Genomic DNA, 72,089 nt, shown 5'->3' on the forward strand with positions numbered 1-72,089 from the left:
TTTAAATATTCATTGGAAAGATGTGTTTGGCGGGGGAAAAGGGAGACAGAGAGCAAAGGAGAGAGAGAGAAACTGAATCTAAATATAAAGGAAATATACTTGAAGAGAAGAGATGAGAGTCAACCTATGTCATATTTAAAGACTATGGCCATGAGAGTTGGAGGCAACTCTTCCACCCTGAGAAGAAAGAATGAAATAATGGGTGCGGGTATATAAGTAATTTGTAATTGGCATTGCAGTATATTGAGAGAATATAACACACCTGGTGTTTTTTATATTTTTTTTCTACAAAACAAGTTTATTACTGAAGATGAAATGGAAGTCAGAAAAGGACTTAAATCTAATAAATAAATAAATAAATCTAATGGAGTGATTTTGAGTTATCCACAAACAGTAGTAAAACTGAATATTGGGAGGAAGTGGGGATTGGACACAATATGTAAGGCTTTGAGGGATCCTATCAGTTTGCATATCATTCAATAATTTGCCTACACTGTTTCTACCACTCAACTGAAGGGGGAGAAGTTGGAAAATTGGATTGATCAAAGTTTATTTTTTAATCAAATTAGATGAAGAGATGCATATCATTGAAAACACTAAGGATGTAGTGTTTAAATGGCAAAATCCTACTGTCTAGCCTGAAGAGGAAATAGACAGCCTTAAGATGTGCTCTCTTGGGGGGGGGTGCCTGGATGGCTCAGTTGGTTAAGCTTCTGCCTTCAGCTGGGGTCATGATCCCAGGGTGCTGGGATCTAGCCCTGCCTCTGGCTCCCTGCTCAGCAGAGAGCCTGCTTCTTCCTCTCCCTCTGCCTGCTGCTCTGCCTACTTGTGCTCTCTCTCTATCTCTCTGTCAAATAAATAAATAAAATATAAAAAAAAAATGTGCTGTCTTGAGATTGGATGATGCCAACAAGGTCAAGCTGTTCCACTTACCTATTTCAATGCATCCAAATTTGTTTTTGTTTTTTTTCGCTCCAATGGAGTGCTGGAACTTCTCTGGAAATATAGACCACAAAGGCCCTCTTATCCATAGATGACTGCCCAAGTCAATATTCTGCCGGTGCTCCCAGATCATATCCCAGAAGGGCCAGAACTCGTTCAGTCTCCTATGGGTTGCACAGCTGGTAAGGAAGTCCATCTGCTTTTATCAGATGCACTGGTGGGGCAAGACTCCTTCCCAATCCATGGCCTATGGAGTTGAGTCCCACAACTCCCACAGAGGCACTTCTGTTCATGAATGATGCTGAAGTTTTTATTTTTGCTGAAGGTGTCATTTATTTTTGAAGGTGCCAGTTATTTTATCAGCAAAAATGAGTTCATTCAGGATTAGCAGAGAATTTCAATTGGACAAGCAAGCTATAGCAAAACCAAAGGCAAGTCCACAGAACAAAAGAGATGAAGCTTTTTTATGGCGGGAAAAGGGAGGTTGAGAAGGCTGTTATAAATAAGAAGTCTGTTGGAGTAAACTGCGAGTTTGAAGTATAAAGCCTTCTCATTAGCTGAGTTGTGATAGTCTGTCATTGGCTGGGCTATTGCTGGGCAGAAGGAAAGCATTTCTTCCTCTTGCTGGGGTAGTAAAGTAGTCTACACATGCAAGGTCCCTCTTTCCTGTTGGGTCTACAATTGACAAGAGTGCTAGGGAGTGAGAGCTCCTGTGCTGGCCTCCCAACTCCATTCTAAATGGGATTTCCTTTTAATTTCTTTCATTACTTTTATTAATTTTCACAAAGGGGGGTCACCCAAAAGAAACATTGTATGTGCCATGATGCTGACATCACCTCTTCTAATTTCTTTTTGTTATTGAGACTTATTATATCTGCAAAATGTTTTGCAAAGTATTGTTTTTCAATCTTATGCATATTTTGTTATTACTATTTGACAAGGAATTAATTAATGTCAAAAAACCCATTTTTAATTCCTTTTCTTCATGATACCCCAATTTTGTGTCACATTTAAAAGACTTCTCTATCAAAGTTTTCTATTAGTATTTAAGCGCTTATTTTCCTTTTTATTTTTAGTATTTTTACTGCCTTACACTTTGAATGACATGAAAGTAACATAAGTAAAAATCTGTTTTAACAAATGCTTATATTTAAAGTTTTGCTAAGAAAAAAGATGTCACTTCTGAACGGATGTATCTTAAGACTTCTTTTGATTTGTTGACATTTTGGGAAGAAGCAATTCAGTTTCAATTAAATACGTTCAATTTTTCAAGTTAGGGGTATACTTGTTAAAAAACAAAAGAATGTCTAATAAGAAACATATACTTTGTGATATTGAAATTAGAGGGGCACCTGGGTGGCTCAGTCGTTAAGCGTCTGCCTTCGGCTCAGGTCATGATCCCACGGTCCTGGGATCGAGCCCTGCATCAGGCTCCTTGCTCGATGGGAAGCCTGCTTCTCCCTCTCCCACTCCCCCTGCTTGTGTTCTCTCTCTCTCTGTCTCTGTCAAATAAATAAATAAAATCTTAAAAAAAAAAAAAGAAATTAGAGTAGCTGTATTTGAAATATATGAGTTTTCCAGTTGGAGCATAGGAATATTTTATGTATATATATTTCTAATATATACAAAAATTTTACTTAATTTTTTGTTTATAAATATACTATAGTAGAGTGATGTCTGGGCAATTGAGTGATATATGTATTATTAATTTACTAATTTTTAATTTTTACTTTTTTCATGAAAAAATTTGCTTTAAGATACATATTAGGAGGAACTGAAAAAATGTTAAAAACTAGGCAATACAGAATATAATGAAAATATGTCATGAGGAATTTCATTCTTGAACTGTTTTTTTCACATGATTTATGCTGTCTGTAAAAATAGTAAAAACTTCAAAATTTGATAAATACACACATTATAATTTCTAGAGTTGTCACCAAAATAAATCATATAAATAAAACATATGTTTGAATTCAGAATTTTTAAATTCAGAACAGTATCTCTAGACTTTCCCTCAAAAAGGCACTTTTGAGCACACTGGTAGCTAGTATTTTTATAAAATACTTTTTTACAGAATGTTTTTGATATTTCTTTTCTTGTAATTACTGTCTGCTATAAAGGTAAATTAGCTTTAATGATAAACAGGATATAATCAACATGTCCATTACAATTTCTGTTTCTAAAACAATTATTGTATTTTAATAAATATTATTTTAGATAATTATCTCCTCTATTAGGTAGAAAATAGATTACAGTTAAATAATACTGTTGTTTATTATTACTCTACCATTCTCTTTTGTTACAGAAAATTCTTGACAAGAAATATGAGTACCGTTTGCATACTGATTTTTATTTATTCCACACATTTTTCTGACCATAATATTCAGTTTGTCTAAAAGACTATATCATTATAATAGTTTATATACACTTTTACCTGCAGGTAGAAGCAAAATACTATTAACTGAGAACAATTATCCCCTCTGCTATCAGGATTTTTATTGTAATACATATGCTTAGATGCAGGATTCCCATCTCCCTTAAGACATAGTAAAACAGGGCACCTGGGTGGCTCAGTCGGTTAAGCGGCTGCCTTCGGCTTAGTTCATGATACCAGGGTCCTGGGATCGAGCCCCACATCGGGCTCCTTGCTCGGTGGCGAGCCTGCTTCTCCCTCTCCCTCTGTCTGCTGCTCTGCCTACTTGTACTCTCTTTCTATCTCTGTTAAATAAAAATCTTAAAAAATAAAAAAAGACATAGTAAAACAAACTGAAATCTGGAAAAAAAAGATACAATTACTTTTTTTTCCTGTAAGTTTATGCATGTAAATTAATAACTCTAAATTAATGGCTTTATTTGTGGTTTATAGAGGAGCAACTCTAATCTTCCCTTGAAACTTCATAGAAATGCAATTCTTAAATGTCACCTTAGTCCTGCTGTGGAAGGAGAGTAGCATACTGTTTAACAAGCCTTTTAAGTGATTCTGGGGCAAACTAAAGTTTGAGAACCATGGATCTAAGTCAAGGCTGTGCAATAGAACTTTCTTTGATAATGAAAATGTCCTATGTCTATTTTGTCCAATGCAGGAGCCAGTAGCCACATACGCCTACTAGGTACCTGAAATGTGGCTAATACAACCAAAGGACTGATATTTAATATTACTTAATTTTAATTTATTTAAAGTTAAAAGAACACATGTGGCCAATGGCTATTGTTTTGGACAGCACAAGTCTGTATGAGCCCATAACTTCAAGTGATTAGAATGGCAGAAGATTAGATTCTAAAGGAAACATAAGCTTATTACATCTTTCAACCACTATTAGAATCTTTGGTGTTTTAATTTACTATAAGAAAAAGCTTAGCCCATTATAATTTTGATCCTAACAAAATGACTAAAATAGTGGAATCAATTACCTTGGCAAAATTTGTGAAGTGAAATGGATTTAACAATGTTTACATTTTTTACCCAAAACTGTTGCATCTGAGTGTGGTAGGCACAAAGCTCAGATGATGTACATATCCTGTATAATCTTCCCTCCTTTAGTGAGGATAGAACCAATGAATGTGATGGAATCATGTTCGTGGTCAGGTTACTTTTTATGTTAAAGACAATTAAATTTTGCTGATATAATAAATGTCCTTATGCATTTGATAGTGGGTTAATTAAAAGGGAGATTATCCTGAATGGGATTGTCAGGTGAGCTTTTATGAGAGGTTCATAAACCACAACCAAGTGTGATTTGTCACTGGCATGCAAGAATGGTTCAATATATGAAAATCAATTAATTTGATATACTGTGGGAATTTGTAGTGCCTGGCTAGATAAGATTTAATAAACACATGCCTCCCTAGACGAGACTAGTTTGAAAGCAAGGAAGGAATGTCCAGAAAATGTGGCCTCCATTAAGGTTTCTGGGCTGAAGACAGCCAGATCCTCTTTGCGGCTCAATATACTCATCCAGGGAGTAAATGCTTGACTTTGAAGAGACATTTATCTTTGGAGGTCATGTACTCCCTGTTTACACACTCATGAACACAGCTTGTTCTAATCCCATGATACTCCCTATGTCACTGTCCTAATTATTAAAGCTTCCTACTCCTTTTTGTTTTTCTTATTCCCTTGATGTATTGATAATGTTCATAATAAAAATGGAGGTTGAATTTGGCTTGGGACCTTTCACCACTAGAGCGTCTGGTCCCCACACCTTCTCCTTTCTGCTACTAAATGTCTGGAGTAATCTTTTCATTCACTGCCTTAGGGTTTGCTGGCCAAACCTGACAATATACCACATTAAAAGAATAAAGGATAAAAATCCCATGATCATCTCAATAGATGAATTTGACAACATCCTTTCATAATAAAAATTCTTTATGATTAAAATTAAACTAGATATAGAAGTAATTTACCTCAGTATAATATGAAAAGCACATAGCTAAAACCATATTCACCAGTGAAAAACTGAAGCTTTCCCTCTAAGATTAGAAAAAAGACAAGGATACCGACTCTCACCACTTCCATTCAACATAGTACTGGAAGTCGTAGCCAAAGTAATTAGGCAAGAAAAATAAATAAAAGTCATCCAAATCATAAAGGAAGATGTAAAACTATCCCTGTCCACAGATGACATGACCTTATATATAGAAAACTCTGAAGACTTTACAAAAGCAAATCTGTTACAACTAATAAATGAATTCAGTAAAGATGCATGATATGAAATCAACACACAAAAATTTGTTGCGTTTCTAAAGAGCTAAAACAAACTATAAGATGGGATGCCTGGGTGGCTCAGTCAGTTAAGTGTCTGCCTTCGGCTCAGGTTATGACCCCAGGGCCCTGGGAATGAGTCCCACATCAGACTTCTTGCTCAGTGAGGAGCCTGCTTCTCCCCCTGCTTGTACTCACTCTGTCTCTCTGACAAATAAATAAGTAAATGTTTAAAAAATAAACTATAAGAAAAGGAGATAAAGAAAATGATACCATTTATAATAGTATCAAGAAGAATAAAATGTTTAATGATAAACTTAACCAAGGAGATGAAAGACTAGCCCACTGAAAATAATAAAACATTGATGAAAAAAAATGAAAGAAGACATGAATCAATGGAAAGACATCCATGTTCACGAATTGGAAGACATAATATTGTTAAAATGTTTATCCTACCCAAAGCTATGTATGATTCAATGCAATCCCCAGCAGAATCTCAATGGCATTTTTCACATAGAGAAAATCCTAGAATTCACACAGACCCAAAAGACCTCAAATAGCCAAAGCATCTTAAGCAAGAAGAACTGAAGGCATCACATTTCCTGATTACAAAATATATTACAAAAAACAGTAATTAAAATAGTATGATTTTGGCATAAAGATAGACATATAGACCAATGGAAGAGAATAAAGAGCTCATAAAATAGCCACATATATACTGTCAACTGATCTTCCACAAGGGTGCCAAAAATACAAAAAAAAAAAAAAAATGTAGAGTCTGAAAAACAAATGATATTGGGCAAGTTGGATATCCATATGCAAAAAAATGAAATTGGATGCTTATCTTACATCATACACAGAAATTAACTCAAAATGGATTAAAGATTTAACTATAGGAACTGAAACTATAAAACTCTTAAAAGAAAACATAAGAAAAAAGTTCATAACATTGGCCTTAGCAGTATTTCCTGCATATGACACCAAAAACACAAGCAACAAAGGCAAAAATAGACAAGTGAGACCATATCAAACTAAAAAGTTTTGTACAGCAAATAATCAACAGACAAGGTAGAAAATAGGTATTGTAGAATAGCTCACATAGACTGAGTTTTTAATATATGCTAAGTACTTTACATTTATTATTTTTTTTAATTTACCACTGAATGATGACCATTATTATTAAATTTTTTTGTTGAAGAATTTGGGCACAGAGATATAAGGTAATTTATCCAAAATTACACAAGCAAGTTGTAAATGGAGGATTTCACAATAGGGCTTATAGTTCCAGAGTCTTTGTACTTACATAATGCTCTATTTGCCTTTTAATAGGACAGTTAATTTTGGAATGTGGAATGAAAACTCTCTTATTAAGAAAAGTGTTGAGATTATAGATGAAGACAAAAGATATTTGGAGTTTGAGAACAGAACATTTTAGGGGATATTGATATTGAAGGAAATTGAAGGAAACCCTTGAAAAGATGCAATGATTCCAAAGGTAAATGGAAAATAAAATAATACTTAGAAAATGGTAGATGGCCAAGTAAAATTGACAAATGTAGCATATCTGGTAATGTTTGGAATAGATGTTCTGTGATATTTAATAAATCTTCAAAGAAAGAAAAGTAGTTACTCTTTAAGTTGGATAAACCATAACCATAGATGTTAGCCATTAAACATAAAGCTTAACAACCAGATATTACAAAGTAGACTGGTATAAGAAGGACTTGTTAGTGGTTTAATCCTGGCCACTGGGACCTGGAGAAATATGTAGATTTTTCTATAAGTAAATGTCACAGTTCTTTTATTTGAGACATGTGGTCTAGGGGTCTAGAATCAAATTTTTATATTAGCATTCAATTAAGTTCTAAAGAGTAAGAGTAGAAGAGATGCTGAAGGAGAAATATGGCTGGCATTTCACTTTTATGGCTTACAGTCTGGTTGATATAAAAGGAAAGTAGATGAAATTAAATGTGATAAGGAAAGAAAAATTAAAAAATTAAATTAATTAATTTAATTAAAATTTAAAAATTTACACAAAATTTATAAGACAAAAATGTGTTTCTTAAAACAAGAGGAGAAAGAAGATGGGAGGAAGAGTAAGAGCAGAAAGAGAGGGAGAGAGATTAAAAAGAAGATAGAAGTTTTCAGGAAGAAATAGAAAAGGAAGATTAAAACCTTATGAAGAGAAAGTCACATTGAAAACAGCAAAATTTGAATAATTATGACTATAACAATTGTATATTGTATGACAATACAATATATAGCTATGACTTATGAAATATGATGTTTAATTTTATGTATCAACTTGACTGGGCATGAGGTGCCCATATATTTAGTCAAACATTATTCTGGGTGTTTCTGCAAGGTAGTTTTTGGATGAGACTAACAATTTAATCTGAGTAAAACAGATTATCCTTCATGATTTGGGTGAGCCTCATCCAATCAGCTGATGGCCTGAAAAGAACAAAAACCCTGACCCTTCCCTGATTAAGAGGGAATTCTCCAGCAGACTGCCTTTGATCTTCATTTGCAGGATCAACTCTTCTAAGTCTCTGCTGGCTGATTTTCAGACTAGAACAGCACCATCAGCTCTCTTGGGTCTTGAGTCTGTGGGCCCACACTGCCAATTCAGACTTGACAGTCACCATAATAGTTTGACCCCATTCCTTATAATAAATCAGTCTGACTCTCTGTCTCTTTTTCTGTCTCTCTCTGTCTCACTCTCACATGCACAAACATAGGCACATATATCCACCTCCTATTTGATATGTTTCTCTGTAGAACCCTGACTAAAACACGAAATTCACACACTAACCAATGGAGAGAAAGCAAGGCTTAGTTCCTGTTTTGACCATGAAGAAATAAATGGGCAAACAATTTATCTTCCTACAAAAGTATCAGCTACAATGCTCTACAAAATTTATACAACTTCAGGCATAAAGCAAGAAAAGGTAAAAAGCTATGATCCTGGAGGGAAAGGAATCATAAGAGGTAAGCTCCATCATTGAAAACAACATTGTGCCTGGCAGGACTTTTCAAACTGTATCAGAGGAACTGGAACTCAATCATGAAGCAGTTTTTTGAATGACTGAAATAAGTAGAAATCAGAGATTGGCATCTTGAGACATCCAGAATTTGAGAGACAATTAACTAAAGTAGTTAGATGTACAAATAAGATTGCCAAAACTGCTTCCTTCAGCCTGCATCATAATACTAAGTTAAGCATACTATGGGCAATGTTCTGTAGTCTGGCAGAAAAGAGTACCTGAGGGTTATGAGTAAAATACAGATTATAGAAGTTATACAGTTAAGTAGAGACATTAGCCATCAGATCACGTAATATGAAGTGATTCTGCTACTGAACACATAATGTTTTCAAGCACTCATGGATCATTCACAAAGATGAACCACAGTTTGGAACATGAACCAGGTCTTGAAAAATTTTAAAGAATTTTAATCACACAAAATATATTCCCTGACCAAAATGAAATGAAATTACAATTAATAACAAATGTATCTGGAAAATCCTGAAATAGTTGAAACTTGAGCAATAGAGTTCCATACAGTCATGAATAAAAGAATAAATAAATAATAAGAAAATATAAAAACATTTTGAACTGCATAATAATGGGAACATAACCAAAGTTTTGGTGAAGTATTTAAATCAATGCTTAAAGGGACTTTTATAGCTGTGAATGTTTATATTAGATAAGAAAATTTTAAATCAATGGACAATGTTTCCATCATTAGTAGCTAGGAAAAGGGGAGCAAATTAAACCTAAATTAAGTTAAAATATGGAATGAATAAACAGAAGAACTACATCAGTAAGAAAAGGACAAATAAGAAAAAAAAATGAGTGAAATTAAATCTGTTACTTGGAAAGGTTAGTAAAACTGATAAAACCCTAGCACGACTTACAAGAAAAGACTGAAATCAGTGTCATCAACAGGGGCACCTGGGTGGCTCAGTCTGTTAGGCATCTGCCTTCGGGATCTAGCCCCATGTCAGGCTCCCTGCTCAGCGGGTAGCCTGCTTCTCTCTCTCCCTCTGCCTGCTGCTCCCCCTGCTTGTGCTCTCTCTCCCTCTCTCTCTCTGTCAAATAAATAAATAAAATCTTTAAAAAAAAGTGTCATCACAGGTTGGAATCTCATGGTTCAATGTCCTTTCCCAACTTCACTGTTGTTGGTAGAATTGCTAATATAACAAGTGAAAAAGGGGATATCACTACAAATCCTATAAAACATTAAAAAGATATGAAGAAAAAGTGTCTACCGTTTTATAGGAATTAATTTTACATCCTGGAAGAAATGGACACATTGCATGAAATACACAAATTGCAAAAGTCGCATAAGAAGAAAGAAAAACTTACATGGAAGAAATTGATCTTGTAAGAAAAACAAAAAAATGTTTCATTTGAAAGAAATTTTAGATCCATATTATTTACAAGTAATTCCTTTAAAATTTTAGGAAAAAATAATGTTAACATTTTACAAAATAATTAAGATAATATAGAAAGAAGTAACATTCCCCATTTAGTATATGATGTCAGCAAATATTGATACCCATTGCTTACACTAAGATGTAGAAAATTAGACAGATATTTGATGCTCATGGACTGCACGATTCAATATTTTTGAGATGTTCATTCTTCTCAAATTGACCTAAAAATTAAAAAAAAAAATCCCATACCAAATTCTCCAAGCTCTTATATGCTAGAGATTTATATTAATGGGAAAGATTTTATATTAAATTATAATTTCAATTCTAGTTAGGAAGTTAGAGAAAGCAATTAGCTTATATACATGTATATTTGTGTTGTCTCAGAGGGCAACAGAGACAATATAGAACACAAGGTTTCTTTAAAGAGCAATAGGCACGAAAATTGAGGCATGAACCAGGAAATGGTCAGAGGAAGGAAGACTTTGGAGAAATCAAATAGTAGGGGTTAAGGGCAGTGGGTGTGGACTTTTAACCCCACTGCAGCTTAGTGTTGCTGCAAGGAATAAAGGAGACAGCTTTAAAGCACTTGGTAACTGTCCAGCACATAGGAAAACATCTTAGGCAGAGTTATCATTACTAATATTAGTGTTGGAAACAAGAATGAAAGAATGAGTTTTATGAACTCTGAGATTCACTTTAGTCACACTGTTAGGTTGGGAAAGCAGAAAAAAAGAAATGGAACAAGGCCATTTGCATTAATACAAGTCTATATTCTATGTCTAGATAAAATATTTTAGTGAAATTGTTTTTATTAGGCATAAGAAAAGTCCTCATAATTTATCCAAAATAAGTTTATTCACAATTCACCAGAGAAAATAACCCAGAATTTTCACAGAAGGCTTTCTGCATGAATTTATTCATATTATTCTATTTGATCCAAGCAAAATAATTACAAATTATGAGAATATATTTTGAATTCGAGGTCTCAAATTTGAGAATAATTCTTGTTTTATTTATTTTTTCATTATGTAATTAAAGCCTAAGAATTAACTTATTTTGAACAGAAAAGATTAAGTGAGCAAAATAAAAATTTTCTTCCATTAAGAAACCATTTATCTTCCATAGCTCAATGCTTGCCTATTCCAAGAAAAGCCAAATGTCCTTACCTTTTTCAGAAAGGCATTAATACCTGTTGTGAAAAACCTTTATTAGTGCTAATTGTTCCAGCAAGCGGTGAATGGGAAACAGCAGGCCCAGGGGTTGTATGCGACTATCTACAATAAAAAGAAGTTCTATACTCCATGGGCCTCTAAGTATGCAGCTAGCCCTCCTGAGTACAAAAGGTACAGAGTGCCATTAAAAGGCATCGAGATTTCCTGAAGACAATTATAAAGGCACATAACATCTGTTCTCAATCACGGGCAACAGGAGAGAAAATGTGCACCACATGATATGTTACATACAACAAAGAAGTCCAGCTGTGTGAAGAAAAGTGTGTGAAAAGGCAATGGCCAAGCAAAGAACAGTGCAAAGTAAGCATTGTTAACGATGACAGTGACCCATGGCGATCTCTTTGAGTAGCTCTGTGGTACCAAGATTTGTTTGTTCTCCCACAAAAAGGGCCAACCATGACATCCTCATTTATGGGTACTATTCACAAAGAGTAGTATTTACTAGACAATTTGGATTTAACATTTAACATGACAAACTTCAAAAAAGCTACATGGGGGCAAAGCATTTCCTCAGCCTTTTGTTCTAATAGCCCACAATCAAAACTGCCTTTATCTCCTCACAGAAATCTATGTCATTTCAAACCATTTTTACATAATACAAAATAGAACTAAGTCTCATAATAAATATCAATGGGAAAATTATTGCGGAAAATAATCATTAGAGAAAATTATGTAACCATTTACACCCCTGTCCCTACCACTTCTTTCTGTCTCTCATTTTTATTGGGCTTCAGCCAACTGCCTCCTGTTGTTCTTCCAATATAACATGTGTGTCCACTTGGGTCTGTGTATGTGTTGTTCTGTCCACTTGGGCTTCCCAGTTAGTCATCCATGAGGCTTGCTTCCTCATCACCTGCATGTATGCACTAACATTGTCAATCATAGTTAAGCCATTCCTGAAAAGCTTAATTAAAATTAAACCCATTCCGCACCTTTCCTGTTGTTTCTGACTTATTTTTTCACAGAGCACTAATTAGCATACAACATAATATCTTCTTAGTAATTAATTTTATATTTTGGTTACTTTTCCCTGGAAAAGATATGCCTTGCGAGTCAGGATTGGAACTCTTTTTGTTCAGTGATGCCTCAACACACACATGACAAAAGTCAAAACTATTTCCCCAGCAATTGAATTACCTTATGATTTCTTTGGTTCTATAAATTTAACTGGGTAGTAAAGGGTGTTTGTTCGAACCCTACATTTTCCAAATAAAGGACTAGCCCTTAACGTGCTTAAGAGGGAGATTACTTCTGAACCCTCTGAAATATCCTGCCTGATAAGAATGTCTTTGTAGGGGTACCTGTGTGGATCAGTCCCTTAAGCAGTTAAGTGTCTGCCTTCCGCACAGGTCATGACCCCAGGGTCCTGGGATGGGATTGAGACCTGCATGGCATAGGGCTCCCTGCTCACTGGGGAGGCTGCTTCTCCCTCTGCCCTTCCCCGCTGCTCGTGCTCGATCTCTCTCTCTCCTAAAATAAATTAAAAAAAAAATCTTAAAAAAAAAGAAGGTCTTTGTATACTTGAGACTTTTAATCCACACAGATGGTTTATGCTAACAATGTAACTTATGGTGAACAATTTTATTTTCTTGTTTACCTGGGATTTGAGGCCACTCTATCATTTCGACCTCTGGGAGACTGGAGTCTAAGTGGAATAGGTAAATCACATTGATGTCCCATGTACCATGCCCCATGACTACATGACATTAGTAAAAACCCTGGTCTCAAGGCTCAAGAAAGATGGAGCTTCATTGTTGGGCAACACTTTGCAAATGTCATCACACCTTGTTGTTATCTTTTTGACTCTACTGGGAGAGGACAGTTGGAAGGTAGAGCTGGGTTTCTCCTAAACTCTGCCATATGCACCTTTTCTCTTTGCTGATTTTAATATGTATCCTTCTGCTGAAATAAACTATAACTGTGAGTATAACAGCTTTCTGGAATTCCGTGGGTCTTTCTAGCAAATCATTAAACCTGAGTGGTCTAGGGAAACTCTGAGACAGTAATTACATCCATGGTTGGATAAAAATGAATCATCATTTTTAATCATTTTGTGGTCAAACTATATTTTTTTTATTTATGAAACTCAATGTACAAGATCCATTTCATTAAACTTATAATTTAGAGGCAATGTTAATGAATAATGGTCTTCTTTGTAAAAATAATAATGCACTGATTTTTTATAAATAAGTATTACAGGGGCACCCGGGTGGCTCAGTTAGTTAAGTGTCTGCTTTTGGTTCAGCTCATGATCTCCAGGTCCTGGGATTGAGCCCTGTGTTAGTTCCCTACTCAGCAGGGAGTCTGCCTTTCTCTCGCTCCCTCTGCCCCTCCTCCCTGCTCGTGCTCTCTCTCTCAAATGAATAAATAAAAAAATCTTTAAAAAAAGTCTGTAAAAAAAAAAAACTTTAAGTATTACAGTCAATAATGTAGATATCAATAGTAGTACAATATCAATATAATTAATTGTTTGTTTCCATTTCTGACACTGAACTCACCTAGGAAAAATAAATATAAGTTTCCATGGACACTCAAAATTAATATAAGACACCTTATGAAATATAGTGCATATTACCATTCTTTCCTAATTCAACTTTTAAAACCAAAGTAGAAACATGCACATAATCAAAAATATAAGGCACGGGTTTGCAAATATAAATTAGATATATACAATAGATAAATTATTCACAACTATAAGACTGCATCTTTCTTTGAAGTTATACTAATGCAATGTGACTACAATACCTATATCAGAGATAATGAAATCAAAAGGAGCTTGAATACTACCTAGCTGTTGTGACCACATACATCACTCTGATTAATTTAAAACATCTTATGATTGCCTTGGATTCTTTATATATACATAAAAATCCAATCACGTATATTCTGTACATCTGTGTGATACCCATAAATTTTCTAAGGATATTTGATTTTGTTGAATGATTAAAAGACTTAAATTTTATAACATGCTGATCTTGTAGACATACACATACATTTGAGGAAACAAGTATTTTTTTTAAAGACTGACTTATTTATTTTAGAGAGGGGGAGGGGCAGAGGGAGAGAATCTTTCAAGCAGACTCCCCACTGAGCATGGATCCCACCTGAGTTGAAACCAAGAGTTGGACGCTTAACTGACTGAGCCACCCAAAAAGCCCCAGGAAACAAGTATTTTTGAGAACTTTTAATTTTATACATTACTAAAAAAGAAAAGAAAATACATTTGATAATTATTTAATTTAAAAATGGAAATACAAAGATCCACTGATCTTTCTTTTTCCAAATTTCCCAAGATATATCATAGCCACCTTACGTTTTCTCACTTAACCCTTTCATTCTCATAAAAAAGCAGAGGAAATGATTATGTTTTTAAGCTTAATAAAACTATAATGTGTGTGACTATTATTTAGTATTTAGTACTTTTATTTTTTATATTTAGTATATTTAAGTAAATACACTAAATTACTAAGTAAATATAATAAATACTAAATACATATAAATATGTATAAATATATTCATATATAGTAATATATATGGAGACAGACATATATACATTCCTGTGTTTGTGTGTGCATGAGAGTGTATCCATAATTAATATATTTAGTAAATAATGTATTTATTAATTTAGCATTTGTATATATAATTACTTATGATGAATTATGCATATATATATCCATATATGTGCACATATATCACACACACACATACATATATACGCACCCTGGTACAAGTGTGTGTATCCCCTAGTAGAAGTTTTAGAAATCTGGGGAGAGAACTTGATTATCACCGTCTGGGGAGGGTAGAGCAGTACTAATACTTAAACGCAAAACTTGAGAGACTAGGAATCCTGCAACATGAGGATGGTCACCTCAATGAAGAGATTCTAAGTCCTTTACTTTTTTTAAAAAAATCCTTCCAGATATGATTACAGGTGAAAACCTGGAACCAAGCTGGTTTTAAATATAAACTTCAATATGTTAGCACAGTTTTCCAGTAATGTAAAAAAAGAAAAACAAAACCCAAAACGATAAATACCATTTTGATCCAAGGCTTCATATATTCATTTAATCAAACTTTTATGGTAAAACAGTATCAAGAAATGGTGGTTTCAATTCTTTCACTGTAACTTCATATTATTTAAATGGGTACTAGAATGATTACAAAATTAAGTTCAAGATAGCAAGTAAAAAATGTTCTTCTCAACATCAATTTATTCCAGCTTACCTAGATGCAGAAAACAGGTCAGACGGCTATCAGAGCTCTTATATGTGAAGGTCTTCTTAGTAATGTTCACTTTGAAATCATTTTTAGGCATATTATCTGCAAATCTCCAATAAAACATGAAGTACAGATGGTCCCGACGCACAGACGGTTTGACTTGTGATTTTTTTGACTTTATGATGTGTGAAAGTGATACATATTCATTAGTAACCATACTTCGAATTTTGAATTCTGATCTTCTCCGAGACTAACGCTATGCAGGAAATTCTGTCTCCTGATGCTATGCAGTGACAGTGAGCCACACAATCATGAGTGAGCAACAGATATGTATACAACCATTCTGTCCCTAAACAACCATTCTGGTTTATACTTTCCATACTGTATTCAACACATTACATGAAAATATTCAACATTTTATTGTAAAACAGGCTTTGTGTTAGATGATTTAGCCCAACCGGAGGTTACTGTAACTGTTCTGAAAATGTTTAAGGTAAGCTAGGCTAAGCTATTATGTTCGGTATGTTAGATGTATTCAATGCATTTTCAGCTTATGATATTTTCAACTTATTATGGGTTTATCAGGTTAATTATTTTTTTATTTGTTATATTACACCATTACTTCTTAAAAGCTCAAGGAAGATATACTAAATTTACATTAATCTCTCGAATATCCATAAAATTAGTATGCAAGATCGTTCAAGGAAGATATGTACTTAATTGTCTTTAAATAATAATTTCATACACATTGCAGACTAATTTTATGGATATTCAAGAGATTAATGTAAATTTAGTAAATTAAAAAATAATATTAATGCTTTGGATTTACATTACTATTTCTGGATTGGTTATTGCCATAAATTATCATTCAAATATCATTTACATGATTTCTTAAAAGAGATGATATTATAGGGGTGCCTGCGTGGCTCAGATGGTTAAGCGTCTGCCTTCGGCTCAGGTCATAATCTCGGGGTCCTGGCATCGAGTCCCGCATCAGGCTCCCTGCTCCTTGGGAGCCTGCTTCTCTCTGCCTCTCTCTCTCTCTCCGTCTCTCACGAATAAATAAATAAAATCTTTAATAAAAAAAGAGAGATGATATTATATTTTTAGTATGTGCATATTGAGAAAAATAATATGAATTTTAAAAACAAAATTTCAAAAACCCCATTAAGTTCTTACTGATTTTATGAATATTATCATAATTTAGCAAAATAAAGTGTCATGAGGACAATTATGAATGAATCTATTATAAAATGCAATTATTTTTCTCTGTGTCTATACAGAACTTAAAACAAAATATAATTTCACATTTTGGTACCACTTTTAATTGAATGAAGAAAGATACAGCATTATAAAATCCAAGTGAATAGTGAAGCATTTCAGTAATACCAAATCTTACAAAGTCATGAAAATTAATTTCAGGGAAACACTCTACATATTAAGAAATATTCTATGGTCACAGTATTCACCTATAGGAATAATTAGAGGAAATTTAATTAAAGCAAATATTAAAAACTTCTTGCAAAAGTTTCAAGTGAAAGTAAACATATTGACTTCTGGGCCATGAATACCATTATATATGAAACAAAGTACAAACTTGCTAACACACACTTACATGTTCTAAACATTCCTCCTCATTGGTCACCTTCTTCCTTATTAGCTGATGGACACAGTCCCTAATTCACAGATTAAATACAAGCTGTTAGCTCTCTCAATTTCCACCCTCAAATTTACAAACTTTTGTATGTCTGCATCCCTTTCTTACCCCTCCCCTGGTTTTCAATAGAGACAGTATCACTTCTACAATTTAATGAAAATTCCTCTACCTTATATGAAGCTTTACTTTATTTCCTCTTAGTTCTTCAGTACTCTCAAGAGTTTCTTCTCTGAATTTTTTCCATCAAACAGATAAATACATATAAGTGTGCCCACCTACAGAACACATAGAATAGGTGTATGGATAGACAAACTGTGGAACATCCAGACAATGGAATATCATTCAGTGATCAAAAGATATGAGTTACAAAACAGTGAAAAGATACAGAGGAATCTTAAATGCATACTACCAAGTAAAGAAGCCAATCTGAAATGGATATATACTGTTTGATCCCAACTATATGAATTGTGGAAAAGGAAAAATATTGAAACAGTAAATGATCCCTTGCCAGGGACAGGGAGTGAGTGAAGAGAAGAAAAAGTAGAATACAGAGGAATTCTAGGGGAGTGAAACCATTCTGTACGATGTTGTAATGGTGTATATGCAACATTATACCTTTATCAAAACCCGTAGAACTATACAATACAAAGAATAAGCCCTAATTTAAACTATGAACTTTACTTAATAATAATGTTTCAATATTTGCTCATTAATTATAACAAACATATCACATTAATAGGAGAAATTGTGTTGGGGGAGAGTGAGTATATGGTAATTCTGTATTTATTTTTTATTTTTTTATTTTTTATTATTATTTTTTTAAAGATTTTATTTATTTATTTGAGAGAGAGTGAGAGATAGAGAGCACGAGAGGGAAGAGGGTCAGAGGGAGAAGCAGACTCCCCGCCGAGCAGGGAGCCTGATGTGGGACTCGATCCCGGGACTCCAGGATCATGACCTGAGCTGAAGGCAGTCGCTTAACTAACTGAGCCACCCAGGCTCCCTGTATTTATTTTTTTAAAGACACATTTATTCAGCGTTATGATCAGACTATTACATTTAGCTATCGACAGCATGGGTGCAAAAAAAAAAGTCTACATTAAAACCCTTTGTTGAAATGCTTTACACTTTCCACGGAATAGAAACTAAAATAAACGTGTTATACAATTAGTCACAAATACAGTCCTCGAGTTTTTTGCCCATACACGGTCTAAAACGTCTTCTTTGTAGCAGCCGGGCGCTGCCACCACTGTGCTTGGCTGAGTTCACAAATCTGTTATAACCTGTAGTTCCCCTATCACTTCTCTGGCTCTCCTCTCCTGCTAAGCTTTGTTTCCTGGTAGTAATTAACACCTTCTGTCACTGCCAAAGCTACTGCTGCTGCTGGAACCACTGTAGCCACCTTGGTTTTGTGGTTTGGCAGAGTACTGGCCTCCACCACCATAGGGGCCAGAGCTTCTGCCTCCAAACTTCCCTCCTTTCATGGATCCAAAATTTGAAGATTGATTGTTGTAATTACCAAAATTATTATAGCTTCCACCACCTCCAAAGTTCCTCCCATCATCATCATTGCCTAATCCATTAGAGCCATCCCCATGGCCACCATACCCACAACTAAAGCTACTTTACCCAATGACATTTTCTTCATGATTGAAGTTGTCATTCCCCCCAAAACCACCTCCACAACCACCACCAAAATTCCAGAGCCACTTCGGCCATTCACAGTATGGTATTTTTGCATGACAACCTTGTCTGTGGAGTCATGATCATCAAATGTTATAAAAGCAAAACCTCTCTCTTGCCACTGCCTTGGTCTGTCATGATTTTAATCACTTTAATTTCCCACACTGTTCAAAATACTCTTGTAGATGATGTTCTTCAGTTTCTTCTTTTATGCCACCAACAAAAGTCTTTTTCGCAGTTAAGTGGGCACCAGGTCTTTGAGAATCTTGAGACAACACTTTTTGGTTCCACAACTCTTCCATCCACCTTGGGTGGCGTTGTATTCATGGCTGCATGCCCTTCCTCCACTGTGGCCTAGGTGACAAACCCAAAGCATCTGGAGCACTTGGTGTTTGGAGCTCTCATTATCACACAGGACATAAACACTCCCCATTTCTTAAAATGGCTCCTCAGAGCCAGGGCGGAAGGAAAATAACTCTTCTGACAACTCTAACATAAAAGTTTCATTTTCTTCTGGTATGAAGATTATTGGGTCACTTGAATAACTTTAAGCCATAAACATGAGGCATAGGATAGTATTGGTTTTCTTAAACTAATCAAGGTCTATCCTTGCAGTTATGACTGGGTTAATCATATTCAAGCAAATGGGGTAGGGTTTGAAGGATTATTTAAAAAAGGCAGTAGCAAACTTCAGAATCTATCAGTTGTCCATTTAATATTCATATATACCCTCTTTCTTATACAGAAAGCTTCAAAAATAGACATGTTTAAATTAATCATATTCAAACCATTTTCAAAGGGAGACAAATCACTGTTTATTCCAGTTGCTTTGTTAATCTCTGGTTCTAGAATCTCTGCTATATCAGCTCTCATTTCAATTGTATATTATCAGTGCTCTTCATATTCCAGTAATTGATGAGATATCTACTTTAACACACATGATCTATACTGAAAAAGAAAGAACAGAATATGTAAAAGGAACCACCTCAGTTAATGTGCTGTTATTCGAATTAGTCACTATAGTGGGATGCTAAGATGTTTAATATGGGTGAATTGGCAGTAGTGGGGACTGAAAGATTAGTAAAATAATGAAGAATAGAAAGATAAAGATCAAACTGTAAAAGTTCTAAATGATAAAACTAAGAATTAAGAATCTGATAGCCAAAAATATTGTTAAGTAGGGTCACAAGTATGTCACTTTTGATAATTACAAGTACCCTGTGCTAGCATAAAGAAGGTGGAGTCATGAAGCTATTTAGTCAAATGAAACTTAATATTAAACAGTGAGATTTGTTCAAGAATATATGAAAAAAGTCAATAACCATATGGTTGTAGGATAATGAGAAAGGTGACAGAATCAACCATATATTGTATGTTTTGAATGTTAGTAGGTTATTTATTTATTTATTTATTTTGCATGGGAATCTTTGTATTTGCAGTCAATAATTTATTATTTTAAATCCAAGTTCTGCTCTCGTTGCAAAATGAGACGGGAAGAGTATTTTTTTTTTCCTATTATCTAGATGAACTTGTGTAAAGCAGATGTTTTCCCCTTAAATGTTTGAAGGAATCTACAAATGAAGCTCATCCAAGACTGAAGTTTTCTTTGTGGAAAGCTATAAAATTAAGAATTCAAGTTTATTAATAGGTAGAGGATTATTCAGATTTCCTATTTTTCTTGTATCAATTATACTGAATTTTTTTTTAAAAAGATTTTTATTTATTTATTTATGTTAGAGATAAGAGAGGGAGAGCACAAGGGGGAGTAGCAGAGGGAAAGGGACAAGCCGACTCTGCGTTGAGTGCAGAGCCCCACGCAGGGCTCAAACCCACGACCCTGAGATCATGACCTGAGCCGAAATCAAGAGTAAGAAGCTTAACCAACTGAGCCACTCAGGCACACTAATTATATTGAGTTTTTAAGAAAATTGTTTTTATATACAAATTTAAAATTTTATTAATTTTTAAAAGCTTTTTTATATTTGTAAGATATATATAGTAACATTTTTTATTCCTGGCAGAGAAAATATACTTTATTTTCACTATTATTAATACAATAAATTTTATTTTTATTTATACATTTTTGTTTTTAAAGATTGTTTTCTGATCTCATATTTATCATAATTTCCATCTATTTCTCTTAGAATTATTTTGCTCTGCTTTTTCTAGCTTTGTATACCACTATATTAGTTTCCTGAGGCTGTTATAACAAATTTGGTGGCTTAAAACAACAAAAATTTATTCTCTCATAGTTCTGGATGCCAGAAATCCAACATTAAGGTGTTGAAAAGGCTGTGCTACTGGGAGAGTCTCTTAGGGAGATTCTAGTGTTTGCCTTTTCCAGCTTCTGGTGGCTCCAGGCATTCCTTAGCTTAGGATGCATCGCTCCAATCTCTTCCTCTGTAGTCACACTGCTTCTTCCTCTTCTGTCTGTCATCTCTCCTGTGGGTCTCTAACAGGGGAACTTGATATAGGACAAAAGGCCCAAGGTAATATACAAGATGTTCTCTTTATCTCAAGATCCTTAACTTAATCACATCTATAAAGACCCTTATTTTAAATAAGGTAACAGTCTCAGGTTCTGCAAATTAGGATGTTGACATACCCTTTTGAGGGCTACCATTCAGCTCACTGCTCTTTGGTAGTTAAAGGCTTAAATCATTGAGTTTCTCTCATGCACTTAAGGCTATACATTTCCCATTGAAGACAGATTTTGCAGGTTCCCACAAGTTGTGATCATTTTACTTGCATTATTTGATTCAAAGTATTATTAAATTCAATATGTTTTGTGATTTCTTTATTGAAACATGGCATGTAACCTATTTAGAACTGTTTTGCTTAACACTTTTGTATCATGTTTTTGGTATTGATTTTTAGATTCCTTTCACTGTAGTTAATAAATATTTGCAGTATGGTTTTGATCTTTGAAATAAATATATATTGGCCCAGAATTTGGTTAATTAAAAGTTTCCATATTTTCTCGAAAATAATTCAGTTGTTGGGGGGATATGCTTTTATGTGTGTGACTTTTACCAAGTTTCTTAATCTTGATATTCAAATATTATATTTCTTGAGTTTCTGTCTGACTTTTATGCTATGGAGTAAGTTGCATTGATATGTTGAATTATGACTCAATATCTTTCAATTTCAACTTTAGTCAGTTGTCACTTTGTATATATTTTGAAGTTATAATCTGCATTAAAATTTAGGATTTTTATAGCTTTTCAAATTGAACTTTTAATCATAGCTAAATATTCCCTTTTATATCATATAATAATTCTTGCTGCAAGTCTACTTTGACTCATAATAATACAGTGTCATCAACTTAAATGTTCACATAGGCTTCAAGGGCAAATGACATGCAGAATATCAGGCTAATTTCTTGGTTGTTTTCTTCAACCGTTTCAAAATTAAGTCTTTTTGGCAATCCAGAAGTTCAGTTTTTATCTCCTCATTCAAATGAAAGGGCCAAAAGTCCCAGGATGCTCTTTCCTCCTCAGTTTCCATTCCCTGCATTGTTAATCCACACAAGCCCTGAATGAAATACCAGTGGGAAGTGTGTGACCCATGTCATAATGCCATCCTTTTTTCTGAGACATTGGTCACTCAAGTTTAATCTGTCTTATTGTACTCTGAAGCCTTCAAATAATTTATTTGTGCATTTTATCCAGTGTTTATAATTGATATCTGTAGGAGGCTTTAACTCTGATATAGCTAGAAGCCATGATGTTTTGTGTAGGGGGATTGGGGGTAAGTGGGCAATACCAGAACAGGCATCAGTTGCTTGATTCCCATTCATTTCAGATTATGCCCTGAGGCAATCTGCCCTTTAACATGGACACAGCTTGTTGCAATCAAAGTTCTAAGACTTCTTCCAAATTCTTTTTTTTTTTTGACTTCTCCCAAATTCTTGATTCAACTCACAGCTATTCCTCTGCATTAGTTGCCGCAAGAGGAGACACAAACCTAAATCTGTGGCTTACAGAAGAATAGAAGTTCATTTCTCTCTCAAGGAGAGAAAGGAATGGTTCAAATGAAAACGTTCTAGGGCTAGTTTAGCAGCTCTTTCATTATAAACATGCTGTTATTTCAATCTCTGTGTTCACAGTGGCTGCTATGGTTTTCACCTTCCACCAGCACTGGGGAAGACATATAGAAGTAAGGAGACAGATGCTCATTCCTCTTTAGAAATGACCAGCAAGCGGGATACTGGTACAAGAATTTAGACATAGAGCCACAACATGCTACATTAGTCGAGATAAAACCTCAGAGTTCTACTATTAAGAAGGAAGTAGATATAACTATATACCTAGCCATTCCTGCCATCTTTCTTTGCTTTCCCAGGCATGAACAAGATGTTTCTATGGCATGGATGTTTATTTTTTTTATTTTTAAGTTTATTTTAAAATGTATTTTAATTTTTAATATTTATTTGTTGTTTTAGTTTCGGAAGTAGAGTTTAATCATTCATCAGTTGCATATAACACCCAGTGCTCATTACATCAAGTCCCCTCCTTAATGCCCATTACCCAATTACCCCATCCTTCTACCAACCTCCCCTCCAGAAACCATCAGTTTGCTTCTTATAGTTAAGAGTCTCTGATGGTTTGTCTCCATGGATGTTTAATGCCAAACACAAAATTCAAAGCTCTGGTGTTTTGTAAGGGGTCAAATCTTTCCACCTCCACTCCTGCAAGGTAATTTTCTACCAGATGAATAATAGTGCTAGGTGACACTATTCTCCTGAGGATGCACTCATGGAAAATTATACTGTTTAAAGTACATTCTTCACAACCAGTGTATAGCTTATTATGTCATACTCACAAAGACACATAATTTATTTTTTATGCAAGCTTTCAATTCAGTTTCTTCTAAGTTCTGCAATATAGTTTATTCTCTCTTTGGCTGACATTTATCATATCAAATTCCAGTTTTGTGAAGTAGAGTTTAAGTTCAATTCTGGAAGTTACAGTAGGTATCAAACTTTTTGTTCATTGTATATAATACTTTGCCTTCCCAGGATAGAAGTGTCAATATCAGAACTGTTAATATCTGGATACTCTAGGTCCAGATGGCAATGTCATCCCTTTATATAATTTAGTTATTTGTCTTTGGCAATTAGCCTAATTACAGTCTCTAGTACAGTTAATATCTGTTTCAAAGCACAATGGAAATAGAAGTACAGAATATAATTCCTCTTTAATCATTTTTAAAATTTATTTTATATTGTTTTAAATGAAACATTATTGGAGCTAGTCATGATGACCAAATTGGAAGTGTCTCATATGACTGAGTAAATCTTTAACACATTCAGAAGAGCTTCTCATTCTGCAAATCAATTATCACCATTGTATTTTTCCCAAGGATCATTTCTGATGGACTAACTTTCTCTGAAAATGTAGAGACACAGTTGCCTAAACATTTCAAGTTTGAGTATTTATCTTTCTTAAGAAGATACATTTGATAAATGGAAATGAGGTTTTGACCTAGTCAAGTGCACTCACACTAGGACAGCTATTGTGGATTATTTGTTTAAACTGTGCTTTTCTGTCCAGCTTATATGCATTGTCCAAGAAAAAATTACTTTGAAGGAAGGAGATATTTTGTCAATAGTTCTTGAATGGGAAGGTGAATGAAATCAGTTAATAACTATGAAGAGGAAACTGAAGAATAATGAATTCCCATTTTTATGTGTCATGTATGAGTTACATTTGAAAATTCACATGTGGCTATCTGAAAAGCATGATATAATTGAGGTCTAGAATTCCAGAAATGGATCACAATCTTCTCACCGAATAATCTATACAAATATGTATATAAGGAATACCTTTTTAATAAATGTTGAAAGTAAATTCCAGACCACTAATATTCCATTAAGAAGGTTAGATTTAATTGTGTATGTTATAGATCTTATCTTTCTATTTCCCCAACTGACAAGGAAAATGTAATTATTTTTGAAACATGATAATATGCTATTAATGTGTGACCTTTCCCCAGTTTAAGCAATAAAGTTCACTCCAGGGTGTTCTGTTGGAACATAATATTAATATTCCTAAACTACACTGATTTTTGACTAAATATGCTAACACCAATTACCAATGGCATATACTGTGAAGTGTTTTTTAAAGGACCACCAAGTATCAAATGCAGAATTGCTTAATATTTAAGAAAATTTCTTTTTCTACCATTGTGTTTACCTATTTACATGATACTTGTCAAGACATATTCTTATTTAAAATACTCATTTTAGTATTAACATAAAATTTCCCATGCAAAATACAATCTTATTTTCATATATTTGGAAAATCAGGTGTTCCTTTTACAGTGGATAATTACTGATATATTAATATTACATAAATAGGAGAAAACAAATTCTATACTTAAAATATTGAAAGACTTTAAAAATTGTGAATTAATACTTTCAACTTTATTTTTTCTTGTGTTCTAGAGATGCTCAGAAACCAGAAGTCACTTAAATGGGCCAATTCCAAAATTGTTTAAACATCAACCATCATCACAATTTAATGTTTAATGAATGCTTTTTTTTAACATTTTATTTTTTTATTTGACACAGAGAAAGAGAGGGAACACAAGCAGGGGGAGTGGGAGAGGGAGAAACAGGCTTCCCGCTGAGTAGGGAGACCTACATGGAGCTCGATCCCAGGACCCTGGGATCATGACCCGAGGGGAAGGCAGACATTTAACGACTGAGCCACCAGGGCACCCCAATGTTTAATGAATTCTTGCCAGATTCATGAGTTAATATTTTTCACTAGATAGAACTTTTGCCTTACTTTATTAGTTGTAGATTACATATGATTCTTATTTATTTTTATTTATTTATTTATTTGAGAGAGAAAGCACAGGTGGGGGGAGGGGTAGAGGGAGAGGGAGAAGTTCACTCCCCGCTGAGCAGCGGACCTGGCATGGGGCTTGATCCTCGGAGACCAGGATCACGACCTGAGCTGACGTCATTCACTAACTGACTGAGCCGTACAGGCACCCCTTTGATTCTTAATGAAATATTTATATTTCATTGACAAACCAAAGCAGCCCCAAGTTGTAAAATGTCAAACACATTTTAGTAAAAGTGTAAGAACTATGTGTTGAGGTTTTACATAAATAAGCTCATGTAATTCTCTCAGCAGCCCCATAAGACCCAGTAATTGATTAAAATAATGTGAGTTTCTATAACAGAAAAGGCCCCAAATATCAGTGGCTTACTTAACACAATAGAATTTTATCTTACTCATGTGAAGACTAAATGAGGGTTTCCTGATTAGGACTCAACTCCATCCAATCCATTCAGGAAATCAGGTTGATGAAAGTTCTTCCCACTTCAACCCAGTACTGTTGTGGGCACCAGTAGCCAGTCAGCAGATGGAGAGTTGAAAGAATTGCATTTGGGAAGTTGTGATAAGCCGGACTCTTTCTCATTCCACGGGTTCTAACTCTGTCACAGGGTAGTGCTTCAGAAAACAGCGAGCCTTATTAGTATAGGGAAAATGGTGCGTTTTCTGTGCTACCGGTCCCTAGCCCTGTTTACCCTTCTATTCATCAAATACCAAGTTTATCATTTTTTTCCTGCATGTGGAATATGTTCATTCTTTCTCTGCTGAAGATTTAAGGTGTTTCCAGCAAACAGCCACATCCAATTAGATGGAGCTATGATGCTAGAATATATGAAACAAGAAGATGTAACTTGCTCTCAGCTTATACAATAAACAAGGTAGAGTAGGAGCAAGATCATTGCAAGTAACTTCCCCATTTTGGAAATGAAATATGCAGATACTCAGGGCAATGGTAAAGTTCTGCCAATTGCAATTGAAAAGAACCTTGATTACAACCTAATTTTGCTCTCTGGAAAAAATTCTCTCATCTATTGTTTTTTGGAGTCCCTTGCTCAGCTTTCTGGGACATCCTTTGTCCTTTCCTCTGAGGTCACATAAAGTGAATATTGAGGCAGAAGGCTACCTCTGGTATGGAAAGCTTCCATAGACAGCCTCCTATGCATGCAAGTTTGTGAACTTGAGTTCTATTAAAAATGTGTATGGTCAAAATATATTTTAGTTCCAGTTGCTAGCTTTACTGGCATTATAATTCCCTTGAAAGAATAGTATGCTTTTAATTTATTTGATTCTAGACAGTACCATGTACTGGTAACCATACTGGAATTCTGTACTAGGCAAAATTTCAAAATATAATTCATTTCCTTGCCTTCACATTCTATTCTCTTCTTTTCCAAACAAATGACAGCTACATTGAGGCAATCAAACTTGTGTAGAAAAGAAATACTCTTAGTCATATTTTTGTCACCAGGAGGATTCTTCATTGGCTGCTTGTACACAATTTTTTCAATTTATTTTTCCTTTTGAAGTGCAAAAAGAGCCAATTTAGCTAGCTATTGAGGCTGTATGTTAGCAAGCAGTTTCCATTCCAATAGGTAAAGTTATTGTGTCATTTACAGGTGAGAGTAATGAAGTACAAGCTAAGGGTTATGTGACTTATCTTATGTTAAATAGTTAGTGGTTTTGAAGCTAAGATTTAAATACAGCCATTTTCCTAAAGATAGCATTTTCTTCTTATACTGTCCCTCACGTCCTTTATCCTCTGCCCATAGCACTTCTGCCCATAACACTGTCAGGGCTCAAATACCCATCTATATGGCATAGAAGTGGAATAGACTTTATCACATACCCCCATCGTCCTCATCAATCCTTGTTATCGGTTTCTTCAGATCTAATCTCTCCTCTATATTTCAGTGAATCACCGAAGTTCTTATGCTTATATTCTCACTGAAATGGATATCTGGAAGTGTCTGATGTTAACATTTCATCTATACCCACATACTAGTCCAAATTTTTCTTAGACTGCCAGAACAGCTCCTGCTACATATGCAAATCTCCAAACATGTGACAAATTTGCATTTTTGCAGTGACATTGAATTTATATTTTAAGATCCATGCACATATGTTAAGTCTAGGGATATATATATGCGTGTTTATGTGACCACATCATGATTTTTCGTAGCAATTTGAATTAGAGTGGAAAAATATTTTGAGTGGCATAATATGATGTATTTATTGTGTGTTTTCTCTTAAAAATGTTGCTTTATTTAAACATTATCATATTTTTGTACTCATGCCTGTCAATTAGCAGATGCTCAGAAATATTTAAAATGAACACGTGAAGACCCATCACTGAAGATCCTAAGGCAGTAGGTCTGGGAGAGATCCTTCCTCTCTGTCTCTCTCTTTTTAATTCTGTAGTGCATTTTGATGCTTTGAACAGAACACCACTGCTTTTTTTAACAGTCTGTGGCAGGTGGAATAATGGGCCCTCATGATGACGATGTCTTAGTTCCTGGAACCTGTGCATATGTTACATTGACATGCCAAAAGTTATGTAGTAGATGTGATTAAGATTGAGATTAAAACTGAGATGGAAAAATTATCTTAAATTATCCTGGTGGTCACAAGCTAATCACATGAATTCTTACAAGCAAAGAATCAAACCCTGGTGTGGTCAGAGGGAGCTGTAGTCGTAGTGGTGGTCATAGAGAGCTATGGAAGGAAATCAGCAAGATTCATTAATTTATTAATCACTGGCTTGGAAGATGATAGAAGGAGCCAAGAACCAAGGAATGTTGTGACCTCGAGAAGCTGGAAAAATGGATTCTCCCTTAAAGCCTCCAAAAGAGAATGCAGCCCTACATCCTCATTGATTTTAGCTGAGTGAGACCTGTGTTAGACTACTAACCTGCAGAACTGTAAGATATTAAATCTGTGTTGTTTTAAAACCACTAAATTTGGGTAACTAGTAACAGCAGTAATAGAAAACTAATATGCTGTCTTTATAACTCATATATAACTTCATTTTAACGTCTGATTTTATTGTATTTATTTTTAGCTGAATCTCTTCATATTAAAAAAAACATAATGTCAGCATCCATCTTATTTTACAAAGCATGAAATTTCAGTGTTTTACATAATCACGAGAGGTAAGCAGGTTTTCTCATCACTCCAAAATTGGCAACTAAGATACAGAGCTGAGGGTAGAGGATATACTTCCCATTTTAATACTCAAGAAATTCACAAATAATATTTGTGGTGTCTGAAGAAGGAACACTACAGCCTCTTCCTACTACTTGGTTTGTAGTGAACTGCAGAAACTAACCTAATTAGAAACTAATTCTAATTTTGGGACAGCATTTTGAAAGGAAGTACCTTAGTAATTGACATGGCTCCCTTTAAGTCAGAGGACTTTTCTGATTCTTCCTGGATATTTCTGATGGCAGGAGAATTGTTACTTGGCTGCATCAGTTGGATAGTGTGTCTGGGGAGAAATGTGTAGAAACTATATCTTTCATCAGATATATCCTTATATTCTTAGCATGGGGCTTGGTCTAAAGAAAGTATGCAATAAATATATCATGAATCCATGCTTTAATGTAATGTGAAAAGCAAAATAAAAACTCAAAACAATATATATTAATCAAATGCAAACAGATAGCATATGCTTTATATCCCTAAACATAGATTACAGAGTTTTTACTAAAATAATGCACTTTTCTATGTAAAACTTATTTAAAAAAAAGTCTGTATCTCATGCATGAGTATGCAGAAAAAAAAGCTAATTGCCCAGAAAGACGAGAAGGTCATATTCAGATCAAATAATTACATAGACATGACTGATTTAACTGATAATGAGCATGAAGATAAACATGGACTTTTATTACTGTGTGGTAAATGGTTTAAAATTGATTTTGTTTTACCACAGTCACACTTTCAAAAATGTCATATTTATAGTCAAATGATCTTTTCTAAGAAACAAAAATATCTATGGTTATATAAATATTGTGTTAAATGATTTTATGTTTGGGTAACTTTTTTATATTTAAAATTCATTGCTTTGTACACTTAAATGGCAAGAAATATACTATCTAAATACTAACGGTCATTTAAAATTGGTTATTTTCTAAAGGCAAGATAGATACAAGCTAATTAAAATGAAATAGAACACACAGAGTAGTTCAAAATTGAATTACTTATGTATGGCTTAGAATAATGACAAAAGTTACTAGCTAACGCTTTTCAAATAACGCACTATGATTTGATATAAAAATAAGGTGTGGACATAAATATATGATGATGACTCATTAAAAATAGTATTGGGGCACATGGATGGCACAGTTGGTTAAGCATCTGACTCTTGATTTTGGCTCAGGTCATGGTCTCAGGGTCGTGATATCGAGCCCCATGTCAGGCTCTGCACTCTGTGTGGAGTCTGCTTAAGATTCTCTCTCCTTATTCCCTTCCCCCCTTCTCTCTTCTCTGTCTCTCTAAAATAAAAATAAATAAATAAATAAATAAATAAATAAATAAATAAATAAATAAATATTAAAACATAGTGTCAAAGCCTCAGTTACTTAAGAAAATAAGCACATATTGGGAAAACTTCTAGGGAGGTCAACGAGATGGCTCTGTTAAACTTGGGTGGATTTGAGCAAATCTGGGAATTGACTGAAAAATAATCTAGGATGGTGATGGCTCAGACAATTGGGGTGATTCTCTTCCCTGTATCTCTCTTCCTCCTTCCTGGAAATCCTGGGATATCTTGAGAATACCCATCTCACAGCAATGGCAGAGAGTAATTTCCCAAGCAGAAATGTGTAAGTTCTTCCTTCCATGTATCTCTCTTCCTCCTTCCTGGAATGACTGGGATATTTGAGAATGCCCATCTCTCAGCAATGGCAGAGTAATTGTACAAGCAGAAATGTGTAAGTTCTTCTTTAAAGCTTGTGCTTACATCACATCTGGCCGATAGTTCATCCCCAGAACAAGTCATAAGCCCAAGCCAGAGTCAAAGTGGAAGGCACTGAAAATTTATGAGGCAAATGGTATGTTCACAGACAGGGGTGAAAAACCAAAGACATTTTTATACCATATAGTCAGATCTCAACTGAATTATTCATGCCTCTCCCACATTGCAAAGTAGTCTCTGTTCTGTTGCAGAAACCCCAGTTATCTCATCTATCACTCATCAGTATTAATCTATGTCTCATCTGCATCAGCTCCAGACATAGCTCCTCCTGTTTTGGAGATCTACAAACTCAAAAGAACAAGATATCATCCTCAGCACCCAAAAACAATAAAACAACTGCAATAAGTATGGCTGTTTAAAACATAGAAGAATGGTATGTACGTAGCAGTACTGTTCCATAGCAATTTTTTAATTGTTCAGTGATTCATTAGTTGCATATAATGCCCAGTGCTCATCACATCACGTGCCCTCCTTAATACCCATCACCCAGTTACCCCATGCCCCCACACCCCTCCCTTCTGCAACCCTCAGTTTATTTCCCAGAGAACAGTCTCTCATGGTTTATCTCCCTCTCTGATTTCTTCCCATTCAGTTTTCCCTTCCTTCCCCTATGGTCCTCTGCACTATTCCTTATTATTCCACATATGAGTGAAACCATATAATAATTGTCTTTTTCTGCTTGACTTCTTTCACTTAGCGTAATCCCCTCCAGTTCCATCCATGTCAATGCAAATGGTAGGTATTCACCTTTCTGATGGCTGAGTAATATTCCATTGTGTATATGAACCACATCTTCTTTATCCATTCATCTGTTGAAGGGTGTCTCAGTTCCTTCCACAGTTTGGCTATTGTGGACATAGCTGCTATGAATTGGGGTGCATGTGCCCCTTCTTTTTATTACATCTGTATCTTTGGGGTAAATACCCTAATTGCTGGGTCATAGGGTAGCTCTATTTTTAATGTCTTGAGGAATCTCCATACTGTTTTCCAATTCTTCAGTGGCAATTGTTACCATTGAAATTACTAGGTAATTACTAGGTTAATTGTTGCCAGATATCCTACAGCAGGAGTAGGATGTATGCCCTGATTAAACCCTGCTTCTTCTCCCTGGGAGTAGCTCCCCACTTCATACACTATGAATTTGGGCTCTGTTCTATAGGATATCCATCTGTTTTCCATACCCTTCTTGACTCTCGTTGGCCAATTGCCAAAATTATATTGGGAAATATGCCTTTGAGTAAACTTTCAATATATTTTTAAAATTTTTTTCTATTTATTTATTTATTTATTTATTTATTTATTTATTTGGATGTAGTGTTCCATGACTCATTGCGCACAACACCCAGGGTTCCATTCAATATGTGCCTTCTTTTTTTTTTTAATTTTATTTATTTATTTGAGAGAGAGAGAGAGAGAGAATGAGAGATAGAGAGCACGAGAGGGAAGAGGGTCAGAGGGAGAAGCAGACTCCCCACTGAGCAGGGAGCCCGATGCGGGACTCGATCCCGGGACTCCAGGATCATGACCTGAGCCGAAGGCAGTCGCTTAACCAACTGAGCCACCCAGGCGCCCAATATGTGCCTTCTTTAATACTCATCACCAGGCTAGCCCATCACCCCAACCCTTCCCCTCTAGAACCCTCAGTTTGTTTCTCAGAGTCCATAGGCTCTCATGGTTCGTCTCCCACTCTGATTTCCCCTCCTTCATTTCCCCCTTCCTATTATCTTCTTTTTTCTTTAACATACAATGTATTATTTGTTTCAGAGGTATAGGTCTGTGATTCATCAGTCTTACACAATTCATAGGGCTCACCATTGCACATACCCTCCCCGATGTCTATCACCCCATCCCTCCCACCCCCATCACTTCAGCAACCCTCAGTTTGTTTCCTGAGATTAAGAATTCCTCATATCAGTGAGATCATATGATCATGTCTTTCTCTGATTGACTTATTTCACTTAGCATAATACCCTTTAGTTCACAAGAACCATATGATCCTCTCAAGAGATGCAGAAAAAGCATTTGACAAAGTACAGCATCCTTTTTTGATTAAAACTCTTCAGAGTGTAGGGATAGAGGATACATACCTCAATATCATAAAAACCATCCATGAAAAACCCACAGTGAATATCATTCTCAATGGGGAAAAGCTGAGAGCTTTCCCCCTAAGGTCAGGAACACGGCAGGGATGTCCACTATCACCACTGCTATTCAACATAATACTAGAAGAACTAGCCACAGCAATCAGAGAACAGAAAGAAATAAAAGGCATCCGAATTGGCAAAGAAGAAGTCAAACTCTTACTGTTTGCAGATGATATGATACTTTATGTGGAAAACCCAAAGAACTCCACCCCAAAACTGCTAGGACTCATACAGGAATTCAGTAAAGTGGCAGGATATAAAATCAATGCACAGAAATCAGTTCATTTATATACATCAACAGCAAAACAGAAGAAAGAGAAATTAAAGAGTCAATCCCATTTACATTTCACCCAAAACCATAAGATACCTAGGAATAAATCTAAACAAAGAGGCAAAGGATCTGTATCAGAAAACTATAAAATACTCATGAAAGAAATTGAGGAAGACACAAAGAAATGAAAAAATATTCCATGCTCCTGGATTGGAAGAACAAATATTGTGAAGATGTCAATGCTACCTAGAGCAATCTACACATTTAATGCAATCCCTGTCAAAATAAAATCAACTTTTTTCAAGGAAATGGAACAAATAATCCTAAAATTTGTATGGAACCATAAAAGACTTTCAGTGTATTTTTATCAGTAGAAATCTAGAAGGGGTTATATTAGTAAGGGCTCTCTAGAGAAGCAGAACAATAGGAGATTATATATAATAATAGATGTTATATATGTATGTGAATGAGATTAGCTATTCATAAATAGGAGGTAGCTGTAAAAAAATATGGGGTATTATTCATTTATATGTAATATATGTCACAAATATTTTTTCCCAGTTTGTTTTATATCTTTTGATTTGCTTATAGCTTTTGTTGTCTAACTTGTAAATATTTTTTATTATTGCATATGAATTTTGATACATAGTTAGAAAGCATTTACCTACACCCAAGTAATACAGAAGTGCTTTGCAGGGAGAAATTTGATTGATAACTCTTGCTGAGTTTTCTACTGAAATTATTTTAAGTTTTCTATGTTGAATGGGGTCAATTTTTGCTAAAGCATATTTTCCCAGGAAATTATCTATTTCATCTCTATATTAAAACACACTTCCTTAGATTTTTACAAATAATTCTTTTACACTTTTATTATTCTGCTTTTTTCCTTTTTCTGTTGAAAATTTACTTCTCCCTTCTCAATCCAGTACAAGCCCTATTAATTCAATTATTGACTGCATTGAAAAGTTCAGCTCTTCAAATTATAACACAGCTAAACTTCTCTGTGTGGCATTAACATCACCACCATTCTCAATGATTCTTTTATACAAAATAGAATAGCAGGATATATGTAAAGGAAGGATGTGGACAGTAACCAAAAAGACAGTAAGGGAAGATTGACAAATATTCCAGATATTGTAGTTGAAATAAATGGATTGTAAAAATAACCACAATAAGGAGAAAGATGGGCAACATGGATGAAAGAAGGATGGCATCTAAAAGAGTAGTACTGGAAATAACTAATTTGACTATCAATATTGAATGCGCAGTGAGAGAAATTACTTAAAGCACCTGACACATCCCCAAGGGTGCTGCACAGAGGCCAAGCTTTGGAACAAAGAGACCACTCACAGAGCTAATACTCAATGTTAGGTTAAGAGATTTCAGAATTCTTTAGAAGTTTTAGCATATGTTCTCCATTATGTGAAGATGATATTCTTATAGAAGCCTGCCCTGTCAAATCCTCAGAGCCCACTGCCTCAAGAATAACCATTGTTGGGGCGCCTGGTGGCTCAGTTGGTTAAGCATCTGCCTTCGGCTCAGGGTCCTGGGATCCAGCCCTGCATCAGGCCCTCTGCTCAGTGGGGAGTCTGCTTCTCCCTCTCTCTGTGCCTTTCCTCCTGCTTGTGTGCTCTCTCTGTCTTTCTCTTTCAAATGACTAAATAAAATCTTTTTTAAAAAAAAGTGTCCCTCCTTGCTTCATAAGATCTAAAGATTCTTTTGATGGCAGGACAGAACATAATGACACTTGAATGTCTACAAGGAAGAACTCTGTAGTATAGCTCCAAATAAAAAGGTTGCCAGACAGTCATGCGGGGGGTTGCCTCTGGAAAGGGTAACAGCAAGCTGTTATGCCACAAGCAGAGTGATGCTGCTTAGCTCTCTCAGTCTCCCTGGCGATTGGGTAATTTGAATAACTTTGGTGTAACCTGAGGTACAGTGGTACAATGTCTGGCACTTGCTCCCTGGGCTGATACTTAAAGTTCCCATGGATGAAAACCCAACAAGGGAAGTGATTGGCATGTGGATTTAATGAGCTGCTATAAAAGGTGAAGTGACCTGACCTTCAGACAGGGCATCAAAACTAGGCCAAAAAAAGTACAAACAAGCAAAGAAAGCAACCAACCCCAAACTAAACTGTATTATAGTCTGATGTGGAAATGTTGGGGTTTGGAACTGATGGCCAAGAAAGAATTCTTGAAATGTCGTTGGTGCAAAAGGGTGGTTTTATTAAAACATAGGGACAGGACCTGTGGACAAAAGAGCTGCCCTGGGGTTGTGAGGGATAGTATAGTCTCTAAGGAATTTTGGAAGCAAGGTTTCCAGGATCTTGAGGGGGGTAGCTATTCTTAGGAAAAGGTCATTTTTTGTTTTCTAATAACACCTTCAGATGTATATCAGTGGGTCATATGCTTGGGAGATGATTGCTAATACATATCTTGGGGGATAGAGATAAAGGAAGTTTCCAAAGGAACTTCCTTTTTTTCTTTTTCTTTGTTTTTAAATATTTTATTTATTTATTTGAGAGAGATCACAGAGGGCGAGGGAGAGAGAGAAGCAGACTTCCCCGCTGAGCAGAGAGGCTGATGCAGGGCTTGATCCCAAGACCCTGGGATCATGACCTGAGCCGAAGGCTGATGCTTAACTGACTGAGTCACCCAGGCGCCCTCCGAAGGAATCTCTATATGTTAAAGTAGACTCACGGGATCCTGAGGCTGGGAATAATATTAAGCTAAGATTGCCTTTTGCTTTATGTTCCACAAATAAGTGAAACCACATGATAATTGACTTTCTCTACTTGACTTATTTCACTTAGCATAATCTCCTCCAGTTCCATCCACACTGATGCAAAAGTTGGGTATTCATCCTTTCTGATGGCTGAGTAGCATGGAGGACATTAGGAGAAGGAAGGGAAAAATGAAGGGTGGAAAATCAGAGAGGGAGACGAACCATGAGAGACTATGGACTCTGAGAAACAAACTAAGGGTTTCAGGGGGGAGAGGGTTGGGGGGATGGGTTAGCCCGGTGATGGGTATCAAGGAGGCACGTTCTGCAAGGAGCACTGGGTGTTATACACAAACAATGAATCGTGGGACCCTACATCAAAAACTCATGATGTACTATGTGGTGACTAACATAACATAATAACAATAAAAAAAAAATTGCCTTTTGCCTTTAGCGAAGTGTCAACATCGAGGCAGTTGCATTCCTAGAGGAAGGTCACACTGTCTCAAGGACTTGTCAAAGGGCTGTAGGCGGAAAGTGAATCTAATTTTTTCTTTGCTCTGTTTCCCACATCACAGTCCTTAACAGGAATCTCAGCGCTTGTTGCCTTAGCTGACCCCCAAAGCAGAACCATATCTCTTTTCAACCACTGCACTAAGAGAAAGCTTCACTTCTCTAAACTTGTGTCCAAACATGGGAATAAAGTTAGACTGACTAAATGTTCAGACAGTTGAGATTAGAATAAACTTTTATGTATTTCTTCTCATAAAAGATCCAATCCTAATCCTGGCTTCTCGCCAACCCCCATCTTTACTAGTCAATAAACCTGATAAATGTTAATTTGAATAAGGCCTAAATTATTACATTGCATTTTTCTATTTTTTTAAATATGTCATGTGGTGTCTCCCAGATTAGATGTGTCATGTGGTGTCTCCCAGATCTGGGGAGATGATAAGGTGGAAGCATGGGAGTTGAAAGGATTCAGCTGAGGCAGAACAAAGGAGGTAGAAGCTTACTGAATCCACAAAAAAGGAGCCATGGACAAGACAGCAGAGGAAACACTATCTGCAAAGATAGTGTGTGGGGAATGTTAAAAGGGGGAAGATGAGGAGGTATGGCAAAGTATGGAATTTTCCCTTTTTTGGTACCTGTGCCTGGTTGTAAGTAGCCCATTGGTTAGCTAGGGCTTATGGATATTTTAAGGTGGGTTGCCTAATGGGCCTGTTTGTATTCAGCCAGGTGGTGGTCACTATGGGCCCTTTTTACATTCCATTGCTCAAGTCTATTGCCTAAAGCGGCCTCTACATGTCACTCCTATTATTTTCCATGAATTTAACCTATTTCCAAGTAAGTCATCATCGTGAATTGTTTCTATACCTTATCTATCCTTACAAGTATTTTTTGCCTTTAAGTCCTTCATTATATTTATACTAGAATTCTCCAATGCTACTCTAAGAGATTTTAGTTTGTTTTTGTTGTTACAATTATTTTCCACTAGAATTCCCCCCCCCAAAAAGGCTGAAATGTATTGTACTGTTCTTCATCCCTATGGTGAAAAGTATTTGCTACCTTCTTCAACAAAATGATGATATATTAAGATTGTTAATTTTTCTTGAAATTTTCTTATAAGATAAATTTATAAAATTATATTTCATCAAGAATTTACTTAGTTGAAGGAGAAAAATAAAGTTGGAAGATTGATACTACCCATTATTAAGCTTACTATAAAGCTACAGTCAGTAATCAAGATGATTATAGTATTGGTGAAAGAGTAGACAAATCATTAGAACAGAATAGAGAGCTGAGAAATAGACCACGTATATACAGTCAACTGATCTTTGACAGAGAAGTAAAAACAATACAATGGAAAAAATATGGTCTTTTCAACAAATGATGTTGGAACAACTGAGCATTCACATGTAAAAAGCTGAATCTACAGACCTTGTACCCTTCACAAAAATTAACTATAAACATATCACAGACCTAATTGTCAAATACTAAACTATAAAACTAGATGATATAGAAGAAAACCTAGATGCCTTGGGTATGATGATAACATTTTTAGATACAACACCAATAGCATGCTCCATTGAAGAAATAATCTATAAATTGGACTTTGTTAAAATTCATAAAAAATGTCTGCTTTGTAAAAGACAATGTTAGAAAAATAAGAAGACAAGCCACAGACTGAGAGAAAATATTTGTAAAATACACATCTAATGAAGGACTGTTATCCAAAACATACAGAACTCTTAAAATTCAACATTAAGCCCCAATGTTTATAGAAGCATGTCCACAGTAACCAAACTATGGAAAGAGCCCAGATGTCCATCAACAGATGAATGGATAAAGAAGATGTGGTATGTATATATAATGGAATATTACTCAGCCATCAAAAAAATGAAATCGTGCCATTTGCAATGACATGGATGGAACTAGAGGATATTATGCTGAGCGAAATAAGTCTATCAGAGAAATACAATTATCACATGATTTCACTCCTATGTGGAATTTAGGAAACAAAACAGAGGAGCATAGAGGAAAAGAAGGCAAAATAAAACAAGATGTAATCAGAGAGGGAGACAAACCATAAGAGATTCTTAACCATAGGAAACAAACTGAGGGTTCCTGGAGGGGACGGGGGTGTAGGGATGGGGTAACTTGGTGATGGACATTAAGGAGGGCACGTGATGTAATGAGCACTGGGTGCTACATACAACTGGGGAATCACTGACCTCTACCTCTGAAACTAATAATACACTATATGTTAATTAATTGAATTTAAATTTAAAAAAAGAAAATAAACACTCAGATTAAAAAAGGGGGTAAAAATCTTAAGTGACACCTCACCAAAGAAGGTATACAGATGGCATATAAGCATATGAAAAGATGCCCTGCCCCCCAAAAGTCATCAGGAAAATGAAAATTAAAACAATAAGAGAACACTACACAACTCAGAATGGCCAAAATTGAGAACACTGACAGCACCAAATGCTGACAAAGATTTAGAGCAAGAACTCTCATACATTGTTGGTTGGAATGAAAAATGGTATAGATACTTGGCACTCCAGAAGTGAAGTAATGATGCTTTTTATTATTTATTTTTGTGTATTTATTTATAATCTTATTTATTTGTTTTAGTTTAAATAATTTGTCTTCAAATGATATATTAAATAATTTATTGATCTAGAATCTTTCTTCATATTTTTAGACTATTCTTCTCACTACTCCTCAAAAACCAGTGTATTAAGAAAAGTAAGATTTGGTAGCTCCGCACCAGGACTGGTTCCTTTGCAGCCATTTTCTGTCCAACAAAACAGCTGATTGGAGATGGGAGCCAACCAGGGCTGCACTGGAGATGGATGGAGACCATGCTACAACACGTGCTTCTCAACTACACTTTTCTGCTGACTATGCTGGAGGAAGTCAGTATGTTATCCCACCTCATGGTGATACTGAGGACAGCTTGAATGATCATGAATACAGAAATGGTTCAAAAGAAAGTTTCAGAGAAGAAGATATAGATGTTCCAATTACAAATGTAGAAAGGATAATGAAAAATGCCATGCCTCAACTGGAAAGACTGCAAAAGATGCCAAAGAATGTGTTCAAGAATGTGTGAGTTCATCAGCTTTATAACATCTAAAGCAAATGAAAGATGCTGCCAAGAGAAATGGAAGACAATCAGTGGAGAAGATATTCTCTCTGCCATGTCTACCTGAAGCTTCCACAGTTACGTAGAATCTCTAAAATTATGCCTTCAGAAGTTCAGAGAGGCTATGAAAGGAGAGAAAGGGATTGGGGGAACAGTCACAGCTACAGATGGACTAAGTGAAGAACTTACAGAGGAGGCATTTAGCAACCAGTTAACCAGTTACCAGCTGGCTTAATTAACTGCAGATGGTCAACCAACAAAATGTATGGTTTATGCAACAGCATATCAAAAGATTTCTGGTGTTCAGCAAATTCAGTTTTTATGATCTGAAGAAGTGGTGGAATGGGGAGTGTTAAAGAAGCAAAAAAGTCTCTAGGATTACAGAACAGGGACATTAGAAGGAACTGACTGGTGAAAAGATGTCTCTTTGTGTATTAAGTAGCTGGAATGTAGCTTCCTGACGCTTGACTAATTGGGGTGTTAATTCCTACTTGAGAATCCTTTTCATGAATGATTTTTTAAAAAATTTGGATTTTAAACATATTAAAATATTTTTGCTTTGTATGAGAGTTTGTTGCTCAGTATGATTCCTATATGCATTGTATTTTGCTATTTATTACTCTCAAAGACTTGTAGAGAGTTTTTTATTTTCACATTGAATCATGTTACTTTTTCAATTCAAGTAAGCTGCTGCGTTAATTTTCATGATGTTTGTTCTTTTAATAAAATGTAAGGGTAGAGTTCATTTTGAAAAAAAAAATACTAAGACTGTCCCAAAAATCAAAGTCAAATGTTGAGAATGTAAGTGAGCTTTTGAACAGTGGCTCTATGTTCACAAATGAGTCTATATGCTCAACAATTTCTAATCAATAACTGATCAATCTTACTTCTATATCTATAATTTATATGTTTTTATTTGTATAGCAAGATTTTATTCCTTTTATTTTGCTTCTCTTTTAACCATTTGTTGTAATCTAGTACTTCTGTGTGCTTGAGGTAGAAAGGAGACAATGTTTGTGGAAATGCAGAAAAAGTGTTCTGGTACAGAGATTTTGGTCATTAATTTTTGTATATTTTTATTTTTTTGTGTTTATTTGAGTGTTTGATTTTCTTTTAGAAAGAGCTGATTAATTGAGTTAATTAGCATTGGAACAAAATTTAGAGTCAATTCCCAATAAATGAAATGCATAGTAACAATCAATCACTTGATTTACTTCATATGTTCACCAATATTTATGCATAAAAATTCCATGGCTATCTTCAAATCAACTTTTCCAATTCTTTCATATTTACTTATGCTTTGTTTTTAGAAAAATAAAATATCTATCTCAAAGTGTACTTGACATGTAATGATGAAATACAAAGAGTATAGCATACCAAATATTTCATAGTAAAACTTAACTAAGCTCACTACAGATTTTTTTAAAATTTTTTTTATTGTTATGTTAATCACCATATATTACATCATTAGTTTTTGGTGCAGTGTTCCATGATTCATTGTTTGTTCATAACACCCAGTGCTCCATGCAGAACGTGCCCTCCTCAATACCCATCACCAGGCTAACCCATCCCCCTACCACCCTCCCCTCTAGAACCCTCAGTTTGTTTTTCAGAGTCCATCATCTCTCATGGTTCGTCTCCCCCTCTGACATACTCCCCTTTTCTTCCTCTCCTGTTATCTTCTTCTTTTTCTTTTTTCTTAAAATATGTTGCATTATTTGTTTTAGAAGTACAGATCTGTGATTCAACAGTCTTGCACAATTCACAGCGCTCACCGTAGCACATAGCCTCCCCAGTGTCTATCACCCAGCCACCCCATCCCTCCCTGCCCCAACCACTCCAGTACCACTCAGTTTGTTTCCTGAGATTAAGAATTCCTCATATCAGTGAGGTCATGTGATACATGTCTTACTACAGATTTTTTTTAAAGAAAGGTTTCTAAAATAATTATCTGAATTCATTAACTACTACATTTCCAGAAAATTAATTCACTCTTGAATATTTTCAGAATTCAAGGCAAAAAGGAATGCTCTTATTAGTGACTCCCAAAGAGACTTTTTTTTTTAAACTATTTTGTTAACTAGAGAGCACAGGGAGCAGTAGAGGGAGAGGGATAAGCAGATTCCCTGCTGAGCCAGGAGCCCAACTCTGGGCTCTGTCCCAGGACCCTGAGAATATGACCTGAGCTGAAACCAAGAGCTGGATGCTTAACCAACTGAGCCATCTAGGTGCCCCAAAATTATTATTATTATTATTATTAGTTTTAAATATTTTATTTATTTATTTGTCAGAGAAAGAGAGAGCACAAGCAGGGGGAATGGCAGGCAGAGGGAGAAGCCGGCTCCCCACTGAGCAAGGAGCCCAAGGCCAGACTCAATCCCAGGACCCTGGGATCATGACCTGAGCTGAAGGCAGAGCCTTAACCAACTGAGCCACCCAGGCATCCCCACCCGGAAATTGTTTTTAATCTTAAATTTAGGGGGAGAGTATGGGGCAGAAATGTAATTGAATTGGAATAAGGAGAAAGTATAGACAACTGTGGCTGACTCGTTCAAGATATTTGTGGAGAATGGGGAAAGGCAAAGTACAGCTGCTTGAACATAATTAAATGGTGCATCTAGTGGAGCATATGTTTGCTTTGATATTAAAGAAATTGAGTATATTTAACATACATTGAAGGAGCATATTTTAAGAAGACAATGGTCTATATAAAAGAAGAAATAGTCAACAGAAAGGTAGAATGGTCTGCCACTATGCCTTTATTAACCAATAAACCATCTTAGCATATTGCTTTCTATTATGTGTTTAATCTATTCTATCTTCACTTAGTCTTTGCACCTATATATTTTGAAAATAATCAAGGCTTGTGGGGAATCCTTATGCAAGTTGTAGGCAATAACAAAATTTTCAGGATCAACTGTAATTATTTAAGAAACATTATTTATACCATAAAAATGAGCATTTGACTGGTTAATAGACATTAAAACAAAGTACATGTTTAGGTAAGTCCACTTAAGTTATCTCATTAAAGGCGATAGATACATGAGCAATATTTGAAAATATTTTTTTAATATTTTGTGATCTACTTTTATTCTCCCAACTAGTTTTTCTCATAGTTCCATATTCAATTTATATTTTTAAGGAAAATTAATCTGTATGGTTCTGAATTCTTTACACTTACCTCATCACAGAGCTCTGCATGAGCTATTTTCTATCTGTAAATGTTCTAAACCTCTTAAAAGCCCTTTATTCTATGTTGCACAAAACTATTTTATCTACAATTTAAGTCAAGGCTGAAAGGACTCAAATTTATTTGCAAATGAAAAACTTATTGAGTTAGAATGAGTTGGAAACATTTCCTATTAAAGTGAATATGAATATGTCTGAAAATTGTTATATCAGAAAACAATTTTAACTTATTCTGAACTTTGCCCCAAATATTTAAAATGATATGATTGTTAACTAGAAGTGTGTATATTTCTTTGAAAGTACAAGTATTTTCTCTCCTCAGTCCAAATATGGATGTTTCTGAATTATAACAACTGGGGTCATTTTTGACCATGCATTGGACTGCTCAGAATAAAATAGCATTGGTTCATAGGCTCAATACAATTGCATTTTGCTTTATTTTCCTAAATTTATGAATGCAACATTCACATTACCTACTACCACTTATATGCTCTTCAGAAATATTCCTCTTCTCAAGTTCCATCTACTGCTTTCATTGTTTTAGCTCTTATCATAGGCAATGTTATATTGTTAATTCTACATCTTACACATTTGTTTTCTTCCAAATATAAGTTAGCTCAGTACAGATTTTTTTCTTTACTTCTTTGTGTCCCACAAATGATAAAGACCATAGTCTGAGAATAGAATTTGTACAATAACTATATTACTAACTTCCCGTGTTCTCTTTCTTTCTTTTTTAAGATTTTATTTATTTCTTTGAGATAGAGAGAGAGAGAGGGAACACAAGCAGGGGGAATGGGAGAGGGAGAAGCAGTCTTCCCGCTGAGCAGGGAGCCCAATGCGGGCCTCGATCCCAGGACCCTGGGATCATGACCTCACCCGAAGGCAGACGCTTAATTGACTGAGCCACCCAGGCACCCCCTGTGTTCTATTTCTAGCTAAATATTGAGCTTTGGATCCAAGCATGATAGTTTTAATTACTTGTGATCTATTAGTTATTAGTGCTTCTTATTTGAGCAAAGGTTTTCTTTTCCTGAGCTATAGTATGAACCTGAGTGAAAAGGGGGTTGACCCAACAGTGCCATATTGCATATGTATATTTGCATTCTTTACTTGTAGTAAAGAATTTTAAGTTGGCTCAAGGAACATGGACAAAGTTTTAAATATAACTATTTTTCATCATTGCTTCATGCCTCTCACTCATTTTCTTCCCAGTCCTCAATGATGCATAATGTGCAAGATGGTATGTGGATTGCTGTTACACACATGCACACACTCACATAGTAGTGAAAAGCCATTTTCTAGAATTTCATTGGCTTAATTAGTTCAAAGTATCGACAATAGTATCAAAAATAGTTTCTATAGAAATGGGATACAAAACTTTGATATATGTATCAATTCTGTTGCTATTAGTCAATAGCTTATTATAGGCACATGTCAAAGGCAGCAAGGATATCAGTCAGCTCACATCAGTGTCATTTACTTGAAAAGGCAAGGAGATTAAGTATTATCATTTTAGGGAGAAATATCGGTACTGTCTATATCAAACATTAAAAAATTCAGTGTGGATTCCATAATTTATTTGCAGCAATATTGGCTTCAGCAACACAGCTGCTGCTTTGGGTAACTGTGGTTACAGAAAATACCACCACATAATGATACATATGGATAAAGTGGCTGATACCATAAAATATCTAAAAGAACCATTTTGCAGAGGAAAGGTAATATCCTCCACTTCATAATGACTTGAAAGAGGATGGAACTTTCAAAGAGTGAGAAAAGGACTTCAAAATGTTTGTGATTCTTTCCAGGCTCTATTTTGGTCTTGAAACTGTTGAAGACTAGGAAATATAGAATCATTTTAGTTCTGTTCAGGAAGCATTAAGGGGGAAAAAAAGGCCCAATTTACTAACACTCTTCTGGGTGTAAGAGACATGGAGATTAAGTAGATTTATTCCCTGCTCCTCCAGTGGGATTGACAGATGCTTAAAGAGATTTTTTAGTATAACGTTGCATGTATTAGAATACAAATGTTTCTAGTCTTTGTGAAACTGATACATATCTGAGCCTTTAAAGATGAATAAAAGGTACAAAGGCCAAGAAGGCTACCTAATCAAAGAGTGAAAATGGTAAGAGCTAACATTTATTTAGCGCTTTCTTGTCGTTGAAGCTCTTCTAAGCACTTTACATGGATCATTCATTAAACCCTCAAAACAACTTTATGAGGGGATCCTATTAACATACCATTTTTACAGATAGGGAAAAAGAAGCTAAGAATAGTCACATAACTTGCACAACATCACAGAGCTAATGGCAGAAGAGATGGAATGAAAACCCATGCAGCCTGACCCCAGAGCCAACACTCGGCATTTTTTCCTAATCAGGAGAACAAAGTAAATTCACCTTACAGGTATTCGAATTACTTCAGGCAATCATTTAAACATGTTTCAAAGTAGGGACAACACAGTAAAATAGATAATTCATATCTTATCGTTTTGTGCTGGGAAATTTTGCGATGGCTTAGGACTAAAGGCTGGGACATTGTTTAGGGATAATTGCATATGAAATATGTCGGGGTCTGATTTATGATAGAGCAGAATGGAAAAGGGGGTGGATTTGATATATGGGAATTAAAATTTCCAAGAGTCAATGTTTTATCAGGTGCAAAAAGTAGGTAAAGGATGAAAGATGATTGTGTCGATGATGTTAAATTTAACTGAGAGGAAATGCAAGCATAACAAGTCTGGAGTGTGATTTGAAAGATGGGACAGAAGGCGATGCTTTGAGTAAGTAGAGATTGAAATGTCAAGTGAACATTTATAGGATGTGCACAATAAACAGTTCAATGTTTAAGTCTGAAGCAGAGGGAGAGAAAAGAGTTTGTGAGTTAGATTTCTATTCCCTTTAGTATAATTTAATGAATATTCCTGAACAAGTAGTATATTCTGTCAAAGTAAGATAGATAGATGGAAAGATTGGTAGGAAATCATCCCCGTTCTCAAGGATCTAAACATCTATGAAGTTTCATCAGTATGTAGGTGGATCATGAATTATATTACCCTAAGATAACATTAGATTGAAAGGAGAAATGCGCCTAGCACAGAATGAAGTGTAAACAATAAGGAGATTGATTAAAATAGTAAAATTAATTCAAGGAAAACCTAGAAAATATAATGTCTGGTTGTAATGGTAGTGAAATTTCAATAAGGGAGAGCTCAACAGTGACCTGCACTGCACGATGTCAATATGCAGCATGCTTTTTATTTTTTTTTTAAAGATTTTATTTATTCATCCGAGACACAGAGATAGAGAGAGAGAGAAAGCACGAGCAGGGAGAAAGGCAGAGGGAGAGGGAGAAGCGGGCCCCCCGCCGAGCCAGGAGCCCAATGTGGGGCTCGATCCCAGGACCCCGGGATCACGACCCGAGCCGAAGGCAGATACCCAACCGTCTGAGCCACCCAGGCGCCTGCAGCATGCTTTTTAATACTTCTCTCTTTGTTGTTCCTCATTAGCAATATTTATCTACAATCTTAGAATTACTCTATTTACTCAATAATACACTGGAAATAGGCAACCAAAAATCACATTGTTCCTCCAGCTCCTTCAGCTGGTTGTGTTTGTATTCTGTTGCTTAAAATGGAAAGAAAGCAGACAAATGTAGCCAACACCAAATTCTAGCTTGTGGGAAGAGTATGACTCCAAAATACAGTGTTTCTCAAAAATCACATTAAGAAATGCAATCATATCTCAGTTGCGGTTTAATTCCTTAGTGTCAAAATGATTTAGAAAAAAAAAAACATGTGAGGCAATATTTTGCTTAAAAATGTAATCTTGAGTAAAACGGTTTCTATTTAGTTGCAACTTTTATATTTACTGTAGCACTTTTAAGCAGGAAGAATTACAGGATATATGAACAGACAGAAAATACATATTTTAAGTTTTTTTCACATATGGAGTTATCAGACATTTATAGAATTGAAACCTGAAAAGTGTGTGAGGTAGCAAAAAGTGAACAAAAATCAGATACCAAGACATATATAATCCACAAATATGCCACTTATAATCTATTACTGAGAAAAATTTCAACAATATGTTATTTGGCATTTGTTTACCTGTTTCCAACATGGTAAAATTACAGATATTTTCTGATATACATTCTGTTACTTAAACAAAAGTAAAGGGAGTGAAATACATAGTAAGTTACACAAGATAATCTGGTTCCTTATGTTCAATCTTACATCTTTCCTAAGGATTTATATTGAATTTGGGGTGAAAATGTATCAGAGGCAAGAAATAAACATGAACAAAAATTTGTTCTTCACAAAAACATCTCCTAGTTTTTCAACTGGCTGAAATTTGGTCTTATAAAATAAGCTAATTTCTCTTTAAGCACATTTCTTGATAGTGTGTAACACTATTAATTTTTTCGTAATTAATGATAGTACTTATTCACAAGTAATATAAAATAGATGATAAAATTTCAATTATGAAATGCAGTTTCCAGAATGGTTTCTGGAACATGTTCTATAGCTCCCTTTTGTCTTTGCAATAGTAAAGAAGCTGACAATTTCAAACAATTTAACTGATATACAGAATAAGTAGTGAGTGTCACAATGTTTACTCTCCAGAATGTAGTCAAGATCCTTGAAGCAAGCTCCTTCCCACCTTCTTCTCCAGAATTAAGCCAGTGAGCAGCCAACCTCAGTCCTGAAAGAGCCACATGCTTAAGCTCACACAGTTTCAGGGAAGTTTCTCAAATGTCTCTTCAAAAGTCACTTTACTTTAGTTGTGGTTATAGCACGCTTATTGTCTGATTTTTCTGCCCTCAATAAGTTAAATACAACAAATTGGAAAGTGTCAGGGAAGGAGTCATGAGACTCAGACTCATGGATGATACCAAGAAGTGACAACTGGTCAACTAGTAGCCAGGGAGGAAACATGAGGACTACATAAAACAAGTCCAAATACTCAGAAATCAAACGGGGATAAATAGTCCTATTAACCTCAATAGCCTTTGGGAGAATTACTACTTTAGAGCAAAATAATGTTGATAATGTGACCATAAATTTTTAAGAACAAATAAAATTCTGCTTCAGGATATTCTTTCTAACATGCAAGATAAAGTTAAATATATTTCCCAAATTTTTTGTTCAAAATATTTAAATAACAAAGTAATCTGAATACTTCTCCTATATAGAATATGTTTTCCCTCTATGGGTTTAGGATAAATTAAGTAGTTTTGTTCAATGGTTACTCAACTCACGTTAGTTCTGATGAAAATTCAGATACTAATTTTCATGTATTTTACATAGTTCCTTTTTTTCTCCTTCTCTATTTCAAGAGGAAAGTTCCTTTACAACAAATGTATTATCTTCTGGTTCTTATTTTTTAGCTCTGACCTCACACAATCCATTTAAGAAAGCCTCTCAATTCCTAAAGCTATTAATTATATATTTTATAAAATTTAAAATGAAATATTTTGGAAAAAAATCTATGCAACTATGCTTTTCTGATTGCTTTTAACTGCAAGAAAAATGAATCTTGAAATGTGTGGTTCTCACAAAAAGTAACTATACCTATAGATAACTCTACAAAAAAATACCTTTTTTCAGGCATTTGTATTTTCATCTGTGTTTCTATCTCCATGTCTACTAATCCATATATCACTTTTAAGTCCTCATGAGCGCACTTTATATGCATGCAACTATTTAAGCCCTGTCACAAACCTAAGATGGGCATTATTGTTTAGATGCTTTTCAAGTGACTTTCTCAATGTCATTTTAGACATTAAGTGGCATAGCTCAGTCAACCTGAATGCAGACTGAAACACTGCCCATGACTAATGAATTCAAATATGCGACACCATCTAACCTTCACTAGACAAATACATGGAGGCAAGAGACAGCTGTAGCTGGGGCTAAAGCATTCTACAGCCTGTCAAGTGAAGATGAAATTTTGTTGGGGGCTCTGAGGACAGATAAGATGAACAAAGATACACAGGTCCTGCATGGTTTAACTCAAAGAGGAGATTGTTTACCTTAGTGGCTAGTCCCAATTTGCACATCAGCCTTTGAAGCATCCTGGATGCAGAGGGAAGAACTGCATTGAGGGGCTAAAGGGCAAAGGTAGATTTCCTATGAGTCCTTTCAAGTGGCTGACCATCAAGTCTTGAAGAACATGACTATAATTATAGCAGCATCCACATCTCCTACCTGATCCTTACTGAACTGTGTTCCCAGTTAGAGAATCAAAATATCTTTCACAAGAATATAAGTTCCATGATGAAGCTGTCCTATTCATTGTTATGTCTCATGCTCCATGTATGGTTCCTACTACGTAGAAAGTATTTATTAAATATTAGTTGAGCTAATGGAAGGGCAGAATAGGTACCACTATTGCAAACTACCATACTCCCACAAAGAATGTGAATATGGGACACCTTGACTTTTTTTGACATATTGACTAATCCCTCATCATAACACCCCCACCTATGGGTCACTCATGCAGGATGGCACCCTTCACTGAGATCATTAAGAGCTAGCAGGTGATGATACAGTGTATTTTCCTACCTTTAGTGTATATGGTCTTCTCCTCTTCTGTAGACAATAAATACTCAAACATTCAGTGACTACATGCCAACTATGCCTATTAATTTTTATATGTTGATAAACAATTTATATTTGGTAGGTAGTAATTTACCATATAATTGTGTATGAACATTTATTAAATTTTTGAAGTACTTCTTAAAATTTATGACATATGTAATATTAATATCACAAAAATCTAGTCTTGATGAGGCAGATAGTATTCATAAAATGTCTTATGTTTTCAAGTTTGCCAGAGAAAATTACTTATGACAGAATTGGCTTATATTTTCCAAGTTTTGCATCTATTCAGAGACAGTCATATGCTTTTCTAACAAGGGATATTCTAAAGTTAATTTTAACTCTGTCCCCAGTGAAATGAATCAATAAACTCATTAATAACCTACATTGGTTGAATATTAAGTTATTCTTGATCAGAAAAGTGCATTTTAAGCCAGGTACACTTAGTTTGAATAATTATAATAAATAAAATTGAAATGTGGGTCCACTATTAATATCCTTCTAGAAATGACTAAGAGTCTTTAGTATGAACTAATTTATTGATAAGGATAATTAATTTTTAAAGGGAACTGTAAACATCCCAATAAAAAAACATTCTGCAGATGGTACACAGAACAGCTCCACATTCTGTTCTCTGAAACATGTTCTTTTATGGTGACTCTTTGGAAGAAATGTTATCTGAGACATGATGAGAGGGTTAAGAAAGTCACTATTTGGAATGAGGTGAGTTTTCTCCAAATATTGAACAATCTTTATATGGGAAAGGAAAAGACTCATTCCTTTTCTTATCCAGAGAGCAGATTATAATGAGTGTTGTATATCTGTATATGTTGTATATCTGTGCAGGATGTAGTGAATCAAAATTTATTCCATCCATATGTATAGAAGTCCAAAAGATGAGAAATTAACATAAAATGGTTGTGTTGTTGAACTCTCCTGTGAGAGCAAAAATATAATTTAAATGTACTGTATAGAAAAAATTGCTATCCAAAAAATGTAGAAGCTCCATCAAAAGAAACAATAGGCAACAACAACAACAACAAAAGTAAACTGTGCTTACAATAAAAAAGAACACATATTAAGAGAAAAAAAAAGCACCACTCTGATGAAAAATTATAGATATAACAAAAAAAAAACACTTCGCCTCCCCCAAAATAAAAAGACAAAGAACACACTGAAAATAGCATAAATATATATAGTTTAAAATTATAAAATGGTTTTTCCCCTAAGAATAAAATGAAATAGTATTTTTAAAGAACAGATCATTTTGATAAAGAACTAAATAAAATATCTAGAAATGAAAGCAGAATTTATAGATAATTCCCTGCATCAAATCTCTTTCTGTTCAAAATAACTAAAGTGGCATTTTTTTAAAACTAAAGTGGCATTTGTTTTTTGCAGTTGAAATTTTTCTGATATTACAAGGATTCACTCTTCCAGAAACTTTTTAGCAATAGTCTTTTTGTTAGGAATACTCATATATTAATGTTGCCATTGTTAAAGATATCTTCCTGGGAATAGAGACTCTACAAAGGAACTGTTACTTGATGGATGTATTAATATAAAATTTAAGAATGACTAAATCATACCTTTTTAACAAGTTTAATGCATTGTTATAGTTATATTCTTAAGTAAGCTGCTATAATTCCATACATTAGAATTACTGCACACATACCAAACTATCGGTTGTCAGATCAGAAAACATACTCTCAATATGGAAGCAATTCAATATGGATTAATAGTACCAACACCTGTTATCATGTTAGGGTCGTTGCTACTAAATTACCTCCTGATTTTCATATTTACTCATAGTACTCCTTTCAGCAAGTAGTAAATTTTAAATAGTCAGATATTACTATTATTATTAATTATTATTATTTTAATTTGGTATGTCATGAAGGATTTCCTGGCTAACTGTATTCTCACGAATAAAGAAATTGTGGTTTAACAGTTTAAGTTAAATTATGTCAGCAAGTCCAAATGACTAATTTAGGAACCAGCCAACATATACCAGAAATGCCTGATATTGGAATTCAGATTTTGTCTTTCTCCTGCCTGTGTCACATAATCTAAAATAACAACCAGGATGGAATAAAGTTGGGCAAAATAAAATGAAGAGTGATGAGGAAATGAAGAAGATAAATATCAACTGTAACAAGCCACTGTAAAATTTAGTGTCTCCTCCCCCCCCCATAAAAGTAATCATTTGTTTTTCATAATTCTGTGTTAGTTGGGCATTTTTCACCTTAGCTGACCAGGCTGGGACTGGCCTGTATTGGCTAACTCACATATGTGGGTTCTCAGGTGAAAAGAGATGGGCTAACTGGGATGTCTGAAACCACTTTCCAGGTCTCACATTGTTCAGGCATTCTGCTTGACTAGTTCGTATGATACAAGAAGACATTCCATCAGCGAGAGAGAAAATGCACCAATATGTAATTGTTTTACATTTCTCTGCTTTCCTTATGTTTGCTGATATCTTATTAAAAAAGCATTCATATGGCCAAGCCCAGAATCCAGTTGGAAGGGGATTACCCAAGGGTATGTATATGTATATAGAAAGAGGTGTTACATAAAGCATATGTTTGAACATTTCTATAGGTAGATTTCTAGAAGAAAAATAAAAGTTTGTACATATATTGTAATTTTTGACATTGACCAATAAGATCACCATACTAAAAGTAATTGCTCCAGTTAAATGCTTACCAAACAACTCTATCATTTAATTTTGCTTTCCCATATATTTATTCCTAATTTGAGATGACTCACTGACCAGGAATCTCAAAATTTGCATTTATAATTCCTATGTATGTATGCATATGTATTTAATACTGATATATAATCCATAATCTTTTTTTTTATGTAGCATGTATTTTCCTCAACATAAATCTCTTTAAATACTTGAAGTCTTATAGCAACAAATCCATGAGCATGCTTTCTTTTTTACAATTTCTTCCAGGCCTCTTTTCATAAACTTAAAAATAAATTAACTGGAAAGGGGAAATAAAAGAATAAAGTGAATAAAGGAGAGAATAAAGCTAATTGAAATTTAAGTTTGTTATAGTGTCTGTTTAAACATTTCATATTGAATGAACTAATTCTTTCTAATTAAACAAACACTGGTTACCTGTAATATGTGCACAACATTATTTTAGGACTCTAGTGAATAAAAGTTAGGAAAAAGTTGCCTGACATAAACTAATTTACCATCCAGTAAGAGAAATGAGACACATTTACAAATAAGCATAAAAGAAGAAAGAATATAATCACTGACTGATTTAAGAAAGAATGAGTTAAGACTTCTTATGATACTATATGTAAATTGCATTTAGTCTTCTCTATAATTTATAGATACCATATATAATTTATAATACCATAAACTGGATGGCCCAAAACAGGGATTTCTTTTCCATAGTTCTGAAACCTGGGGGATCCACAACCAAAGTGCTAGCTTCTTCCATACCTGGTAAGAATACTTTTCCTGGTTTACAGACGAGCATCTTCTTGCTGTATCCTCACATGGTAGAGTGAGATTGTCTTTCTCCTGTATCTTATTATAAGGTACTAATTCCATCAGTGGGGCTCCACCCACATGATCTAATTAATTTCTGAAAGCCCTGCCTCCAAATATCATATTGGAAATTATAGATTCAACATATGAATTTTATGGGGGACATTACAGCCAATAGCATCATCCTTCAGACAAATATAGAAGTTTGACAAGTGGAGATAAGGGGGAAAATCAGTGAAAGTAAGGTCCAGACAGTAGAAATTGTCAGCAACAATATTCTATGTGCTGGCCCCACCTACCTCTCAAAATTATGATTTTTTTTATATAGATATTTATCTATAGTCTGATAACATGAATAGAGTGAAATCTTAAATCCATTTCAGAGAAGAAGTTTCGCCTAAAACCTTTTTTTAAATATTTTATTTATTTATTTGAGAGAGAGGATGTGAGTGGGGGGAAAAGCAGAGGGGGAGGGGGAGGAAAAATATCTCAAGCTGATTCAACACTGAGCACAGAGTTTGATGTGGGGCTTGATTTCACAGCCCTGAGATCATGACCTGAGCCAAAACCAAGAGTCTGACACTTAACTGACTGAGCCACCCGGGTGCCCCTGAAAATCTTTTTATATGGTATAATATATTATATTCCAAATAGAATTTTACATACAGATGATGACTGTATCTTCTAAATAATTTCTTATACAAATGGACAGCATTTGAAAACACTCAACAGTTTAGGGGGAAAAAAAGGCAGAGAAACATGTCAAATATCAGACTGAAATCTTCCTCTTTTGCTCTAGAAAAGAATTGACTTTCGAAACAATAATGTCACTAATGATAAAATCAAGAAGAACATTCTGGAGTTAATGGAAACTTCAGTGATTAGTGTTTACAAATATCACTCTTACCTTAGTTCAATTCAAACATAGAGTTATTGCTAGAGGCTGAACTTCATACTCATCACCTATGATTTTAGTGAATAGGAGGTGATAGAAAGTCCATTTCAGAAAAGGCTGTGGAATAATATCCAATTAGATTGCATTGAAGATGGTATAACATATCATTAGAGCCAAAACTCATTTCTGAATATTGACCACCTCTTGCCAGACGTAATGGAAAAATGTCACACATATTAACTACTGATCTGAGAAGTAATTTTTAATGATGGGATCGTAGCAAAAAGCAGTTTAGCATAGAAAGGGTCATATTTTCTGCTTCCAACTTGACTCAAAGAAAACATAATAATTGTATATATTTTGTATATACATATGCAGTATTATATATGAATAATTATAGATAGAATCTACAACACACAAAGTAAATAGGAAAATAATAAAATAGATTTTAAAATATAGAAAATGTAAAAAAATACATTTAGTTTTTTTTGTTTTTTTGTTTGTTTTTTTAAAGATTTTATTTATTTATTTGACAGAGACACAGTGAGAGAGGGAACAGAAGCAGGGGGAGTGGGAGAGGGAGAAGCAGGCTTCCCTCTGAGCAGGGAGCCCGATGCGGGGCTCGATCCCAGGACCCCGGGATCATGACCCGAGCCAAAGGCAGACCCTTAATGACTGAGCCACCCAGGCGCCCCTGTTTTGGTTTTTTATTGTTATGTTAATCACCATACATTACATCATTAGTTTTTGATGTGTTCCATGATTCATTGTTTGCGTATAACACCCAGTGCTCCACGCAGTATGTGCCCTCTTTAATACCCATCACCAGGCTAACCCATCCCCCCATCCACTCCCCTCTAGAACCCTCAGTTTGTTTTTCAGAGTCCATAGTCTCTCATGGTTCATCTCCCCCTCTGATTTCCCCGCCTTCATTCTTCCCCTCCTGCTATGTTCTTCTTCTTCTTTTTTTTTTTTTTAACATATAATGTATTATTTGTTTCAGAGGTACAGGTCTGTGATTCATCAGTCTTACACAATTCACAGTGCTCACCATAGCACATACCCTCCCCAATGTCCATCACCCAGCCACCCCATCCCTCCCACCCCCGACCGCTCCAGCAACCGTCTGTTTGTTTCCTGAGATTAAGAATTCCTCATATCAGTGAGGTCATATGATACATGTCTTTCTCTGATTGACTTTTTCACTAGGATAATACCCTCCAGTTCCATACATTTAGTTTTTAATTAAAATAAAAGAAAAAAAATTTTGGATAATGATCCAATAAGAAATCCAATTCTCCCAGGAAGATACCCTAATTAGGAAGAGAGAGAGCATTCTGTTCCTGGCTGAGGGTGGACTGGGGAGCAAGTGAGTCATGGTTCAAATGACATGAACTCTTGTTCCTTACTAAGTTTTTGTGGATTTTCTAAAGCATAGTTTCTTCATTGGTATGATTTTAGGACAATTTTCAGACTTTAAATGCTTGTTTATTGAAATTTGACCACTTATACTTTTTCACTCCACAGAATATCTCACACTACACATTTTGGAAGTGGGATTCCTATATAAAATGTTTAATTGTTAAAATAGTTCAAATAGGGGCCCCTGGGTGACTCAATCAGTTAAGCACCTGCCTTCGGCTCTGGTCATGATCTCAGGGTCCTGGGATCAAGCCCCAGGAGGGGCTTTCCCTGCTCAGTGGGGAGTCTGTTTGCCTCTCCCCTCTGCTTGTGCTCTCCGCCACCTCTTATATAAATAAATAAAAATATTTAAAAAAAAACAGTTAAAATATGTCTGTTTATCACCTATCTTCATAAAATATATACAAACATACACATGCATATTCTTTTAGCACCCCTATTGTGAAAAAGAACACTGAGGCCTTTACAGCTTGTTTGTAAAGTGGAATATCTATGCTAGGAAACAGAAGTTGAAAAAAGTACAGTGTTGTGCTCCTAAAGCAAAAGTAGCATTCAGAGAGAGCACGCCATTGTCCCTGCCTTTAGCTCCAGAACTATGGCTCATAGATTTTTCTCAAAGGAAATGTCAGGCCATAAAATTGCTTTGAAAGTTTCCTAAGGAAAATGGTTTTATTTAAACAGAGTGTGGGGAAGTTCAAGAAGAAGGTGGCTCTCAAAACCAATGGAGAATTTTGTCATATGTAACCAGGAAGAGGTCCTAGCTTCATGAGAAATACAGGTTACAAGTTATACCATAGGTGAGATAGTTTGCCAGAAAGAACTTGGGGGAGACAGGTAAATCTTTGGGGAAAGAAAACCTCAAACACTTGTGTCAAGAACGAATCATGCAAAAAGCCTGGGTTTAACTGGTATTAGATTAATGATAAAGAAACAAAACACAAAGAAAATTCAGTCCTATATGACTTTACTGGTGATTTCTCCCAAACATTTAAAGAGGAACTAATACCAATTCTTCATAAATACTACCAAAAAATATTTGAGGAAGGAAAACTTCCCAACACATTCTATGGGACAGTAATACCCTCATACAAAAACCAGAGAAAAATATGACAAAAAAAAGAAAACTAGAGATCAATATCTTCTATAAATAGGGACAAAATAACTACTCAAAAAAAATATTAGCAGGCTCAGTAGTTAAGCATCTGCCTTCGGCTCAGGTCAACACCCCAAGGTCCTGGGATCAGATGAGGAGGAAAAGATGGCGGAGGAGTGGGGACCCTATTCCAACCGGTCTCTGAATTGAGCTGGATATCCACCAGACCACTCTGAACGCCCACGAAATCAGCCTGAGATGTAAGAACATAGATCTGGATCTCTACACACAGAATATCACAAGCAGTTGTTTTTGAGGTATGAAGCAGGGAGCCGTGATACTGTGGACAGGTATCGGCAGATAAATGGAAGGGGGAGGAGCCATGGGGATCCTGCACCGCCGGTGAGTGAAAGCCTCCCATGCTGGGGACCAGGCAGACTTAGACTGCTGGCAGTGGGGAAAGGACTTTAAGGCAGACCCCCGGACTGAAGCCTGGAGCAGTGGGGCCACGTGTGTGAACTGGGGGCCACTGCCACGACCTGAAGGTGAGGCCTGGGAGCCCTGCTGAGGGGCACACAACCCAGGATACTGTAGTTTATAGCAGCACAGACAGAAGCAGAGAAAGTGTGGCCTGGAGGGCTCACTGAAGAACAGACTGTGATCTCTCTGCTCTGAGGCAGAGGGTTGGAAATGATCTCTTCTGCTCTGACTCTCGGAAGAGATGCGGAAAGCTGCCACGGAAAGCCACCAGAGAACAAAAGCCCAAAACACCGGTTTTCACTGAGCCTACCCGCCCCCCACAGAGTTGCCCTGCATACTCTCAGACCACAATGCTTTAAAATTGGAACTCAATCACAAGAAAAAATTTGGCAGAAATTCAAACACTTGGAAGCTAAAGACCACTCTGCTCAAGAATGTTTGGGTCAACCAGGAAATTAAAGAAGAAGAACTTAAACAATTTATGGAAACCAATGAGAACGAAAACACATAGGTCCAAAACCTATGGGATACTGCAAAGGTGGTCCTAAGGGGGAAATACATAGCTATCCAAGCCTCACTCAAAAAAAAAAAAAAAATAGAAAAATTCTAAATTCACCAACTAACTTTACACAAAGAACTAGAGAAAAAGCAACAAACGATGCCTATGTCATGCATTAGAAGAGAAATAATTAAGATAAGAGCAGAGATCAATGAATTAGAAACCAAAAACACAGTAGATCAGATCAACAAAACTAGAAGCAGGTTCTTTGAAAGAATTAATAAGATCGATAAACCACTGGCCAGACTTATCCAAAAGAAAAGAGAAAGGACCCAAATTATGAATGAAAGGGGAGAGATCACGACTAACACCAAGGAAATAGAAACAATTATTAGAAATTATTATCAACAACTCTATGCCAGTAAATTAAACAACCTGGAAGAAATGGATGCCTTCCTGGAAACCTATAAAGTACCAAGACTGAAACAAGAAGAAATTGACAACCTGAATAGGCCAATAACCAGTAATGAGATTAAAGCAGCGATCAAAAACCTCCCAAAAAACAAGAGTCCAGGGCCTGATGGATTCCCTGGGGAATTCTACTAAACATTCAAAGAAGAAATAATACTTATTTCCTGAAGGTGTTTCAAAAAATAAAAACAGAAGGAAATCTTCCAGACTCATTCTATGAGGCCAGCATTACATTAGTCCCCAAACCGGGCAAAGACCCCATCAAAAAAGAGAATTTCAGACTGATATCCCTGATGAATATGGATTCCAAAATTCTCAACAAAATCCTAACTAATAACATTGAACAATACATTAATAATTTCATCCACCATGACCAAGTGGGATTTATCCCCAGGATGGAAGGAGTGGTTCAACATTCACAAATCAATTAATGTGATAGAATACATTAATAAGAGGAGAGAGAAGAACCATATGGTCCTCTAGATTGATGCATAAAAAGCATTTGACAAAATACAGCATCCTTTCCTGTTTAAAACTCTTCAGAGTATAGGGATAGAGGAAACGTTCCTCAAGTTCATAAAATCCATCTATGAAAAATCCACAGCAAATATCATCCTCAATGGGGAAAAGCTGAGAGCCTTTCCCTTAAGATCAGGAGCACATCAAGGATGCCCACTCTCACCACTATTGTTCAACATAGTACTAGAAGTTCTAGCAACAGCAGACAACAAAATGAAATAAAATGTATTCAAATTGGCAAAGAAGAAGTCAAACTCCCTCTCTTCACAGATGACATGATAGTTTATGTGGAAAATCCAAAAGACTCCGCCCCCAAATTACTAGAACTCATACAGCTGTTCAGTAATGTGGCAGGATACAAAATCAATACACAGAAATCACTTGCTTTCTTCTATGCTAACAATGCAACTGTAGAAAGAGAAATTAGATAAATGATTCCATTTACAATATTATCAAAAACAATAAGATAACTCGGAATAAACCTAACCAAAGAGGTAAAGGATCTATACTCTAGGAACTATAGAACACTCATGAAAGAAATTGAAGAAGACACAAAAAGATGGAAAAACATTCCATGTTCATGGATGAGAAGAATAAACATTGTTAAAATGTCCATGCTACCCAGAGCAATCTATACCTTCAATGCCATCCTGATCAAAATTCCAATGACATTTTTCAAAGAGCTGGAACAAACAATCCTAAAATTTGTATAGAATCAGAAAAGACCCCGAATTGCCAAGGAAATGTTGAAAAAGAAAAACAAAGCTGGGGGCATCAGGTTGCCCAAATTCAAGCTATATTATAGAGCAGTGATCACAAAGACAGCATGATACTGGCACAAAAACAGACATACAGACCAATGGAACAGAATAGAGAGCTGAGATATGGACCCTCAACTCTATGATCAAATGATCTTCGACAAAGCAGGAAAAAATATGCAATGTAAAAGAGACAGTGTCTTCAATAAATGATGCTTGGAAAATTGGACAGCTATATACAGAGGAATGAAACTTGACCGTTCTCTAACACCATACACAAAGATAAGTTCAAAATGGATGAAAGACCTCAATGTGACACAGGAATCCATCAAAATCCTAGAAGAGAACATAGGCTGTATCTGCTTTGACATTGGCCACAGCAAGTTCTTTCAAGATACATCTCCAAAAGCAAGTGAAACAAAGGGGAAATGAACCTTGGGGACTTCATAAAGATAAAAAGCTTCTGCACAGCAAAGGAAACAGTCAACAAAACAAAGAGGCAACCGACAAAATGGGAGAAGATATTTGCAGATGACCCTACAGACAAAGGGCTGATATCCAAGATCTATAACTTCTGAAACTCAACACCAAAAAAACAAATAATCAAGTCAAAAAATGGGCAGAAGATATGAACAGACATCTCTCCGAAGAAGACATACAAATGACTAACAGACACATGAAAAAATGTTCATCATCACTAGCCATCAGGGAAATTCAAATCAAAACCACATTGAGATAGCACCTTACACCAGTTAGCATGGCAAAAATTGACAAGGCAAGAAACAACAAATGTTGGAGAGGTTGCGGAGAAAGGGGAACCCTCTTATACTGTTGGTGGGAATGTAAGTTGGTACAGCCACTTTGGAAAACAGTGTGGAAGTGCCTCAGAAAATTAAAAATAGAGCTATCCTATGACCCAGCAATTGCACTCCTGGGTATTTACCCCAAAGACACAGATGTAGTGAAAAGAAGGACCATATGCACCCTAATGTTCATAGCAGCAATGTCCACAATAGCCAAACTGTGGAAAGAGCTGAGATGCCCTTCAACAGATGAATGGATAAAGAAGATGTGGTCCATATATACAATGGAATATTTCTCAGCCATCAGAAAGGATGAATACCCAACTTTTACATCAACATGGACGGGACTAGAGGAGATTATGCTAAGTGAAATAAGTCAAGCAGAGAAAGTCAATTATCATATGGTTTCACTTATTTGTGGAACATAAGGAATAGTATGGAGGACATTAGGAGAAGGAAGGGGAAATCAGAGGGAGAGATGAACCATGAGAGATTATGGACTCTGAGAAACAAACTGAGGGTTTAAGAGGGGAGGGGGGGGAGTGGTTAGCCCGGTGATGGGTATTAAGGAGGGCTCGTACTGCAGGGAGCACTGGGTGTTATATACAAACAATGAATCATGGAACAGCACATCAAAAACTAATGATGTGTTGTATGGTGACTAACATCACACTAAAATAAAATAAATAAAATATAAAATAAAATAAAATACCAGCCAACCAAATCTAGCAATATATAAAACAGATTATGCACCATGACCAAGATGGAATTATGTCTAGAATTGTATTTCATTTAAGATTTGAAAATCAATTAATGAAATACACCATAATCAATAGAATAAAGGGGATAAAACCACACGATCAGCTCAATAAATGTAGGAAAAAAGTATCTGAAAAACGCAGCATGTCCTTATCGTAAAGATAGTAAAATAACTAGGTGTGGAAAACAAAGTCACCTAATAAAGTACATTCGTGAGTATCCTCCACTTAATATCACATTTTATGTTGAGGGACTGAGTGCTTTTCCATTATTAACTGTCTACCATATAAATTTTGTGATTATTGGTTTATTAAAGTTTTGTTTTATATTAAGATTCCTTGGCAGTATTATTTTTTCTTTAAAATTTCTCAAAATATATTCCAAAGTTATTGGCACAAAGGTTTCCTTTATTTATCTGAGGGAGAGCGAGCATGTGTGAGTGGGGGGAGTGACAGAGGAGAGGGAGAGAGGATCCTCAAGCAGACTCCCCAGTGAGTATTAAGTCCTACGAGGGGCTTAATCCCAGGACCCTGAGATCATGACCTGGGCCAAAATCCAGAGTTGGACACTTAACCAACTGAGCCACCCAGGTGTCCCACCATCTTTAAAACTTCTAATATAACTGAATGTATTAGAGAATATAATATATATCATACATATTTTTTTTCACATGCATTCAAGATCATTTAATATTGACAATAATTTGGGCTAGTTTATGTGAAAGTTGGTATCTTAACTTGCAAATATGAGGAAATTCAAAGTCATTTTCATTCTTTCAATGTTACAGATGTTCATCAGCAAGCATTTTACTTTAGCATTTATTCCTGACAACATAAGTTCAAACAAACCCCAAATTAATACATGTATTGTTTCCAAGCCATGGAAGCTTGCATATCCATGACTTATGCTAACATCTGAACTGTATCCTGCAACTTATCAGAACTGAGGCTTAGTTAGGAGTAAATGTGTCAATTAGGATAACGTAGGGGGCAGGAGAAGAGAAGGCTCTACAGTCCTGAACAGGTAAAGTAATAGACGTTAAAAGAAGGCATATCATACATATTTAACATTTTTGAGTTGCTTTGTCATCTATTAAGTAATGACTTCTGTAGATGTGTTTACCTCTAAATTCCTTTTTATCTTTTTGAGAGCAGAACGCAATATAAACTCATCACTCAAAGAACTTGTTAGTATTGCACAAACTTATCTGTACCATGCAAGTTTTCTAAGCACTCTACATTTTTATCTCTTCACTTAGATTCTGATAGATATGTGCCAAAAGGTATGCATAATTTTATTCAGTGCCTTATAAAGAAAATGTGGGTCCAACTCTCTATTATTATTTTATTATAATCTATTTTTCCTTTTAATAGTTGAATTAAAATCTTTAAAATTATTATTGCTATTAACATTGATATAAAATTATTTTTGTCTTTCTTGTTCCTGACTTCTAGGTAATCTCCTCTTACTGTCTTCTCACTATATTAGAAAATGTGATTTTAGGGGTCCCTAGGTGGTTCAGTTGGTTAAGTGTCTGTCTCCAGCTCAGGTCGTGATCCCCAAGTCCTGGGATGGAGTCCGTGTCTGGCTCCCTGCTCAGGGCGGAGCCTGCTTCTCCCTCTGCTTGCCCCTCTCCCTGCTTGTGCTTTCTCTCTCTCTCTGACAAATAAATAAATAAACAAAATCTTTAAAAAAAAATGTGCTCTGAGTACCGACCATGGTCACTCAATGTAGGATCAAAGCAAAACAAATGCACTTTTCACAAAATCCATTTAACATCTCCTTCCACCCAGTATATCTCTCCTTTAAGAAATAAGACTAAAAAATTCTGGTGATTTTTAATTAAACAATGATTTTCTGTTTAGTTTTGTATGTCCCAAAACTGAAGAGCAGAAGTATCTGCTTTGTACCATATCTATTTTTTTCTCCTCTCTTTGTATTGGTTCCCTCTTTCTTTCCTTCCATCTCAGTACCATAGTAAAGAAATGATGTTAGAAGATGACTCAAGTAGTTACATTTTCCCTCGTGCTCATCATACATTTCTAGTTGGGGGTGACCGCTCGTGGTAAAGTAAGGCTGATGCAATTGCTCAGGAGATATGAAAGATATGAAAGGGAGAACTGACCTCATCTAAAATGTAACTGTGGTGCCCCTAAGGCTCTGAGTATATACACAAAATCCGAATTATATATTTATAATTATATATGTTAATTATAATTATAAATGTTATCAACCAGCAAGACAAGCCTATTGACTTGCAGGTGTTAATCTGGCCTTATTTTGCACACAAAGGGACATGTTTAAATAAAATGAACAATTTTGTTAATCTGCATTTTTTCATCAATAGTTTCATTTTTTTACCTGTTTTTCATTGGTGCTTGGCTACCCAAAACCATTTTCTCTCTGTTTATTTTTTAACAGAATATCACAAAATATATTACATTTAACAATACCTTTTGAAATACCTGGCAATCGTGACTTACGGTGCATCTCAGTCCCTGGACCAAAGGTAAATTATTGGTGGAGTATTGTTGGACCCTTTTGGTCAAGGAGAGAGGAACTAAACTAGGGAACAGAGATGCACTGCCTTTTGAGTATTTTAAAAAGTGATAAACTGATATAGTTTATAGATATAAAGAAGGACCTACTGAATGCTATGCTTTCCTGATTCTCTTACTATTTTTAGGTAAGTATTTCTTTTTTTAGTTTTAAAGTTTTTACTTTTTTATTTGACAGAGAGATAGACAGAGCCAGAGAGCACAAGTGGAGAGAATGGCAGAGGAGGGAGAAGCAGGGTCCCCACCAAGCAGGGAGCCCTATGCGGGGGCTCGATCCCAGGACCCTGGGATCACGACCTCAGCTGAAGGCAGATGCTTAACCATCTGAGCCACCCAGGTGCCCCAAATAAGTATTTCTGTTATAGATTGTAGACACTGTTGTTAGTGCTGTTAGTGTGTAGGAGATCAGACTGAGGAGCTTGTGGTTGATGATAGGACATTTAGGATTAATATTATCAGTACCATAGGAAAAATATTATGTTGGATGAGAAAGAGTGTACAACTGAAGGGTTATTATAATGTTTTGACCATGAAAATATGACTGAAAACTTTACCAATGAAACCGCTTTGTGAGTTTCAATTTTCACACTCTTAAAATAAAATTCCACATTCCCCCTTACTTTTCCAAACTGTTCTTCAGCTTTCACATATATTCAACATTACAAAAAATGATTGGAGATATTTGATCTTAAAACATTTGTTGTCTGTGAAAAGGGACAAGTAGATGCAAATATCAAAGCAATTGATTTCTCATCTAACCTCATATGAAATCTTGATATTATCCTGACAAATTTCATGATGCATTGAATACATATATTGAATACTACATGGCTTTAGCAAAATTATCCAACTTTATTTTTTCATGAAAATAACCACATACTTACATATTTTTCCACTTTGTCCTACTTATGCCAAAAAGAATGGGATTCAGAAAGAGAATTGAAAATACAGAAAAAATGTGGGAAATGATTTCATAAGCTGCCTTAGCGCAGTTACAGAAGTATAATTAGTAGACATTATAAAATATCAGCTTTTATCTATAGTAAGTATAATTTACACAACAGAAAAGAATGATTAGAGTCAGATCACTGAGAGGCTAATGAAAAGAGCCATCGGCACAGATGCAGATTGTTCATTTTGCAAGACATCAAAGAAATGACAAGTGTTGAAGGTGTTTTTATATGCACCGAAACTTGTCGCAGACATGCTCAATCATGCCCTGGGATACAGAGTAATCTAATCATTTTTTATTAAATAATTCAAATTCTATGGCCTGTGTTTGACTCACATTTTGAAAGGTATTGAATTGAATCATTCATTGCTCAGAACTTAAAGTATGTTTCATAAATTGGACTTGTAAGAAACATTAACAGAAGAGGGCCTTAACAAAACAACAGAATAAAGGGTTGGGGCTTGGCAGCAACAATAAACCAGAGACCAAATTGCAAAACTAAATTGCGAGAACAAAATAAATAAATCTGATATGCTATTGAAAATAACAGTCTACATATTTGTTTTGTAAATGATGTCCTCTAATAACTATTAAAGGAGTTACTTGAAAAGTTTCATGTTTTTTTTTGCACTCCAGTTAATGAGATTGTAGAACTTAAAACATTGCCTAAGGAAGAGAGGATGAAAAAGAAGATTATGTTTCTTTAGCATCTTTTGGTAAATGAGTACTACTGCTTAATCAAATAAAGTTGAATCACAAGGGAAATCAGAGGGAAGCAGAACTGAGAAAACTCTTAGAAGGACATTTAAAGGAAACTAAGAACACATTAAAGAGATAAACTTAACAATAACAATTTCTGTTAAATATATGTTTATCTATTTTACTATCCTATTTTTCTAGGTAGAAATCAGTTGGGGTTGTCTACTCATATTTAAAATTTCATTAAAATATTTAATTAATATCTTGGGGTAAATTTAGGCAACAAATCTAGAGAAGTATTTTGAATCATGAGATTTTAGGGCGCCTGGGTGGCTCAGTTGTTTAAACGACTGCCTTCAGCTCAGGTCATGATCCTGGAGTCCCGGGATCGAGTCCCGCATCGGGCTCCCTGCTCAGCAGGGAGTCTGCTTCTCCCTCTGACCCTCTTCCCTCTCGTGCTCTCTATCTCTCATTCTCTCTCTGTCAAATAAATAAATAAAATCTTAAAAAAAATCATGAGATTTTAAACATTAACCTGTAGTAATTCAAAACACCATGTTTTCTTAAGATAAAAACCTGTTCATTATTCTTGGCTAGAACTCTTTTGTTACTTTTTTATTGGGAAAGTAAAACATAATTTTAATTGTTATTCTCAGAAGAGATTAAACCAATAATTGAAGAAATTAAAACATAATGATTTAGATCATTATGATAAATAATCAACCAAAAATATAGTAACAGCAACAACCACATCAAAGTGGTTAAAAAGCAAGAGTGAAAGTAAAACAAAAAAAGAAAGAGAGAGAGAAAAATTCAATTTGCTTAACAGTAAACCAGAATTAATGAATGCATTTATCTAAGAAAGAAAATGGAAGATTAAAATGTATAATAAATATTACTCATTATGAATACATCTGGAAGTATTCAAAAGAAAAATTAGATGGTAAAGAAGAAAATAAAAACTGTACTAAAATTTGCATGAGAGAAATAAAATAAAAAAGTCCACAGAAGAATAGTTTAGAGAAATGTTAATGCTTTTACACATAGGTAATTTATTTAATACACCTAGACCTGAATATTCACATCAGTAAAAAAAATAATAACTTATTTACTTTTTAATTTTTACAGGCTAAATTTCACTTATGGCCCACAGTTCTGTGAATATTGATATATGTAAAAAGTCATGTATCCATAACCACAAAATTCCCTCATGCCACTCCTCTCCATTTGTAACTACTTATATGCCTCTTCCAGAATGCCAGATAAGTGGAAACATAGATGTTACCTCTGGTTTCTTCTACTTAGTAAAATTCATTTAAGAGGACTTCATGATGTTGTGTGTATCAATATTTTATTACATTTTATTGCCAAGCAATATGGACTTGCCATAGGATTTTTGTCTTAAACCATTTATTGGACAAAGTCCAATCACTACATTTGTATCTTTGGGGTAACAAATAATACATTATATGTTAAAAAAAAAAAGAAGGGGGGAAATCGGAGGGGGAGACGAACCAAGAGAGACTATGTACTCTGAGAAATAAACTGAGGGTTCTAGGGTGCCTGGGTGGCTCAGATGGTTAAGCATCTGCCTTCGGCTCAGGTCATGATCCCAGGGTCCTGGGATTGAGTCCCACATCGGGCTCCCTGCTCCTTGGGAGCCTGCTTCTCCCTCTGCTTCTCTCTCTCTCTCTCTCCCTCTCTCTCTCATGAATAAATAAATAAAATCTTTAAAAAAAATAAAATAAACTGAGGGTTCTAGATCGGATGGGGTGGGGGGATGGGTTAGCCTGGTGATGGGTATTAAAGAAGGCACTTACTGCATGGAGCACTGGGTGTTATTTGCAAACAATGAATCATGGAACACTACATCAAAAACCAATGATGTAATGTATGGTGATTAACATAATATAATAAAAAAATGGAATATTAAAAAAAATGGATGAGCTATGGCACATTCCTGCCAGCAAGGTATGAGTACAGCTATTCTGCCTCCTGGAAGCAGTTGGTGACACCACGTTCTTTGTTTTTTCTTTTTTTAGTTGTAGCCATTTTAGTAAGTGTGTATAGGGTAAGGATATACGTCATTTGGGTTTCAGTTTCTTCATCCTGATGAGGAAGGATACTGAATATCTGTTCATTTGCTTATTTGGCATCTGTATATCTTCTTTGGTGAATTGTGTGTTCAAATTTTTGGATATATACTATCATTTAGTTTTTCTTTTAGTTTAATATATATATATATATATATATATATATATATATATATATTCACAGATTTACACAGACTGAGATTACATTTAAGTCATTTTTATTTCTTTTATATGTAAGGTGTTATGGAAAAAGTTAATATTTTAAAATATGAATATGCAAATGTCTGTTTTGTGGAAAAGAATGCACAATTGTGTCAAAAATCATTTGACTAAATTTGCATGGATATATTTCTGGGCTTTCTCTTCCATTGTGTTGGTCTTTGTTCAACTATTCCCAAATTTACATACTTTTTTTACCACTGTTGCTTTATGGGAAGTCTGGAAATCTGGTCCTCCAACTTTTTTCTTCCTTTTTGAAATTGTTTTTGACTATTCTACTTTATTTAACTTTGATATACATTTTAAATAAGTTGTCATTTTCTGCATAGAAATCCTGCCAAGACTTTGGGATTAAGTTAAATCTGTAAATCAACTATGGGAGAACTGACCTTTTTTTTTTTTTTTTTAAAGTTTAAGATTTTTTTTATTATGTTAGTCACCATACACTACATCATTAGTTTTTGATGTAGTGTTCCATGATTCATTGTGTGTAACACCCAGTGCTCCGTGCAATACATGTCCTCCTTAATACCCATCAGAGAACTGACCTTATAACAACACAAGTATTACCCACTTTCCGAAGTTCACATTATGCCATTTCACTTTTAGTAAACCCTATATTAATATCTGTTTTCACTAACTAAAGAAATATGAAGAAGATTTTTACTTTTATGGAAATAAAAAGGCAAAAAGCAAAAATAGAGGCAGTATGCACCTGAGCAGTGAGAGTGACCCTACCCAGTTCCTTCCCTGGGAATTATACACAGCATCTCAGCACTAAGCCACCATAGCTTTGAACTGTCTCTATGTGCACCCATACTTGATCTTAATTCATTTTGTGCATCCACTAGCAAGATATGTCCGAAGGTATTAGAAAAGCCTTAAAACGGTATTTTTGAGGTCTGGGAATACTAAAAAATGATTCCAAGTAAATTAATGGTACTTGCTTTTTTGCTTTATGCCATTCAGCTTACAAAAGTTTTCAAAAGAATGCTCTACTTTCAGATGGTGGGAGAAACCTGTACTGAGTCTGACAATCCAGGAACATGGTATAGCCACTCTGTTTATTAAGGTCTTCTTTTATTTATGTCATCAATGTTTTATAGTTTTTATCATATAGAGAATGTTTTATCATATGGATAATATTTTGTTACAAAGGTACACAGAAGATTTTCTTTGTAATTTGACCGGTTCTTTTTAAAATTTTGAACTCTATTTTTCATTATTATTAAACAGAACTATAATCTATCTATATACATATCGATTTTATATATATATGATGCATTGTAAGATCTTGCTAAATAATTTATTAAGTCTAGAATACTTTTTCTAGAATTTTTTGGATTGTCTATGCAATTATATCCTCTGCAAATAAAAAAAACATGTTTATCTTTAAATCTGTATGACTTTTGCTTCTTTTCTTGCCTTATTATACTATCCAAGACTTCCATATGATGTCTAATAGGAGTGATGAGACAGTATATCCTTTTCTTGTTCCGAGGGGATCAATTAGTCATTCACAATCAAGTATAATGTATAGCCTCCTCCATTATCAATATCCCCCACCAGTGCAGTACATTTGTTACAATTATGAACCTACATTGACTGGTCATAATCATACAAAGCCCTTAATTTATATTGTAGCTTTCTTTTGGTGTGTAATTCTATGGCTTTGAGAAATGTATACTGATGTGTATTTATCATTTTGAATATTTTCACTGCTCAAAAGTCTCCTGTGTTCTTCTAATTCATTACTCTCCACCACCAACAGACCTTGGAAACCACTGATCTTTTTACTGTTTCCATAGTTTTGCCTTTTCCAGAATGTCATATAGTTAGAATCATACAGTATTTTGTTTTCTCAGTCTGGTTTCTTTAATTTTGAATAGTGGTCCTGTCTTGCATTTCTGGGATAAAAACCAGTGGATGCTGTAGTTTGTCAAATGCTCTTTCTGCATCTATTGAGAGGATCATATGGTTCTTATCTTTCCTTTTATTAATGTGGTATATCACATTGATTGATTTGTGAATCAGCCCAGTAATACATCCCACTTAACTGTGGTGAATGGCTCCTTTAACGTAATATTGGATTTGATTGGTTAGTATTTTGTTGAGAATTTTTACATTCATGTTCATCAGGGAAATTAGCCTTTAAATTCTCTTTTTTTAGCGGGATCTTTGGTTTTGGAATCAAGGTAATGTGACCTCATAAATGAGTTTGGAAGTTTTCCTTCCATTTTTATTTTTTGGAAAAGTTTCAGAAGAATAGGTATTAACTCTTCTTTAAATGTTATGTAGAACCCCCTGGGAAGCCATCTGGCCCTGGACTTTTGTTTGTTGGGAGATTTTTTATTACTAATTCAATTTCTTTGCTGCCTATCAGTCTGTTCAAGTTTTCTATTTCTTCCTATTTCAGTTTTAGTAGTTTGTATGTTTCTAGGAATTTACTTCTTCCAAGTTGTCCAATTTGTTCGCATATAATTTTTCACAATATTCTCTTGTAATCATTTGTATTTCTGTGGTGTTGGTTGTGATCTCTCCCCACTCATTCATGATTTTATTTATTTGGGTCCTTTCTCTTTTCTTTTTGATAAGTCTGGCTAGGGGTTTATCAATCTTATTAATTCTTTCAAACAACCAGCTCCTGATTTCATTGATCTGTTTTTTGGTGGGTGTTGTTGTTTGTTTCTATATGTAAGGTGTTGCTCCAATCTTTATTATTACCCTTCTTCTGGTCACTTTAGGCTTCATTTGTTGTTCTTTTTCTAGCTCCTTTAGGTATAGGTTTAGGTTGCAAATTTGTGATTTTTTCTTGCTTCTTTATGTACACCTGTATTATATATACTTCCCCTTTATGACTGCTTTTGCTGCATCCCAGAGGTTTTGGACTAATGTGTTTTCATTATCATTTGTTTCCATGTATTTTTTTTTAATTCCTTCTTTAATTTCCTGGTTGACCCATTCATTCTATAGTAAGATGTTCTTTAACCTCCCTGTATTTGTAGTTTTTCCAAACTTTTTCTTGTGGTTAACTTTAGGTTTCATAGTATTTTGGTCTGAAAATATGCATGGTGTGGTATCAATCTTTTTCTACTTGTTAAGGTCTGATTTGTGATCCAGTGTGTGATCTATTCTGGATAATGTCCCATGTGTATTTGAAAAGAATGTATTTTCCTGCTAATGAATGAAATGTTCTTAATATATCTGTTAAGTCCATCTGGCCCAGTGTGTCATTCAAAACCATTATTTCCTTGTTGATTTTCTGCTTAGATGATCTGCCCATTGATGTAAGTGGGGTATTAAAGTCCCCTACTATTATTGTATTATTATTAATAAGTCCCTTTATGTTTGTTATTGATTGTTTTATATGTTTGGGTGCTCCCAAGTTGGGGCATAAATATTTATAATTGTTAGTGTTCTTGTTGGATAGACCCCTTTATTATTATATAGTGCCCTTCTTTATTCTTGTTACAGTCTTTGGTTTAAAATCTCGTTTGTCTGATATAAGTATGGCTATTCTGGCTTTTTTTTTTTTTTTTTTACATCTGTTAGCATGATAAATGATTCTCCATCCCCTTACCTTCAATCTACAGCTGTCTTTAGGTCTAAAATAAATCTCTTGTAGGCCACAGATAGACATGTCTTGTTTTTTTTTTAATCCATTCTGACACCCTATGTCTTTTGATTGGAGCATTTAGTCCATTTACATTCAAAGTAATTATTGATAGATATGAATTTAGTGCCATTGTATTACTTGTGAAGTCATTGTTTCTGGATAACTACAATATGTCTTGGTGTTGGCCTGCTTTTGTTGATTATGATGGGATTTTTCTGTGCTCCTGGATTTGGATGTCTCTTTCCTTCCCCAGATTAGGGAAGTTTTCAGCTATAATTTCCTTGAGTAAACCATCTGCACCCTTTCCCTCGCTTCTTCTGGAACTCCAATGATATAAATATTACTATGCTTTATAGAGTTGCTGAGTTCTCTAAGTCTACATTCATAATCCAATATTTTTCTTTCCCTCTTCTTTTCAGGTTCATTATTTTCCATAATTTTATCTTCTATATCACGTATTTGTTCCTCTGTTTCTTCTATCCTTATACCTATTACATTCAGTCAGTTTCACATCTCAGTTATAGCATTTTTTCATTTCGGCCTGACTGGTTTTTAGGTCTTTTATCCTGTGGTAAGTCTCCCTGGTGTCTTCTATGCTTTTCTTGAACCCATCTAGTATCCTTATGACTGTTGTTTTAAATTCTAGATGAAGCGTATTAGTTATATCTGTTTCAATTAGATCTCTGGCCGTGACATTTTCTTATTCTTTCTTTTGGGATGAATTCCTCCATCTTTGCCTTTTGTCTAGGTCTCTGTCTTCTGAGTGTTAGGAAAGCCTGTTATGTTTCCTGCTTTTGAGAATAATGGCTTTATTAAGAAGAGGTCACATACTGTCCAGGGCCTGGCATTTCACAAAGTGTCTCTGTTGTATGCTGTGGGCACTCTGCTACTATGTTTTGGCTGCTCTTTCCCTCAGATCAGCCCCCTGCAGAGTTTCTCCTTGCCTATGGTGGGGAGTGTTTGGCCCTTGGCCACAGTGTGGCAAGTTTTAACTAGGTGTGCTCTGTTCTGCTTGTTAAAAGAGACCTGACACTATTTCCACTAGAGCTAAAGTTCTGCAGAACTCAGTGGTCAGTAGATGCGGTGAGTGTGTGTTGGGGGTGGGTTGTGTTAATCTTCTGGGGGAAGGGCTTCCTGCCTTGGTTCTCAGGCATGCTTGCCCTAGAAAAGGAGCACTTGCAGAGCATGGGGGCAGGGGTGGGGGGTTGTTGTAAGCAGTTTAGGCCACCATTGGTGCTGTGCTACTTACTGAAGTTAGTGTATGCTGAGAGATTGAGGAGAGAAATGGTGCCAGCCCTCTCCCTTGTCCCAGAGAGGGGACTTTGCATCCACTGCTCTCTGGGAATTCCTCCCAGAAAAGCAAAGAATCTCCTCTTTTGTCTCCCAGGTGTCCCTCAGATCCCTGCCTACACTTTGACTCTGTTCATGCCATTTACCTGTGCTGCAGCGCAGTGCA

General features: G+C 35.2%; 1 pseudogene; it reads left to right on the plus strand.

Moving 5' to 3' along the window:
- The first annotated feature begins 1,033 nt into the window (after positions 1 to 1,033).
- Positions 1,034 to 39,822, plus strand: LOC112820442 (nuclear transcription factor Y subunit beta-like; annotated as a pseudogene).
- The last annotated feature ends 32,267 nt before the right edge of the window (positions 39,823 to 72,089 follow it).

The sequence above is a fragment of the Callorhinus ursinus genome, unplaced genomic scaffold (genome assembly GCF_003265705.2).
Source record: "Callorhinus ursinus isolate GAN/ISIS: 27379988/994484 unplaced genomic scaffold, GSC_fseal_2.0 scaffold3, whole genome shotgun sequence".
Classification (NCBI taxonomy): Eukaryota; Metazoa; Chordata; class Mammalia; order Carnivora; family Otariidae; genus Callorhinus; species Callorhinus ursinus.